Raw genomic sequence first — 72,089 nt, 5'->3', positions numbered from 1 at the left:
CTGGTTTTATTTAGGATTTAGATTTAGGATCAAGAAAAGTAAGGGGATTTTAGGATCAAGAAAAGTAAGGGGATACCACGTAAAATGTAATTTTTAGATGTTACTTAACCGTGAGGAACGTCAACCACCGATCAGAAGGGAGAAATCATGCAAAGAGTCTTTGATCAAAAGCAGAGGGTGAGAGCTTGGTGAAACCATGTCTAGGAGAAATACACGTCTGGGGAAAGGAATTAATCTGAAAAACTGATGTGTACCATATAGAGACAGAGTAACGGTGGTGCTGAATGGCACAAACAGGTAGTTTGTGCAACAGGTAGTTCTACAGCAAAGTAGAGAGACTTTCATATTCCAGCGTGGTACCCAAGACAGCCCAAGATGCAATGTGGAGTTCCATGTGCAGAGAGGTCCCCTAGTGCGGACGACACACACACACAAACACGATGCGCTTACTGGGACACCGCTGGGGCACCGAGGGGCTGGGAGAGGGAGGCAGGCCAAGGAGGTGGTGGTTTCTCCAGGTACCTTTCCCTCCACGTCCATCAGCAACAACAGCATCACGCACGTTCTGTCTCCGGATGAGGCAGCAGCCATGAGGATTTATGGCCCCACTGTAAGCATACAGCTTCCACTGCTGCAGACTGTCCTCACTTCTGGGCCTCGGCTTTCTAGTGCTGCAAATCGAAGTGTTCAGGGGAAAGAAAAGGTCTCTGAAAAAGAAGATTTGGGGAATGAAAGCAGACTGTACCGGGAGAAAGAGCATGGTCCTAAAACTCTTAAGGTTTTATATATGTAACATAGGAGGAAATACTAGTATTTGCTAGCAGGAGATAACACCATTTCAGTGTTGTGAAGTCTCATGGTATTTACTGCTTTTTAATGCTCCAGGTCCTGAAATATAGTTATGCAGCAATCTCTGCTCCTTTTTTTTTTTTTTTTGAAGTAAACTGTAACATTTATTAACTTCTTTTTCTTTAAATCTCCCCGAAGACCTGGTTCCAAATGTCAGTTGATAATACTGTTATATAAGGTTTCAAAACAGCTATAGGTACTGGAACTAACAGAATGAAATCACAGAAGAAAATAAATTGCGAGGGTATTGGGAAGGTGCCAAATAACATTATGTGCCATTAAGGTTATCCAGTGAAGAACCTTGTCAATGCCAACACGTAAGGGGGAAGGCAATAAACAAGAACACACAGAGACAGAAAGCTGGTAGACAAGGAATGACAGAGGCAATGCCAAAGACCAAAAGTCTTCAGTCACTAACTCATGGGTCATTAAGAAATTAGAGGCCTGGGTCTGGAAAAGGCCAATGTGGGCTTTGTAACTGATAAGAAGATGGAAACAAGAGAAACATAAGGATTTGGGATATTCCAAGGGTGTCAGTGGCACTATGCCAAACTTCAGGAATGTTTAGGGAAGGGGGCTGGGGACAAATAGGGAGGGTCTAGGCAGAAAAGCATATAAAAGGGGCCAGTTGCATGTAAAACATCGCTGGTCAGTACGCTTGTATGACTGAGCCCTGCACCTGATCACAGTAGTCTGTCCTACCTGCTTATTAAATCCTTTCTTAACTACCTCCCTGTGCAATCTCACCCTCTACCCTGTGCGAGTGCTGTAAGGACAAGGTGCCTGCAACCGGTGTGGCGGGCGCGAGTGAGCATGGGGCCAGCTCCTGGATTCAGTCCAGGTGGGGGTCTCAGCTGCCAGCCACCGGCCAGGAATGGTGCATGCCCTGGACACCAGCTGTTGGGATGGACCGGAGCGAGTGAGGGGCTCAGCAGCTGCATCCGTTGGCCTGGGATGGAGACCCCCACGTCTCCAGGCAGGACTCCAGCGGCTGGGCAGGAAGAATCACCTAGCCTCAAATGTGCTTGAGGTGTGACTGCTTTTAATATCCCTTTACAGAAATCATGTGAAAATATTAGAATTATAGAATATTAGAAACTCCTTGACAGATAAGGCATGCAAAGAGAAGTGGTATATCCCATAACACTTGGGCTCGTCAGGCTCACGAATCACAATACTTTTTCGTCTCTGACCTCCTGTCATAGGACACTGGTTGTGTAGACACTGAAGGTCTAGTATGGCATTTCGAGACTTGCTCTTGTGGCAGATACAGGTCAAGAGCCATAACGGCCCATGGCTGAAATGTAAGGTCAGAGAACACCACTAAAGCATTACTTAGCTCATGCTCCATGCTAGGATTTTGACTGCAACATGGCTGCACTTTAAGAGAAGCATGGGACACCCAATTTATCCCTTGCTGTATCTGGCATCCAGATTCTCTGCCCTGTGTAGGCACTCTGGCATTGAACCAGCAGCTGAGAGGGCAGAAGGCAGCGAGAGCAAGCTGAACACACCCTGCAGGAAAAAACAATACTGGAATAGTGAAGAGCTGCTGCGGATTGCTTCAACAACTTGCAGAAAGACAGAAATTTAGGAACAAGCAACAATGAGGTCTCCACAGTAGGGGCAGGAGGGGATTTCCTTACAGTGACAGGGCTGGGAAAGAATTCCTGGAGTAAATTCAGGAGGGGAGCCTGGCCAGGTAAACATAATTCAGGAACAGACAGAAGGATGAGCATAAAAGAACAGACAGGCAATAACTTTTGGTTTCTATTTTTAATAAGCCGGGATTGATGAGATCTAGTCTTAATTTGCAAAATAGGCCATGCATGATGCTGTTAACTACCCCACGGACACAGTGGAAGTGGAGGCAGAGGCAGGTTCTGAAAGCCCACAGAAGTAGAGCCTGCCTCAGCTTCGTGAACTTTCAGACTGTATTTCACAGGATTTCCAAAGCCATAAAAATGCACAGAACCATTTGAAGAGTAAGCTTGCATCTGAGGCTTCTGTCAGAAGTCTTCAGTCTTGAGACCAAATCAATTATTAAAGCCCTTTACACTCCACATTAAATTGTTCTCATCACTACTTTCATTAGTGAGAAACTGCTTCATATAGCAGTAGGGGATCTATGAAATAACTGAATGCATACAATCAATTATTTCTCAGGAATTTGTTAGAAGTGGATACAGAAGAAATGAGAGTCCGATGCAATTCAAACAGGCATCTGGGTTTTGCAGTGCTCTAAGCTTTGCATATGAAGTGAGCTCTGCTTTTTGGGTTACTATGACAGTGGTCTGGCAGAAAAAAATATGCTAACAGGAACATCACATGCTAGGCATTACATACTCATATATCAATGCCCATAAAAGAAAAAGGACTCAAATATTTTGCCTTGAACTGTTTCAGGGATAATTTTAAATAAATGAAAATTATACCATACATAGAGACATAGGGAAAAGGAATTATCAAATTAATCAGTCCAGCATCTATCCAACTGGCCAGCAACTTTTTTTCAAGTATCAACAAGCATTAGGTACTTCAGAGGAAAAGTAAGAAATCCCACATCAGACAGATTAAGTGTCTTTCTGTTTTCTAACAGAGACTGTCTCAAACCCAGAAGGATGTGGTTTAATACCATTCTGATTTTTTAATATTTTTAAAACCAATAACCAGCACAACCCTGAATGTTCTTATTAACCCTGTCATTCTGTCAAATGGTTTATGAATCTTGTTACATTCTCAGCATCAACAACCTTCTATGGCATGAGTTCCAAAACCTAAATACATTTTTGGTCCAAAAAGCATTAGCTTTCATCAGTCTTCAATTTGCAAACTTCACATCTGCACTGAATGTCCCCTTCTTGTCTCTTAACATCAGAAAACCAAGTGTTCCTGGATCTACTTAAGTGCCATACTCTATTTTGAAAAACAAAATAGTTCCCACTATTAGCTCACATCTTATAGTTCTGTATATGGTTTGTCAATCCTCTATATATAAAAAATTCCCAGAATACATTTAATCTTTCACCAACAACCTTCTGTTGAAAAGGAATGAGACATTCAGTGTGACATCTGGGAGTTCCCAGTGGTACTAAACAACAAAAATCTCTACCTGCACAATTCCCTTTACAAAAAATAATGCAACAATATAGTTTAAAAAAATAATAAATTAATTTGTAATTTAAACACAGTGTGTTTTTGTGTCCCAAGCTACTGCCCTAAATATAGATCATTCAGGGACATGCCCAGCAGTTCATTTTCTCTTTTGTCAGAAGAGGTTTTTGCAAGAACTCACCTATCTATCTCTCAGCATTCTGGATGTAGCAATAGATCCCAATCCTATAATTCGTACTTTTAGTTACTGTTTGTCTATTCCCATGACTAATGAAGTGATCATTACATATTCACTGCATCTTTCCTAGAAGACTTTCAGCTGCCTAGAGTTTTAAGTCTGGCTATTTGTTTTTCCTCCTTTAAAGAGAGGAGAGGTCATAAAAAACCTTGGTTATGTTTTTGAAAATTTTAAGTGAAGCCCAGTGCTTATGAACATTAATACTACCAACCCTCTAATTCACAACCTTCTACAAGACAACAGCTGCAGACTGCAGGGCTTACTGCTTGGTACAATGATCACGCAGTTAAAAAAGCCAAGGCTCCGAGCTCTTCCAAAGCATTCTTCCATCTTTACAATTTCCCTTGCCTCACTCAGCTCTACCTTTCTTTCCTAAAGTGTATAAAGGAATCAAAATCCTTCGATTCTCTTTTGTGGTCATTACAATGGTCTCTTTACTTTTTCTACCCTGAACCCTGCTTTAGCACTTAAAATGCTTTTACAGATTACTTCGGTTCAATAAAAGGGCCACAGGGTTGACCTGTTTTGCTTAGCACCATCTCCTTGTGCCATGTGATCTGTCCAGTCTCTTCAATACCTCTCTCTACTGAAATTGTTTTTTTTCATAAAGGGTACCATCAAATGGGTGTTTTTAAGCATGAAGCCAGCAAGAGAAAAACTTTTCTTGCAGAAAAAGTATAGACACAGATTGGCAGTATATCTTGGAGGACTGTCCATTCCTAAAATCCTGGTCCTTTCTTAACGCTTTAGTGTCTCTGTGGTTGAGTCTTCTGTGGTTAAAGGAATCCTCCCTAATTATCTACCAGGAACACAGAAGACATCAAATACTTTCACTGGCCAGCTTGCTTATTACTAAAGGCATATGTTTTTCAAGAAATTCAGTCACAGCATGTGACCTGCATATTTGCAAGCCTGAGACTTGTTACACACCCACTCAATGCTTTAAAGTTAAGAACCTTGTAACTCCAGCCACCCTACCTGGACAATAAAGAAGAGGTACCTCTCAGGGTGATCAAGGCTGCACAGCATCTTGGAGGTTCCTATTTCTCTTTATTGAGAAAGGCTATGAAGAGTATAGGCATTCCTTAATAGACGTAGTAAGGAACCGAAGCTACATCCAGGCCTATCTTATATTTAATTGCATTTTCAGAGAAACTTCCAAACTCTTTCATTTAGAAGTAATCCAGCATCCACTCCTATACTGCAGCTCTTACAGAGCATTTCCGGCTTCTACTGAGTTGATGGCCTGACCTTACTTCAAATTCATATTTGTTGTAGCACCAGATAAAAATATGTCCAAATTTGCAGCAGAGATAAGTCTATTTTCATTATCCCTAGTATTTCTAAATATGCGCCAGTTGGGTAAATATTCTGCCTGGGATACAAGAAAAAATGTACTTGGTGCAATCCTGTTAAAACAAAGGCAAGTACAAAAGGCAAATACCTCCATATCTAGCAATTCTTTTGTACATGGAGGAATTTCTAGCTGCAGTGTCTTCTATATGCAGAATAATGTGCATCTGTCTTATAAGTACTTTTCTTATACAAGTTCATTCAATTGCATGAGCTCTGTGCTGTGAAGCAGTGCTCTATAATTTTGAGTTGCTGCTTTTAGTCATGGCACTTACATGTTGTTGAGTTGGTACAAAACAACTGGACTTCCAGGGTAAAGGTGTGTGTTGGGACAGCATCTGCTATAGAAAGAGGTCTACAGAACAAATAGAAAAATACAGTAACACTTTGCGAAAGATGGCCCAAGAGACACCTCATTCATAAGATGAATGCTTCTGATGGGATTCCTAGCACTTCCTTTAAAGCTGCTTCACAAAAATCCCTTCTATCATCCATAGCACTTTTGACATTCAGTGAAAAAAAGCCTGGGCATTTTTTTTTTCCTCTGTGTATACTCTTACTATGCTTCACAGACTGCTTGGAGAGTAAGAAATTTCCTGTGCCAAGCTAGAGTTTGCAGCAGAGAAATTGGATCCCTTCTGATCCACAGTCCCCAGTATACTAGTTCATATCAGTCTATCAGAAACAAATCAGAGCAGCCAAAAAAAGCTAAACATTCCTGAAACCGTTGATGCTTTTTCTTCTCTTCATTTATCTGTCTTCAATTACAGATGGAACCCATTACCACCCACTTCCTCAGTTAGGAAATGGTTCCTCTGTACACTTTGTACTGCTCTTTAGATGCTCTGGGTGCATTTATCCAGACAGTTATGAGTGAATTCAGTCCCCACTGTGAGTGAGTCAAACGTAAGCCAGCTATGGGGCAGATGTCTTATGGATAAAGTCATGGATACGTGCAAATAAACCCAGGAAAAATAGGTTACCTGTGCCTAAGCATAACACCAAGTCATGTAGTGCAGCTCCCCTGCCCCAAATCTGATCTGGCTCACACGCCTCATGGACAGAGAAGCCCACATCTGTCTGCAAACACTATGTAGATGTGCCCCTCTATATAATTCATTTGTAAGCAGAGACTTGCTGGTGGTTGCAGTGCCCTGTTACTTATATGTATATAGTTCGTTTCTTTCAACACTGCATCATTTACATCCAGCCTAATATTAGAATCCAAAAAGCTACAGGCCAGGCCTACACTTATATACAGAAGTTTTTGTTTCCTAGCTTTCTGTAAAGGCAGTGAAGAAAGAGAAACACCAGGGACAACATGTGTAAGATAGAGGAAGATGCTTCTTTTCCCATCAATTACACATGGTCTTCAGATGTTCAGCTAATTTCTGTAGAGCCCTACAAGCTTTACCAGAAAAGTACAAAACTGGCAAGCTTTCTGACTGAAAAAAGTTACAGCCTGGAGATCTCATTTATCTGACTAATACTTCTTATTTATCCTCACTGAAACATAGGCAGGACAGTAAGATACGGGCAGTTATCTAGGCCACCAAAAGTTATCACAGAAAGTTTCGTCTTGATGCAATGGGAAGGAGGAAAGCAAAAGGATTCACTAGACGGTGTAATGCAATGAGTATATCTCCGTACACATTTCGTTTATTTTGCACAGATCCTCTTTCTAATCCTGCAGGCTGTCCCCTCTAAAGCCATTCCTTGAATGGGCACCTGGACTGAACTCCCCTTGGGTTGGAGACTGCCAAATAGACATGTACTTCTGACAGAGACACTTGCATGTTCTTGACTTGCTACAGAGCTGGCTGCCAGGTTAAAAGGAGGGAATGAATGCAGAGACCAAGGTCAGGGCTGAAGGTGGGAACAGGAGGGTGCGCTTGCCAGTTCCCTGCATGGGCTGGGAAGCTTCCCGGGAAGCTGTCCTGCAAGCTTTGTTTTTCCTTCCCAACCTGTTCTGATGAAAACATCCTGCTGCTTCACAGCAAAGACAGAAACTCAATTTTCTTTGACAAGACACATTCCTGTATATCATAAAGCCATTCTTTCTTACCTAAACCTTGCATCTGAAGAAACTTACTCTTTTCCATTTACTTCTAGTTCTGTGTGTAATCAAACCCTAGTAACATTTTGCATTCTAATACCAAAATTATGAGTGAAAATAAACAGCTTTACTCATACACATTCTAAATCTCTCACCCCAAAGACAAGAAAGATTGAATTATTTGTTTTAAAAATTCATAAACAGGAAATAAAACATGAAACAAAAGCACTTGTCATTGTGCTTTCATTCTTTCAACACAAGGCATACTTTGTTACAAGAAAATTACTAGGATAGGAAATTATATTAGCAGGTGAACTTAAAAATTAACAATTTTTTGCCATTATTTAAATTTTTCCATTTCATACTATGCTAGTACTCAATAGATGTTTTTCCAAGACATTTCCTGTTTGACCAGACATTCGGAAAAAAATGTGGGTTTTTTTTTCTATTTTTAATGAGAAACAAATAAGGTCACTGTCTTTCTGATGGACATAACTTACATTATTATGGGCTGCAAGTATGTATGAAGAAAGAAAATATCTCCTGAGTCTCAGTGAAAGGGAATTTATACTTCTGAAAGATATTGAATTTATACATCTTAAATACACTGCAGATCTTCTCATCTGGACACTAATATGAATCTTTATATTGTCTATAAAAAACTTTTTAAGGAAAGCAAAACCACGTAAAGAAGCATGAAGGAGTGTTTGACACCAGATGTTTGTGCCACCATCCAGAGGGACATCGGCAGGTGGGAGAAATGGGCTGACAGGAACATCATGAAGTTCAACAAGTGGAAGTGCAAAGTCCTGCACCTGGGGAGGAACAACCCCAGGCACCAACATGTGCTGGGGACCGACCTGCTGAAAAGCAGCTTTGCACAAAAAGACCTGGGGTGCTGGTGGAAAGCAAGCAGGCAACGAGCCAGCAGTGTGCCCCTGTGTCAATGAAAGCCAGTGGTACCCTGGGCTGGGAGTTGAGGAAGTCGCCCACGGGTTGAGGGAGGTGATCCTTCCCCTCTACTCAGCACTGATAAGACACGTCTGGAGTGCTGGGTCCACTTCTGGGCTCCCCGATACAAGAGAGGCACAAACATACTGGAGTGAGTCCGGCAGAAGACGAGAGAGATGATTAAGGGATTGGAGTGTCGGACATAGGAGAAGAGGCAGAGAGAGCTGGGATCATTTAGCCTGGAGAATAGGAGGCTCAGAAGGGACTGCATCAATGTGTACAAATGCCTGATGAGAGCGTGTAAAAAAGATCCAAACTCTTTTCACTAGTATCCAGTGGTGGGCACAAATTGACATGTTTTAAACGTAACAATAAAACCTTGCTTTACTGTATGGGTGACAGTGCAACAGAGCAGGTCTCTGTTGTTGGACCTATTCAAATCTCAACTGTACACAACCCTAGCAGCCTGCTCTGCATGCCCCTGCTTTGAGCGGGGGCTTTGGTCTAAAACATCTCCAGTGGTGCCTTCCAACATTAACCATTCTGTCATTCGGTGTTTCTGTAAGGGGTAGAGTATTGCCCTAATATTTATGCCAAAATTATAAAGTTAAACACATCTGGATTTTTGTTACTGTAAAAACTTTGGTCATCCGTTCTATCTTTACAAGCTGCAGGAATAGCTTCCTTACCAAAAGGAAAAAATTTGTCTGTCAGATTGAAGGGATTAAGGGCAACATGCCTTAAAGCAGATGAATTGTAGTGCTTCTCTTTATGCAGCTATGCCAGTAGACCAGAACTTTTGTTGATGTGGTACCAGCTGGAGATCACCTTCCTCTGGGCTTCTTAATGGTCTGTGCCATCAGTTCTCACACATGGAAAAAGACTGAAAGGCTGTCGTTCTGACCCCTTTTGCTTGGATTTAAGTAACAACATAATGGATAATCTCATACAGAATCAGGCCTTTTTTTGCCGTCTGCTTACTACACTCCCCTGGTACCCTGCAACCAGTAGTGTGCTCCTCCATGCCAGAGGAGCACAACCATACCAGGACAGGAAGAGCAGGCAAACATCCAGCTTTGCAGACCTGCTCTGACACTCAGTCCCTATGTCACAGACATCCTAGGACCAAAACTTCAAGGTGGAGAGTGAGTTTTAGAAGAACAAGAGCAGCATAAAGCCACCTACCTTGACCCGGTTGTTCCTACTGCTTTTCCCCAGAACTGCTAAGCCCATCCTGTAAAACGCTATATCGACAGGACAACTGTCAGCAAGACTGACCCTTAAAAGAAATGCTGCTATCCTTTTCTAAATACTATTTTTAAGGGGCTACAATCAGATGTTAATTAGCCCCTCTCAGACAAGCAGAGGGGATTTAAATTATTCATGCAAGTCAGAGTTGTACAGACAAGCCCTGTGCAAAGAAACGCTGATGATATTCTTCCCCTAACAACACATATACATAAGACTATTTTTCATTCTGAGTGGAGAACCATGTCATAAAAATGATTTATAGTGTATCATATGAAGGAATGATTGTAATAAAATGAGGCATATGACAAGATGGAACATTTACCGCATAACTGCAACCTTCAACATTTATTTTTAAAATCCAGAGAATCTTTAGTCTTAAAGTATAAGGAAGCTGAGAAAAGAGCTATGTTTAAGCTTGCCTGCAGATGTATGATAAATAAGGTCTACAGCATGCAAATCCTTTGCATATACCTACCAGCTGTCCTAGTGTTCTAAAGAATTTACCTTTGCCCCCAGCATCTCTCCTGAAGTGATGGATGTGATGGATTACGCCATTCTTGCAGGGTTTTGGCATTCCTTCATTTTCATTTAATGATAGTGAGGCCTTAGCATTTTCTCTGATCTGCTCAGATTGATTTAGATTTGCAGGCCATGTTTCTCTGAGTAAGAGATCTCTGCATAAAGACCTGTCTGTCTCATCCAGTAAAGAAAAGAACACCAAAAAAAAGTCAAGTCAGACACTGAATTTTAGAAAGCAGGACCGTATGAGCAGAGCAATACCACAAATCATTTCCCAGTGTAAGAAAGACCCACAGCAAAATACTAAATGACAGCGGACAGTGTGGTGACATAGGTGGAAAACACACCGTGTTAAAGGCATCATAAACATCTTATGCTCCTTCAACAGGAGAGACCCTGTTAGAGGAAGCATGGATGGAGAAAAATAAATACTAGAATTGTATTTTATGGGACAAACTGATATGGCTGATGTTTTCACCTGATTTGAAGGTAAGTTAGGAAAACAATCACTCCATATCTGTTATCTGTGGATTTTTCTGTGTTGAAATGTTGCATGGAAAAATACCGTTAAAATGTTAAGCAGCTTTCGCAGATCAAGAAAGCATGACAATTCACTGCCGTTGGAGATTTAAGCAGCTCAAATCTAAAGATTCTCAGTAAAGCATGGCATGTTGAGAATTCATCTGGAATGTAAACATGGTACATTTGTGAGGGCAGAGTACAATACTTTGTCTGACTTCAACAGCTGGTTGCAACATACCAGAGAGATGCGGGCTGCAGACTTCATCAATTCACATAAGAAGGCAGATGGAACCTGCTAAATATGAAGTACTCCTTCCTGTCAAGATTCCCTTACCTGTGAATAGCTTGGCTTCAGTTTAGTTGTGTGTCCACAGGAATTTTCATAAGCCATGAAAACCTCTCATGGTTAAGTTACCTTGAAAAGCAAAGGATACAGATCAACACAACAAGTGACAGCTATATTCAAATAATCACAAACCAAAATACTTTGCACTAAAAATAAAAATACACACTCTGATAGAATAGGAAATGGTATAACAGAAATAGTGTATTCCACTGCAGCAAGCAGCTGAAGTAAATTTGTGTGGTTTCTATACCTGATGTGAAAAATTACAGTGTTTGTTTTCGTTTTCTTTATCACTCTCTTTCCCTCATTTCCTTTCTTTTTGTTAAGCCTTTCCACCTTTTCTGCCCTCTCCATTCTTACACCTTTGAACTTTCCTCTTTTTTTCTTGTTTTGTTTCTAGGACAGACAAAAGAGCAGAAGAAATAAGCTAGGACCTTAAACCTGCAAGCCACAGGTTTTGTTACAACGGTAACACAAAAAACCCCCACATTTCACTAAGACTGTCCTCAATGAGGAAAGCAGGAGGAGCAGCACCACAACACAAGCCGTGATCAATTTTTCCTGCAACAACATATTGAGGAAAGCACTGCCAAGACATCTGCGGAGGAGACCGCAGGTCTGGCTGTTCCTACAAGCACATAAGGCTTGCTCTGAGGTTTTCAAAGAACTGCAAATTAATCCTGGGTGAACCAGCTACTGAATTCCCTGGTTAGCTGCACTGTAACTGCTGAGGAAAGAGGGAATACTTTCCACTGGCCAAGCACCCCTGTGCCTCAACTGGTTTCAGCTGCTAGCTGAGTGTAGGCTCACATATTTCTCCGCCTGCTTTTGCTCACCTCAGATGAGCCCCAACACCTGAAGCTACAAAATGGTGCTGTCATCTCCCCTGTGGCTCAGCTTCACGAAAAGAAGTTGTAGTTTGAGCAAAACTTAGGTCAAACCAGTTACAGATCTGGGACAATAAAGCCAAGAATTGAGAAAGGCCAGGAGTATAATTACATGGGAGAGGAGAGAGTCAGAAGTCAAATATAAAGCAGGGTATGTGGACATCTAGAATAAACAGCTAGTTAAACCAATATGATCTCCTGAGCAGGGATTGATGCGGACAGTGATTATCAAAAAGCCTCTGTCCCCTACTCCAAGTGAAAGCCCATCCTAAGCATTTATAAACCACAAGTCAGGCCTCCAGGAACCACACTGCTCTAATAAACATATTTGTATTTTTAGACATTGCCTACTGTGTCTGTTTATTTTTCCAGGAAGCCTCCTAACTTCAGCATGTAAGTAAACAGTTCAACTTCAATAGTTACTACAAAAGCAAAGCTGCAAATTACAGTCCTCTACTCTCCGTATGAGAGAAGCCTGAGCCATCTGTCATATCAAAATCCCCAGCACCAGGCAGGTGGGTATTTTAGCTGCCCTCTCCTGTCACCCCTAGACTCATCGGCACTGTCTATTTCTTGGTCCTTCTCATGCCTCCTCCCAGGTCATCTCCTTCATCTCCTCAGTCTGTCTACGCATTCATATTACCCCATCTCTCTCCCGCTGCATCCCACTCGCCCAGACCCATCAATCGCATCTGCAACATGCATATTTTATTTATTTTTCATTTAAATAAGTTGCAAGCATCTTTAAATGAGCGAATTAAGAAAATTACAGCCATTCTGCTACACTCTGACTCCACTGAAAGTGATGGGAATCTGCAGTTGTTTTGAATGAGGAAATGAAATCCCAGGAGATGGAAGGCAGGAATATGGAAATGACATGTAAATTAGGGACTCATCTCAGTATCACAAGACTAAACTATATCTAGTGATATAAGCATATCACTAGACATGTAGCATAGACATGTATCACTAGACATATTGAATAATGATATGCTCACTTATGCCATGGGTGAATTCAGTCCAGAACTCGTTTTTTTTTTATGTTTATGAAGATGAAGAAAAGCTTTTCCAAAATATTAAAAAGCAGTTTTTGCAGGTTGCCTGCACAAATTATCACCGCCTCAACAAAAACGTCTGTATCATTTTGCAGCCATGAATTCCTTTATGTGCTACAGTGAGGCAGTATTTTATACAGTTATGACTTTGTTTCACCATTTGCATAAAAAGGTTGCTGAAAATCAAATTTTAAGGGCAGCTAATCCATCTCCAGAATTATACCCACATTAATATTCTTACTCGACCCATGTATGAGGTTATAGTAAAACCCACTTCCTTTTTCATCAAAGAGCTTCAACCTGAATTATTTCTATCATTTATCCTGGATATATAACAAGTTACTTCATTGTATACTCAATTACAGTGGTATTGCTAATATTTCCAGCTCTCTAAAGTTAGATTTTTGTGGTTTATGATATTTTAGTACACCAAGCATTAAGTGAAATGCAATCTTTGCAGGATATTTATTATTTCACATACAATCCGTTAATTTTCATCTAATTCTTCTGCTGTTTTCAATACGTCCCAGTCCTTTACCTTGAACTTCTGGAATTATATAGTAAGACCTAACAATGTTTCAAAAAAAAAAAAACTGTCATTTTCATTTCCAAGTTAAAATGATGATTTTCAATATGTGTTATAATCCGTAATATTGCATTTTTTTTCAATGCCACGCTAGTAATCTAACTTTCTTCTCCCCTGTATAAAAACACATTGGCCTTTAAATTTGCTGAGACAGTTAATATAGGCTTCCTGTTATTTTTGGATGATTTAATTGTCAGTCGTCAACTAAAACCTGGATTTTATTATTTCCCCCAAGGCATGAGAACAGCTATTTTTTTAAAAAGAAGGGTTAATTTACTACTATCACACTTAGTTTTACGCCACTGAAACTTTGCAGCAAGAAAAAGTCAGCAGTCCTACACCACTACAAAACTGATGTTGTATCAGGCTCTTGAATGGAGATATACAAAAGAAAAGTTGCATGGATAAATCTGTGCAAAGTACTTTTGTACAGATTATGTTTCACCCTTTCATTCTATTATGAAAAGGTCCAGAAAAGTTAAAGTTGCTTTAAGACTTTGTTACAACACCTTTACACAGCTTTTTCTTTAAAAGACCTAGCCTGATTGTTTACTAAACCTAACTATCAATCTAGAGGTAATGTGAATAAATTCAAAAGAAAGAACTGCCAGGTGTCTAAGCTATGGGAACAGGTAATGCCGTTACCCTTGGATCACTCTGTAAGGTGAGTTTCAGAGAGCTGACACTGGCAGAGAGGGTGGTCATCCAAGTGTGAATGGTACCAGAAGCCCAGAAAAAGAGAAAAGTCTCATACCTCTGTACAGGTGACTCTGGATCTCTTGCTGAAGTGAAATACTGCTGAGATAAAACAGCAGAGAAGAGAATCAACAGTGAAACACACTGCAAGAGGCAAACATCACCTCTGCTTTGCAGAGGCCATCAAAACCTTTTCTGAGGAGGAAGACATCAAACACCCATTACTGCTCCACAATTTGTAACTCCACAGCAGGGTTACTGCTGGCTGTGCTCAGGCAATTTAAAATGCAATGCACAACTAGAACCATTTACAGATGCATTAATCTTGTTAGCGAAGGACATGTGGAGCATCTTCCAACTTTAAGGCAAGTGCCGTATAAAGTTCATCAAGATAGAGCCAATTCTTCATCCTGAAACATTGTGTTTAATCATAACATTTACTGCAATGAATGAGTTTAATCTCCAAAGAGAGACTACCATTCATGAAATAGTTGAAGAAAGTTTTATACACAAATTCTGTTTAATAATAGCCAAATCAGACACATACATAGGAAAACAGTGTCCCAGCAGCTCAAGATACAGAGTGCTCTGCCCACAACAACATTTGTAGATTTAACCAGATCATCATTTTCTGACTAGGAGATTCTGCCAGATTAAAAAAGGGGGAGAAGGGGGAATAAGAACCACTTTAGTAGTAACGAAAGAATAAAGAGTGTTTTTGCCAAAGGAACATATTTGTTTGAGGCACTGTCAAGAAAAAAAGAAGCCCTAAATCTTTTAACATATTTTGAAACCAGATTATCCTCAGAGGAATGGAAAGAAGGAAAAAAAGCTATTGTCCCAAGGCTAGGGATGAAGGCACCCTGCAATATTTCTAACCAAAGGTCGCTGCCCCCACGCCCATCCTCCCACAGACATATACTGCTGTACTGAAACAACACAAGGCTCAGGGTACAAAAGAAGCGGGACTACTTTGTTAGATTTATTTTCACATAGGAGAATCTAGTAAATGTGTCTAGCACTAATACTCCTTTGACAGTATTTCCTTTTAGAATGCGTGGGGAGGCATTTAGAATGGGAGGTGGAGGCAAACATCAGGAGCCAGCAGGATCGGAAACTATTCTGATGGGTAACAGCAGGAAGGCCCCACCACCTGAAGATGGGGTTTTGACTAGGAGAAAGAGATGAACATGAAGCTCAACTAAAAAAGATGTACTAGAATAAATGCTTTCAGGGGAATATTTTAACAAAATTGGTGATTCAAAATAATAAAAATTTTCACTGGGAAGAGTGAGTTGAGTCAGCAATTGAACCAGGGCAACGAAGTTGGCTGGCACCTGGCAGAGCTGGTTTTCTATCAGCCCAGATTCTCAGTTCCCCGCTTCCCCAGCCCTTCAGTTCCTATGCTCCCTATAAGGAACAGGGAAGGGGCAGGCAAGCAGGCAGCAGCTAGCTAGAAAGTTGCATTTCAGTTCCCCCCAAAAGTGTTTTTCCTCTCTCTGAATAATTGCTGGGTGTAGATGCATTATTTGCTTTCCTTAGTGGCAATCCTCACATATGAAGGTCCTTTCTCAGTCCTATCTCCTCCTTTCTCAGTTCCTTATTCGTAACCCTGCATCACAATTCCCAGTCCTCATAATGAAAATGCACTTTTTTTTTAGCACATAGCAATGGGTTTATGGCAAAGACCACAAACAGTTATGTTAGTAAAACTGAGAGGGTTGCAGGAATAGGAAAGAGCAGCCAGGAGATGAGAAAGGGCAAGAACCTCTTGTCTCCAAAGAAAACATACTGCAGAGCACCCTCCTGAGAGCTCAGCCAGCTTCAGCCAGGCTCCTGGCTCTCCAGAACTACTCCCCAGGCCTTGGCCCGGCACATCTGCTCCCTCTCAGCATCAGCTGCATTTTCCATAGTAATGTGAATTTCACAATACTAGCTGTTTTCCGGTACTCCTTTTGCTCTGGAATCAAGAAAAATTTACTTACATTAGAAAACAAACCAAAAAAAGCATTTGTGGTTTGAAATACAAGTTTGATAATGTGAACCCTGATGACTCCACTCATCTAGAAGGAAAAAAGCTCCATGAAATTAGTAATTTGTTAGTGGATTGGTTTCATGTCTTCATGGACTGACTCATGAGCATAAGGCTCAATACCTGCAACACTCCCATCTGCATTTGACTGGCTAGGACACAGGGTTGCTTTCCCTCAGTTTGTCTGTGGTTTCTCCCCTAAAAAATCAACTTCCCCATGCCTGTATAATGTGAATGCAACTCAAAACAGAGGTGCTTTTCTCTCTCTACACACACACATACCCACAATAAAGCAAAATATTACAAAATTAAGAGGGAGGCCATTGGCTTTACCCACTCCCAACAAACAGATTAACCATACCAATGAAGTCTGAGAACAGCTGCTCTTCCTTGCCATGCTCTGCCACCAGTGCTACAGTGGAATCAGTTTCCTGAGATGTGGTGAACTACCATAAGATCTTGGTCTTGCCAGCCACACACTCCCTGTTGCCTCGGTTGTGCCAGCTTTTATGTTGTTCATCAGATTTCTCCATGAGCCAGTGTAACTTACGCAATGCACAGAAACAACCTGGCAAAAAATGAAGACACTTCTGCTGTTTTAGTGAGTCAAATCAGTTCAGCAGAAGGTGAGCCACTAACCAAAAGCCTCCACCAAGGAGAAAGCAATATGAATGACCTTGCATAGATCATTTTCTCCTTTACCTCAGCTTCCTTTTGTAAACAAGGTTCATGCAGAAAAAGGCATGCTGTTAGAAATGGTGTTTTTCTTCTGAATGTTCATGAACTTCATCCAGTTGTTTTGGTCAGACTTGTTTCTATTTTCCCAAGTTTTGAGTTTCCTGTACCTAACCAGGAGCCAGTTATTCGGTAATTGGAGGCTAAATAGAAAGAGGTAAGCAGTCTCTTCCTAGCAGTGTGCCCACTGCCTGTGACTAGCAGTGAGCTACTTCAGTGTGCAAGGCTCTAGCTAGTATTGCATAGCTATGTGCTCTGGAGGCATGTCAGCCTCTGCACAGCTGGCTGCAATTCTTCCAACACAGAGCTACTTCTCTGCTGTGTAAACCTGCAAAAGGTTTGGGCACAACATTGCTTCAGGAGATGGGAGGCTGAGAATCAGCTCAACATTCCTAGCCAGTTGAAATTCAACACCTTGATCTGGATTTTGAATGCAAGTAAATTTTGCTTACATGCTGCCAAGGTGTCAGAGAGATGATGCCTCCAGAACTAACACTTTTACAACAACAAATTTAAACCAGAATTCAGATCCTTGGAGGTGGGATAGGTATGGGAGAAGAGTAGGAATCCAGGTCCTGGCTTTGCACTCAACACCTTCCTCAAGGTCCCCTGGCTTAAACTGGAAGCCTGATACACTAAGAAAAACCCCACTTGAAACCACCATTTCCTGAAAAATATGAAACCTTTCAGATTCTAGAAAGTATTATCAAAGTCCTTAGTAGCTTCAACCAAGGTTATTCCCTCCCTCCACCAATGCTCTACATGTTCTCGGGAGGCATATGCATCAGGAAGCATTTACAGCAATAACAAAGGCCTCTCTCTTCATAGACTCTTGTTTTCATCTCCAAAGTGAAAAATTTCCTTTTAAGTGAAATCTGTAAACTTCAGATACAGAGGTATCAGACAGCTAGTACTTTTGTTCTGTAGGAATTGCAGTTTGAACGCTCATCAATAAGTTATTCTTATGACAAGAAGAGATTGCAAAATTCCACTATAGTTTCTGCTAGTTAAAAATAGACCCAAGCAACACTTTCTAGATTTTTTTCTTGCTATTATCTCTGAATCTTGAGACTGAACATTTAGCCTTACTGTAGCCCTTCACATAAAGCAGACGTTATCTGAATAAGAAAAGTTCTTTCAGATACGAAGAATGAACATCCTGATACATTAGTGATTGGCCCCTTGCTCATTATATCTGTTCACAGTTTCACTGAGTCATCAAGGCTCAGATTTGATTCAGAATAGGTTATCAAGGTCGTTACTATCTTAAGCACTAACTCCATGTATTTCAGCATTTGGGTTGGAACATCTGCAACACGGAATATGCCAGGAGTCCTTTCAGAGGATGAGTTTACAAATGCAAACATTTTGATCTGACAAAGCCATTATGCAACTTAGTCTCAACTCACAAACACAATTCAAGTTCAAATAAGACAGCTAGTGGGTTGTTGCACTTTCTTTCAAATCTCATCAACAATGTGCAGCACTGTGTAGTTTTCATCTGCATGGGGTTCAGCACATTTTCTTGTCTCAGGTTTATATGGGTTTGTACCTAATGAACCTCATTTAGAGTTTGAGCCTAACTGCAGAATTGCTTCCTAAATTCGCTGCACAGGTCCTGAAAATTGAACTCCATATATTACACAAACACATAGTGAGGGCCTGGGTGTGAGGAAGACTCATGAAACCATCAACACCAACAAATGGCTACAAATAAGCAAGAAGGCAGAATTAAGTCTAGTTCTTTTAAAACATTTATAATCCTCTGTGAAATATTTGGCAGACTTTTAGAGAAAGGACATTGATGCAGTCCAGAGAGAGCCAGCAAGGGTGATAAAATTTGATTGTTAACATGCACAGAAAGTCTGGAAAAAAATGAATACCATAAAGTGAAACCTAAGCTTTTAAACTCTTCAAATGGTGTTTCATAAGGAAATAGAGCAAAAACAGCAGTATCACTGCAGGAACAATAATGGAGTTCCTCGCTTGTGGGTTTAGGAGTAAGAGATCTGTTTGCCTACCTCTGTAGTTATATGCTGCTTAGCACTGGGGAACCCCGAGCCCAACTCTGAGCTCTTTGGGCATTTTTACTTAGAAGTCAGTGTTCCCTCATTTATAGAGATGACACCAGTACCCTGGCTGCACTAAACTCAGATCCAAAGGTTCAATCCAGTAAACAGGGGGCACATCCAAGCCCTTTCAATTACTTTGTCGTTTCACACATTTTAAAGATCAAAAAAACACAGGTAAGTGAGAGGACAGATCAAGTTCTGTTCTTCCCCTATAAAGTGCTGCTGTTGTGCACATGCACTGCCATCCTTACATGAGGGTGGAAGGATAGACACATACACCATGGGATAAGTGTATGTATCCATAGTGAGTGCGTTTCCTTTGCACTGAGGATGTATCCCATTTCTCCTCCTCCTCCTTTTCTGTCCTCAGTCTGGGACTTATTTGATAGCGTTATTTTTAAATTAAAGGGAATTTAGATTGAAAATAACCATATGTTATTCTGCATGACACTTTGCTATGTCTGGGTCCTGGTGTTGGAGTTCTGACTTTATCAGGCTGATGACAAACAAACCTCCCAAAATTCCAACACTCCCAGGGCAAAGAGCTCCCTACTTCAGCGCATGGTTGTAAGTGACCCGACAGACTCTACCCGCCTGATGAAGCTAGACTGAAATGTTCTGTCCTTCTCCTTTTGGCCTTCATTTCTGGCCACTAGACAACCTCTGCTGCTGTAAATTTCCACCAACTCATTTAACTGACTCAATTTTGAAGCCCCACCTTGTCTGCTAAATTCAGTAAGTGCTGAACATTAAAAGGAACTGGGGTGGTAATTTTTTTCAAAGTGAAAGCTTGAGTGAGACATAAGGAAGATATTAAGATGACTGAGGGGACCCTTACACTAAGCATCGGAGTACGACACAGAGATCCCCAAACCGTCACACAATAAATGAGCTGCAGAACAAGCAGCAATGTAATTACATCAGAACCACAGTGTTTCTGGGCTAATTAGCCTTGCTGGGAAGCACCACATTAATGCAGTTAGTGTTTCCAAGACTCAAGATCCCTGGTTTTGTGGCTAAATCAAAACATAAATCCATTTATGTTAATGCAAAACTTTGGAAAATAGTGATTTTGGCAAAAATAACGTTTAAAAAACAATCTGTTTAAGCTAGTCATTGTGGACATTTTTTATAATATACAAGGCTAAATTCATAAGGGTGGAGTAACAGCCCCCAAATCCCTCTAATGCCCTCCATAGCACAATCTTGGCACATTTGCAGAAGAGTGCAGTTCACTTTTCTTCTTTGCTTCACTGTGAGTAAAAGTTTGAACTAAAGAGTTGTCTCTAAGCAAAGGGGGAGAGCCATTACCTTCATCCTTTTCCACCAGTTCTAGTACCCAGACAACTACTGCCCACAAAGAGACTGACACTGTGATGGTGATTAACAAATTCTTTGGAGAGGTTTTGGTTTCAGCTCTTAATCCAGTACATATTTCAGAGGTGCAGTTTCAAAGACAGAGGAAACCACCCTGAATCCCCTGCAGCCTTCAGCAAAACAAGCTCCACAGGAAACATAGGACCATGGTTCAAATTCCCCTCCCAAACCTGGCAAAGAAATGACTTAAGGAAAGGTGCTCTTTTTCCTCCCACTCTTCAGAACGAATACTCTGACCACTGGGTTACGAGGGTGGGCTAGCACTAGGGCCTTTGAATATTGTTTCTGAATTTATTTTAAACAAGTTTCATCAAATTCACCCCACTACCACCATTAATCAGTCAAATGCCCACTTTTGACAACTCAGTTTGTCCCCCTCAAATTCCTTCTACTTCACCTTATTAAGCACCTTCAAACTGCTCAGTGTTGCCCTGCATCTTTGTCCTGTAATTAGGAGCAATGGCATTTCAATACTAAAAAATCCAATACTAAAAAGATAAGTAAGCTTTTACTCCAAGCACTCAGCTAACATTTCTAAACTGACAGTAATCACAAAGCCTTCCGGTGCAAGCAGTCATCAGCTTATAAAAAGCATTTATATTACACATCTGCTCATTTCCATGAGCTCCTCCCCAAGATGAAGGTGATGCATACATACAAGTTGACAAGAGCTAGGGAAAGCCTTCTAGCTGCAACAGTCACTTGCGCTGGCTGTACTTGAACATGGTACATTGTAATTACTCACTTTTTCATCCATACTTGTGTAAACAAGGCAAATACTACTTAACCAGAAGTCTTTTGCATCAACAGAAATAGTTTATCTTGTTACATTTGTTTTGATATACCCATGGCTTGTATCAGAGTACAGTAACACCAACAGCATAATAAATCAAGAATAAAATTAGATCACAGAATCACAGAATCATTAAGGTTGGAAAAGACCTTTAAAATCAAATCCAACCATCAACCCCACACCACCCTGCCCACTAAACCATGTCCAAATGGAGCCTAATCACCTCTAACAACCATTTCTGTTCACATGAAGGCAATCGTGCACACAGTGCAGCCTGCTCCCTGCCTCTGTGTTTCTCAAGGATCCTCAGATGCTCACCAGGAATGAGATACAGGCTAAACTGGTGAGCGGTAAAGGTCCCAAATGCCTTCTCTCCTTAGAGTCCCATGTTCTGGTCCTATTGCTGACTGATGATTCACCATTCTGGCAACACAACCTGTAATGTCTCTGCTGTGTTGGAGGGCCCATGTCTTTCATTCATTTGAGAAGCTCATATGCGTACATGAGATCATGAGACTGCCTGCCTATAAGGCACCTGTAAGATGCTCCTTAAGAGGTCAAACGGCCTTCCTGTCAGAAAGGGAGAGCCAGGGAAGGTCACTGTTAACCTACGGGGCTAACCCTACTCAAGGAAGACCTATGAGAATAGTGTAGTGTTACCCGGCTTGGGCACACAGACACATAACACACCCTTAAAACAAAATTGACCACAGAAGAAACCTTTTTTTTTTATTATTCTGAATAGCTCTTATTAAGCCCTTTTCCCTAAATCAGCATGGGTTTTTTTAGTATTTATCTCAGTACGAAACACACCTTACTGCCGCTTGTGGATTTTTACTGCTGTTGAACCGTGCCATCTGCTGGCTCTCCTGAGAAAGACGGACTGGTGAGAGCTCGAAACCACAGCGTGCTCCCCTGGCTGAAAGGGACCTCCGGAGAACCTTCTGCTCATATTCCTGTGGGAAGGGATGGCCTTGTATGTGTCAAGCTGCGTCTCGACTATTTCCAGCAAAGGAGTTTCCATCATGACTCTCTGCAACTTATTTCAATATTAACTCTTCTCACAGCAAAGTATTTTTTTCTTATATCCAGACAGTCTCCTGAGGCAACTTGTCTGTTGCCTCTTGCCTTGTCATTGGGCATCTTTGTGAAGAGTGTCTCCATCTTGTCTAGAAATGCCTTTTAATATTTGATATTTAATATTTTATTAATATTTGAAGAATGTAACTAGTTCCATCCAAGCTTTCCCTTCCCTTCCCTTCCCTTCCCTTCCCTTCCCTTCCCTTCCCTTCCCTTCCCTTCCCTTCCCTTCCCTTCCCTTCCCTTCCCTTCCCTTCCCTTCCCTTCCCTTCCCTTCCCTTCCCTTCCCTTCCCTTCCCTTCCCTTCCCTTCCCTGCCCACCTGCCCAGTCCATATCTCACTAGTTTGTCAACAAGGCTGTCAGGGTAGGTTGTGTCAAACACTTTGCGAAATATCAAGGTTTGACATCCACAGCTCTCCCTGCACCCACTAAGCATGCTGTTCCAGCTCAGGAGGCAATGAGGTTAGTTATGCACTGTTTACTCTTGGTAAATCTGACTTGGCTTGTCCCAACCACCTTCTTGCCCTTCACATGTAAGCAAACAGCTTCCATGAGGACATGTGACATACTGTTCCCAGGGTGTGCTCACAGGTCTGCAGTTTCCTGGTTCTTCCTTTTCACAGATGAGAATAATACTTGTCCTCTCTCTGTTGTCCAAGACATTCCTCTGGTTTCTATGACCTTTCAAAAATGACAGTGTGGCTTTGCAATGACATCAGCAAGCTCTCTTAGCACCCTCAAATATATCCCCACAGGTCCCACAGACCTTTTTTTTTATATACTTATCTCCAATTTGTACAGATAATCCCCAGTCAACTTGATATTACTATTGGTGGTGTGCTGTTTCAACCTTGCTCTTTGGCACAGAGCCAATGCTAGTGATTACACACATATATAGGTCCGTCATGAACACCTTGTTTAAAACCTGGGTAGAACAATGCCAAGGCATTTCGTGGTTTTCTTAAATCTTCAGCTACTGAATTCAGGCACATATGTGAAAATAAGAAGTTCTCATTGACAATAAAACTAGCTTCCAAGTCTGTGTAAAAAAATGTAAAGTGACCTGAAAGTGATTTAAAACATCTTTAAGAATTTTTTTTTTTTTTAATCTCATGGTCATTTTACACCCGACTGATACTTCGATTGTTTAGCAATAATATGAAGGCATTATTTCATATGTGATACATATATAACAAATGCAGGTATTTTATATTGTTATCTTCACTTGTCTAGGTAAGTGAACACCGCTTAAGAAATACTGCAAAACCTCAGCAATTTAAAGATACATTATCAGGATAACAGTCTGTGCATTTTACATACATTAAGTTCATACTGCTTTTGGAGCAAGCTCAGGTCACAAAACCAGTAGAGTAGCACTCATACAATATGAGGTTACTAGACTACTTTCTTTAAGGGACATGGCCCTGTTTACTAAAGATCTGTAAGGCAGGTCTGGCCCTCAGCTGCAGCTTTGGGACACTAGGTGCAGGGTTGATGAGACCTTCAAATAAGAAACTAGGTTTTCACCTATTCCTGCAAGATGTACTGTTTGCATAATGTTAGCAACAATCAAAACAAGACACAGAATATTCCAGTTTGAAAGAGGCCTCGAATTCAACCTCCTGCTCAAGCACAGATCCAGCTATGGGCAACTGCATCACAACATGAACAAGTAAGAATGAAATTTGTTACCCTATGGAATAATACCCCATTTCAAAAAGAGGTCAGCTAGTACATTATAAACAAATGGCTAATCCTAAACCAGAGTGAAGGAATGTATGTTTAAACACACTTCAGTGATAATATTTTAAGGGACTTGAGGCTAGACCCCACTAACATCCCCCTTATAAACAATGAATTTCTGTGGCATGCCCCCAAAAAGTAGTTTTGATTTTATACACTGCACACAAAAAGTTCTGACCCTCAGTAATTTTCATTTCCACAGAAAAAAGATTGAGGGAACAAGAGAGCTTCTGGGGGGGAAGAGATAAGTTTTCTGTATGTAGTGAAGTTAAACTGCCACTTAACATACAAAACGGTAAGTATAATATTGCAAAAATATTTCACACGTCTTGTAATGTGAGGAAAATTATACAATACCAAACAGATCATTTTCACTGAAAAGTGAGGACTGAAATGTAGGATAATTTAAACTGTGATCTTAAATTAAGTTTTAAAATTAGAAGACAGAAAAGCTTAAGACTACTAGGACTATTTTCCATGTGTCCTTGAGCTGTCTCCTTCACTTGTTTCCATTACACCAGCATCAGAACACAGTTCCATCCCTTAGCCTAAATATGACTTGCGAAAATGAACACCAAGAAGATGCATCATAAATATCTATATTTAAATACCATGGTTTAATGGAAGTGTGTTCAGATTTTTATGTTTACATTTTTATCATATTAAAATAAATTGCTTGTCTCATTTCAGCTAGCTTTTTATTGACTGTTTGTGTTAGAGTCACCTTAATCATAAATTGTAAACACCAAGGTAGTGCTTTGCAACTGGTTTAATTAACTAAAATGTATTTTGAGTGTGGTAGATTGGAAAAAGTTCCGTTTATCAAAACATTCAAACTTAAAGATTTTATGGTTCACTACCAAGGCTAATATACTTTGTAAGTAACTAGAGATGAATGATTTTGCATGTCCACACCTTGGACGTTTTAGAAATAGTAACTCTCACCCTCTACATCTACTTTATTTGGAAGAGGAAAGAAAAATTGCATTATTCCAAATCCTGGCTTGTTTCAGAGCTCCGCATGAACAGCTGACTGAGCTGAAATAGTTCACCTGAAATGAAGGAAAGGGCTCTCTCTGAACCTGCAGGGTAAGAACGCCTCTTAAATTCCTGGTATTTCTGTGAAATGAAGTGGTGTTTGGCCATCTTTTGTACAGTGGAGGCCGACAACGCCTGCTGCAGTGTCCTCACACCAACAGGCCAGCCCCTGGGGCAGGGGTAGAGGGAGATGATGGAGTCTCTCCTCAAAGGTGGTCCATGTAGCAGAATGGGGGTAAATCTAGTTCTGCAACAGCTTACCCTGACTGACATGTGCCCACCACGCTGCGGCCTTTGCCAGACACCCATTTTCTGCCCTGATAGTTGCCCAGCCCATGACCCACCAGCCGCCCACACCCTTACACATGGCCCTTCTTCCCTGCCCCACCCCAGGCCTCTGCCTGCTGCCCCACTAGCTGTCCCTGCTTTGCCCTCTAACCAGCGACCGTACCTGCTGCCCGGGTCCATGCCAGCTGCCCTACCACCTCCTCTGGCTGACAGGACCCCTGCTTGCTGTCCCCAGCCAGCAGGGGACATCCTGGAGGATGTCCAGCTGCTGGGCCACCCCCCCCGGCCTGACACCCCACCATGGCTCTGCTCACACCCCCACCAAGCCCCTGCCTGCCCCCACACCAGATGCCCCAGACCTTACTTTCTAACCCGGCAGCTTCACAGAGCCCTGCCCGCTGCCTCACCCGCTGCCCAGGACCATGTTAGTCTCCCCACCAGCTGCCCAAACCTCTGCTTAGGGCTGCACGAGGCCCTGTCTTGGCCCCGGCAGAGCCCCTGCCCGCTGCAGGCAGCTACCCCTGTTCCTCTGTCCCACCTCCCCAGTCCTACCCCACTCCCTGCGATCCTACCTTCCCCATCAGGCCTGCCGCTACCCCTCCTCGCTCCTGGCCCACCCCATACCCCATCAACCCGTCCTGGTCACTCTACATCCACCTCCAGCACCCCCAGGCTACCCTTGCTGGGTCATGTTGAGGAGATGGAGCCAAGCCATAGCGGCAAGCACTTCCCAACCAGTTTGCTTCCTTCACCCAGGAGAGGGACATGTTTCTACCTGGTTGAGGGGAGGGACATGTTTCTACCTGGTTGGGAGTCAGGAGCTCCACCTTGCCAGCATTTCTGAGCCAGGAGCCATGTTTCCAACGTGGCTGGTTCCCCAGCCACCATGGCTTAGGTTCTTCTCCAAGCTTGTCCTGTCACAACTGCTGTCCCTTTCCCACTTAGTTTTCCAGCTGCTGGCATGCCACATTACAGATTACCATTAGAAAATGGTTATCAGTGACCTCCACATCCACACCACTTTGCCAGAAGAGGAAAAAGAAAAAGCAGCTAATGCTAGAGAAAGTACTTCTGGCCTCCAGGATGTCCCAGCCCTTTTTGCTTGTTCTTTGCTGAGTGCAGTTTTGACAAACTGTCTCACAGCAGCCCTTTTTCTGAGGGACAGGGTGGTTTCTAAGACTTTAAAGATCTGTTGGAGGAACAAAACTTTTATATTTGTCACTGTGTTACGGAAAGCAAAGAAAATGTAAATATCCTCAGTACAAGCACAAATGTTCAGCACACGAGACACAGATTTCAAGCGTGGAAAAGTAATCAAAGCTCCCCAGGTCTTTCATGTCTCTTCAAATCATACAGAACAAATGTTTACAGTTAATTCCATATGGCTTTTTATTTTCTTCCAGGGAGAAACTAGATTTCACAGTCAAAGGACTTGAGCTCCATCCGTCCAAGAGGGAGTATACCATACCTTGCAGTCCTCTAGGCAGTCAGAAATTTGTACACAGCACAGGCCACTCTCGGCACCTTCTGCACCGAAGCACCATCCCTTTGGCACGACGGAGTGGTTGGTGCAAGCGCGTTCTGACTCGGCACGAAAGAGTCAGCTCACAGAGGCAGGTCAGCCTGGGCAGTGAAAAGGCAGTGCAACACAAGCACATTTTATTCCTGGAACAGTAACCTCATTTAAAAAAAAAAAACAAAAAACAAAAACCAAATGTGAACGTTTCATTTGGCATAATTTCAGCTGTTGTAATTTCTTTTCCACAAGCGGAAAAAGAAGAGCATTGTGCAGGGCATCCGGACAGGATGTAGTTTCGCTGTCAAGATTTTTTTTAGAGTTTGAACTTTTTTTCTATCTCAAATTGTAATGAGAAGTCAAAATCTGGAAAACTTTTTTTTAAACTTTAGCCAGAGCACTCCGGTAACGAAGTGGCTTACATATACTGCGATGTAAGCAGCTGCTCCCTCAAAGGCTCAATACACAGTATTCTGTTTCAGAGAAACTAAGGGATGCAATAATTTTATAGGCTTTTTTGAGTCTTGTAAGTGTTTCTCTTAACCTATACTTTTAACCTCCTGTTGCACCCTTAGAACAAGATCATGTGCCTGCCACATGTCTACAGACAACAAGGCAGAAGGCATGCTATTAGATCACAAGGTGATCCAGTACATCATTTGCTGTGCAAGGACATATCCAGAGACATCAAGTTCCTAAATTTAACAGAATATTGTTTTCAGCTAATTACTTTAGAAAGAAGCGTATGTGTTTTTTTCCATATCAAGAAAACAAAATTTTAACTATTACAAATATTTATCATTTTGTTTAATAAATAGGTTTAATAAATCTTGTAGGAGTTTATTATTTATTTTGTACTTTGTATTTGATATACTTAATGTATCTTCCTACATTTTTAATACCGTTTATTAACAAATAGGTGTTGCACAGTACAGTTTATAGAAAATAAGATTCTTAATATTTACATGAAATTACGTATTGTGATAAACCCTTTTGTCTCTACTCATTTCTTGGTGTGCCCTCATGACACAACTTAGTCCAGAGGCTGTTTTGTTAGTGTTTCTACAAGTAGCAGCGGAAGTACTTGGCCTTTTTTCTAAGCTACACTAAGTGTAGACTGCTGTCATTCCATGTGGCTTCAGCTGACATTATCTGGGCTCTCAGTGGTCACAGTGTCAGAGCTGACATGGATTAGAAACCTAGACTCACATGAGCAATGTTATCAGCCCTGGCAGTTCAGGTAATTGCTTATATTAATTCAAGCAACAGCAGTTAATTAAGAAATTTTGTAAAGATCACACAAGTGACAACCCCAGAAAAAGGACCTGCAAATAATGCTTTAAAATAAAGTAGCTGAAGATCCACCTCACCCATCCTTTTTTCTGACCTCCTGTACCTCTGTGAGCTCCATGAACTTCAGTGGGTTGGAACTAAAGACTGGATGTTTCCCAGAGTAAGAAAACAACCACATGCTGTCACAAAAAGCAGGGGTTCTTACCGCTCCGCTGTGGGAATCACGAGTTTTTTACATTTTCTATCAAACCTACTATTTTAATTGCAAAGACAGAGTCTCTAAGCTATGTTGAACTAATACCTAACTTCATGCTACTTGCTCCTACAGTCAGTCAGGGCAAGTACCTACCCTGTAATACCTGAAAAATTTCCTAAAGTGGGGTGGAAACTCCTCCTTTCCCCCACATCAGAGCAGACATCTCAATAGAAAGATTTCAGCACCAACTCTTGCTTTACCTACCCCAAGCTCATATCTCCTTCAGACATCGCATGACATGGCAAGATTGCCTTTAAGCTGTCTCACCAGTGGCACTAACATACACTGGTCTGCCCAAAAGGGAGTTGACGGAAGGTGTAAGTAGGCATCCTGTCCACGGGGAGGGTAGCCAGACACACATGGTGGGCTAATGGCTAGTAAAGGCCCTCTTTCCTTCTTCAGACTGTTCTTACTAGATATTTGTTGCTTTCTGGGTTCGGGTGGGATTCAGTGGATAGATCAAGTGGGTGTGATGAGTGTCATGCAAATTTTCTCTCTCTGCTGGGCTCTCTGTAGTGAACAGGGACACAACAAAGCGAGTAGCTTAGCACAACACTTCCCTTTGGAGCTCCAGAACGTACAGGGCAAAGGGCGTGACCTGCTTTCTTCACATTTGGGTAAGGTAACCTGAAACCTTACTAAATTTGTAGAAATATGATGAATCTCATTCGTCTTGGCATTTTCTACTGTATTATTATCAAGGCTAAGAAAAAATACATACATATAAGTAGGTATGTATATATATGCGGTGCAAGAACATTTTTAATTTTCAATCTTTTCTATGTCACTGTTCCATAAATGTGCATTTGTTTCAGTTGAAAGAAAGAAATGGGGAATTTCCAAGTTAGGGAACACACTTGTCACCACTAGGTATGTTTTTCTGTTCTGTAAATAGAAGGGTTTTCTTTTTTGTTGTCGTTTGCTGCTGTAATGACTACCATGTTATGCTGCAGATGTAATCCATTTGTGCATAAAGCAGACTGTGCTCTTTGCCAGAAAGGCTGCATGGCTTTAAAAGGAGAGATCCTCAGACGCTAAAGTAACAGAGATGCCTTGTTTAGAACTACAGTATTCTGTAGCTTAATTTTTTGTATACTATGATTTTGCATACTATGTTTTTACGGAGTGAAAAAGCTAAACAACCTCATTTGTTTAAGCAGCATTAAACACATGCTTTATATTACTATAAAATTTTATAAAACAAGCAGAGGACAATGACTTAATATATTAATTATTACGGTTTTTATAGCTGGTGTTATGTTTATTAATAGTGATAATAAAAGTAAGTATGATGTTCTTTTAGGGAAATATAATGGAGAAGAAAACAATTCTAGAAGAACTTCTTTTAAAGAAGTCACAACAGAAGAAAAAAATATCACCAGTTAATTACAAGAAAAGGTTGTTTGTTCTGACAAAAGCAAACCTTTCTTATTATGAATATGACAAAGGGGTAAGAAATAACTTTTTTAAGTAAGCTGTTCCAAGATTTTCCAGTGTCGTCTTATTCCTCTGGTTTTCTTCTGTGAAACTTCATTAGGCATTATGTGTTAGAACAACAGGTGTACTTTGTTTTGGGTAGAATTATAGGGTATCAAATCCTAGTTTCAGCTCAAGAAAACACACAGCCGCAGGCTTAAGAGTGTCTCTATTCAGAACAACTCTTTCAGTTGTGCTTACCATTGAGCATCTGTTTCTGTCCTTCCAAAGAGAACTTAAGCAAGTAATTAACACTGTCATATGTTTACACGTTGTCTTGAATAGGGATTGTCTCCTTGTTCAGGCTTCCCTCTGAACTGATGTAAATAACTGGCTTCAGAAGTTACTCGTATGAGGCTTAATTAGTTCATCATCTCATCCCTCAGCTGCACAAAGCAGATGGTTAAACTATCCTTGTTTCCTAAGGAGTGACTGTATATCACAAAAGGGTTGCTTTTCACTCAGATGATCTCCCACTGGGAATGCAAATATATGTCCCAGGCAACGTATTTTAAAGTTTTTGCTCTTTTTCATACATTTGGACTCTTCCTGTGAGTTACATCCCATTAAAAAACTGCAGGGAAGCTCAGTGAGAATAAACTCCATTACCTTAACATAATTATGAAAACCACAGCTAGGCTTCTAGTTTGCATTTAAGGTGTTTCCTCTTAATTCCTCCTTCTTCTTTTCCCCCTAGTCCCCCCTTCTGCCTTGTAGTCCTGCAGTTGCAGCAGATGCTTTCTCAGATGCAGGGCTGTGTCCTGTGGTTCTTGTAACTGACTTAGAAAGGAATTTGATTAAAATATTAGATGCAGGTCAGGCACCAAGGAGGTTTTTTACTACCTTTCATTTAAAGTTTAACAAACTTGAATCTATGACTTATCCAACTTGAGACATGAAATTGCACAAAACAGTCAAACTAAAATGCTTTATATTGTGTTAACATTAGTTTAGAGTCTGTTGTGTTTTTTCATCCTTAGAAAAAAGGAAGCAAAAGGGGGTCAATTGAGATTGAGAAAATCCGATGTGTTGAGACAGTGAATCCTGAGGAATCAACACCTCCTGAGAGACAATATCCTTTTCAGGTTAGCCATGAAATCCCTTTCATTTACATTTCGTGTGAAATTTTCCAGTCATCCTAAGGATACATTGATCATTCCAGTCCTGAGTGGTGATACCTGATATTGCTGAGTGCTATTGATATTTACAGCAAATAGAAAATCAGTGCCCATTACTAAAGCTGTGACTTTGCTAAAATGTTTTTAATTGACTGTGATAGAATTTAGATCAAGTCTTGTTTCCTTTATGTTCAAAGGTCTGTCAAATACTTGCTTCAGTACAGTCTGGAATATAGAGATCTATACACTATGTGATTATCATTTATTTTAAGGCAGAATTAAGCACATAGAAATTCTTATTTTAATTCTCACTTTCTCTTTCCACTTTTTTTTTTTTCTCCTCAATACCAAGTGTAGGATTTGATCCCTGACTGCTTGATTGTCATTCAAATGTCCCACAGTCTGGAAATCCAAGTCTTTCTTTTGTGCATGTGTCAGAAGATACAGCTGCAATAAGCACTACACATGTTCAAGAATTAAATGTGATGAGAAAACCGTAACTTCAAATCTGCTGCCTTTCATCTGTTTCAGTTGCCCAGCTCAGGTTCATCTTAGAGCCTCCATCAGTCTCAGTTCTATGGGCAGTGGGACATGCAGATGTGAGAAGTGGACACCGATGCCTTTCTGGAGTGCCTGTGTCAAACAGTGCAACCACAAGCAGCAGGCTGCTAGAGTGAATAACAGGGTTGCTGAATAGCGCATTAATTCATGACTCTACAATAACTGCCATGCTCAAGGGCAATCTCATGAGAGATACTTAATATTTCACTGCCTGGTTGATCCCAGGTACCATTCATGTCTTCCTTTCCCTTCTTCCTCCCCCAGTTTTGTGGCACTGAATGCCACAGTTGTGTTAAATTAGTGTATTTATATCAGGAGTGCATAAGTCAGTTAAGTGGGGAAAAGAGTATATCATACAGTTACAGGTTGGAGGACTCTGTTCTGGTAAACAGTATCTCTAAAGAGGATTTTAGGATCATAATAGCTGAACGTACTCTCCCAGTGTGATGCTGTGGCTAAAAAAGCTAATGGTGTCTTTGGACATGGAAGCAGGCATATGTTGAGTAAAAGTACTCAATAAGTTTTGACACTACTGTGATCACCATGAGAATATTGTGTCTAGTTCTGGTGACTGTAATTGAAGAAAGATGTTGTAAACAGAAGAGAGGTCAAAGGAGAGACTTGAGAATGACTAGTAGATTGTATGGATAACATGTTAAAGAGAAAAGCTCACAGGGCTCCATCATTTAAATAAATAAAGAGACAGGAAGCAAATTGATCAGTTGTGTGTATTTACCAGTGGGAGTACACACTTAATGTTGAGGGCTCTTCAGTCTATCGAGCAAAAGCAATAAAGTGGCATTTGAAATTCAGTGCAGATGACTGAAAAGCAACACACACAAGGGAGATGAAACCCTGACCTAACACAGACACACACAGGGTCAGCCCCGGACTAAGCATGATCCAAAACAAAGCAGATGTTAGTAATTATTAGGTAGGCATCAAACGAAGCTAGCAGGAGATAGGCTGAAAACAAGCAAAAGCAGCTGACTCTTCATATTGTGTAGCTAAGCTGTAGGTCTACTTACTGCAGGATGTTGTAGATACTAGTTATTTGCTTAAAAATGCAATTGAATAAATTCACAGAAAAAAGAACCCTCTCAAAGGGTATTAAGTATAAATGCACCACCTTTGGATCAGGGTTCCCTGATCGCTGTACAACTGCCCTGAGCATATACACTGCCTCAGGATTTGTTACTGGACACTGTCAGAGATGAATGAGTTCCTGGCCTCAATGAGCATTTGGTCTGGCCTTGTGTAACACAAGCCAAAAGCTGGAAGATGAATCTGGAAAAGCTGAAGTGGAAAGGAAGAGTTTACATGTGGGCTATAAGGTCTTTTGTACATGGAAGATGGGCATATCCAGAAGTATTTGATGCTGTCCTTTCTTTCTGCAACTGTGCTTTAGGAACAAACCACTTTGGTTAAGGTGGCATATATTTATAAATTTATATTTACATTTATGTTTATTTATATGAAATATGAAGTATTTATATGAAATGAGAATAATGTAAGTGACCTCTGAGAAATGCTACTAAGTTGTGAAAGTTCAATGTGGGTCCATAAAGCCTATTTTCTTGGTTCCTATCCCCTTCTCTTTTCCCCTCCTGCACAGTAGCATGTTTGCAGGCAGTACCCTCTCACCATTCTGGCTTTCCCAACCTCTTTCAGGTCGTGTACAAGGGCGGCCTTCTCTACGTCTATGCTGCTAATGAAGAGAGCCGGGAGCGGTGGCTTACAGCTTTGCATAAAGGTAACACTATTCCTTTGTGTACCAAAATATTCAAATAACATGAGGAGAGATAGGAAAATGCTCCTGCCCCATCACTTTGTGCAATTCTTTGTCATCTGCTTTTAGTCTCATTCATACTTCAGCACTGACTGGTTGAAATGCATGGTGTGTTCCAGAATGGATTAGAAATTTTAAAGGCTGAAAGTTTTAGTAAGAAATAAGCCAAAATAAAGCTAATTTTTATAATTTTCAAGGGCATTTTTTAATGTTCATCATATGTTCACCTTTACCCATGCAGGTTAATAGAGCACAACCATTCCTGATGTGGCTAGTATGGCATTTACCTGCATGAATGCCATATTAATAACCAATACTGCTAGTGCTTTTTCCTTTGTATTGTCCTCTTTTTTTTCCCAAGGAAATTTCTATTGTTTTCAATGAAGCAAAATCACGGTCATGCAAAGCGTAAGTTATAAGCAGAAAACAGTGTCCCTGCATAACTCAGTGAAGGCAAATCCTCACGTTGAATAGGGCAGGCCTCACGCATGCTGGCCATTAAGAACAAAAATAGGCAATCTATAATGAGCTGTGAGCAAATATCCTCCCCAGTTTTACTTGTAAGCCCATGTATGAGCCACCTCCGCGTTTGTGACTCCCCTTGCATACACAGAAGTGAGAGTTATGTCAATTAATTTGCCGATGTTATGGAGAATGTGAACCAGAAGCAGAATGGGAAGCATTCAGCAAGCTAACTACATTAAGCCTCCTAGAAACCAAGATTTTCACTAAGATCTTTTAAAACAAAATTTGTGAAGAATAAGGTTGTGTAACTGATATATCTTGTAATGCTCATGAGACAAATAATAGCATAAATATTTGACTGCCTACAAGACTCTTAAAAAGTGTATAAAAAGCACTTGTCACCAAGGGTTGCCCTGATCCGTTTGCTGCTCTCTCAGGTGCTCAGGAATCTTTGGGTTTACCATGGCTCACCGCAGCAGGACTGAGAAAGCCAGACCTGAAACAATCAGTTTTTAAAGTCTTACTCTATACCTTCTACATTTCTTTTAGATACAGAAATAATGTATTACTAGCACAGCGATACTACTGGGGCCATTTTTCTAGAGTAAACTAGTGCTTTGAACATAAAATAGATATTTCTGTGACAGTGTTCCCTTTTGCTGTGCTTAAATAAGAAATGTATTTTAACAGATAAATGTTAATTTAGATTAGCCATATGGGTGTATATATATACCTTTTCTGATACTGAGTATCAGTGAATATAATTTTCTTACAGTAGATAGTTCTAAGAAAATATTCAGTGTATTTTGATACATCAAAATGTTTTCTTTTAATTAGTTTTATTATTAATAGTGAAATCTTTATAAATTCCATGATTTTGAATCATAGCTGTTGGATCCTGTTTTGGCTTCGGTTGTTTCTTTGGATTGTACCGTATTTCCTTCTTGACACCCAGGTTTCTTTCTCAAAGAAACAGGTAGCTGGGGATTTCAGACTTGGGTTTGCATAGAGGAATATGGTATAGAGATAAAAATGTGACCAGGGTGCATTCCTAGAGCTAGGAGCTCCCATGGTTTAGTGCAGCAGACTCTATCGATCATAAGGAACATTCCAATTTTGCAACATGCCATGTTCTCTTTGTTTTTCTTGTGCTCTCCAGAAATTAAAGACAATCCTGATTTACTAAACAAGTACCATAAAGGATTCTTCATCAACGGGAAGTTTCTCTGTTGCAACCAGACCTGTAAAGCAGCTCCTGGATGTACGATTTGGGAGAAATGTAACGTGTTTTTTTATTTGATTACTCTCATTGATGCTTTTCACAGTATTGCCAAATCACATGGACATTTAAGGCAGCGTAATTAATATAAAAGCTAGTCTACTTACACCTTTTCATGTATGTGCTAAGCTCCTTTTAACATTATAGCTGCTATACATTGTAGCTTATAGTATAACTGCAGGAAATAATACACTAAATTGTATCTAATCTGCTGCGTTTGATCAAAAAGTTAGTGACATTTTTCCCTACAAAATAAAACAGGTGTAATTGTTTTTCTCCTTATTCTTAAGATCTCTAGCTAAATTGTAGCATTATGCTGTAAGACCCTTCTAGTGATGAAGTCCCATGAGCTGAATGGGTAGGAACAATAGAAGTTCAGCAAAATAGTGTGAATGAGTGTAAAGCAATACTGTTTCATAACTAAATAGAAATAAAACTATGATATTAATATATAATTATATTTATATAGGATTTTTTTTCTAAACAGTGTGATTTAACTTGTAGCAGTTTGGGGTTTTTTATTTTAACATGATTTTCTAACGTATTTTTTGTAGAACTTAGTCACAGTTATTTAGGGGGTTTAGTTTTTTTCTGTAAAGGCTGAGAGAGGAAAATTTGTAAAGCAATACCCTTCTAGGTTTCACATTTTCAGAAAGGAATTCCCACATTTCTGTGTACATGCTTAACAGTGAAAGGCCATGTTTGGGAAAGGGAACAGCAGTTTATGAGTATTTGGGCTTCAGCTTTTTAAAGCTTGATTATTTGGGATTGTAGAGCACTGGTAGATCTATTGATTTCAATCATGATTGAACCTTGATCTTAAGCATTTACAGTCACAATCAAAAAAGTATGAACCCAAAATTAAAAGTTAAATCCAACAATGTAGGTGTGAGTAGTTAGGAACCTGATTTAGATCTGTGAGACTGCCCGTAACAGTATAGCATTTGCTTTTGAAAATTGAAATTAATGACTCAGAGAGGTGGTAGATGCCCCATCCCCGCAACATTCCAGGTCACGTTGGACAGGCCTCTGAGCAACCTGATCTAGTTGAAGATGTCCCTGCTCATTGCAGGGTGGTTGGACTACATGGCCTTTAAAGGTCCCTTCCAACCCAAAGATTCTACGATTCTATGATGTAGGCTTATCTACTATTACTACAGGTTTCATCATTATGGAACACTAAATAATGTAAAGAGTTGTCAGCTGATTTGTAACAGTAATTTGAATAGCATCATCTAGCCTCAAAATCATTTGTTACAAAAACAAATGAGGCCATGAAACCCCCGGTCAGTGGCAAAGACAAGGAAATACTTCATTACCAGTCATGGATGGCTTAACCAAGAGAAGAATTAAAAAGAGAATTTTAGTGTATTGAATGATTCATTTATGTTTGAGGTAATAATGCATGCAGGATAATGTGCTTTATCTACTCTAAATTTGCTCCTAAATAAGTTTGTGAGGTTGCTAAAAGAGATGTGCAGAGCACAGGGTGACTGTCTGTGTAAGGATGACTCCAGACAGCCTCAGACTTGTACCACTGGGTAATTGACAGCAGTATTTCTTAATTACTGCTTCATAGACTAAATGTGCCAATGAAACAATTAAAAAAAAGAAAGAATAAAAAAAAGCATACATGTATGCAATCAAATAAGCTTGCAGGACTGGGAAAACCACAGAGCTAAGTACGACCACAAATTTCCCTGAATTTGTATTTTGGCATAGATGAAAACAATGGTTGATGGGTTTTTTAAAGATATTGAGATGGTGTTTGAATTAAGAGAAGGTTAGAAAATACAGAGTTAAAACAGGTCAATACCTCAGGGGGGGTGAAATGTCAGCTGTCACAATGCTGTTGCTGCCACTGTATGGATCTTCAAGTGAGAAAGCCTCAGGAGATAAAGCCTTACTTAAATTCATGGTTTTTTTCTTTATTTCTCCCTCTCTTCTAGATGTGACTCTGTGTTGCACAACTGGACCTGTGAAACCACTGCCTCCAATCCCTCAAATGCTGGTAGGTGAAAACTTTTGAGTATCTGGCTACAAGGAAAGAGACAGCATCCAGATGGTAGGGAGGGAAGCTCAGGAAGTATGGGTTGGATGAGTGGACTGTGAGATGGATCAAGAACTGGCTAACCAACAGAGCTCAAAGGGTTGTCGTTAGTGGCGCAGAGTCCAGTGGGAGGCCTGTAGCTAGTGGTGCTCCCCAGGGATCAGTACTGGGTCCAGTTTTGTTCAACATCTTCATCAATGACCTAGATGAAGGGTTGGAATGTACCCTCAGCAAGTTTGCTGATGATACAAAACTGGGAGGAGTGGCTGATACACCAGGAGGCTGTGCTGCAACTCAACGGAATCTGGACAGACTGGTGAGTTGGGCGGAGGGGAACCTCATGAAATTCAACAAGGACAAGCGTAGAGTTCTGCACCTGGGGAGAAACAACCCCATGCACCAGTACAGGTTAGGGGTTGACTTGCTGGAAAGCAGCTCCATGGAGAAGGACCTTGGAGTCCTGGTAGGCAATAAGTTATCCATGGGACAGCAATGTGCCCTGATGGCCAAGAGGGCCAATGGTATCCTGGGGTGCATTAAGAAGAGTGTGACCAGCAGGTCGAGAGAGGTTATCCTCCCCCTCGACTCTGCGCTGGTGAGGCCTTATCTGGAGTATTGTGTCCAATTCTGGGCTCCCCAGTTCAAGAGAGACAGGAAACTTTTGGAGAGAGTCATCCAAAAACAGCTTTCATATGAGGAAAGGCTGAGAGACCTGGGGCTGTTTAGTCTGGAGAAGAGAAGACTGAAAGAAGACCTTATCAATGTCTATAAATATCTGAAGGGTGGCTGTCAGGAGGATGGAGCCAGTCTCTTTTCAGTAGTGCCCAGCAATAGGGCAAGGGGCAATGGGTATAAACTGCAGCACAGGAAGTTCCACCTCAACATGAGGAAAAAATTCCTTCCTGTGAGGGTGATGGAGCCCTGGAACAGGCTGCCCAGAGAGGTTGTGGAGTCTCCTTCTCTGGAGACCTTCAAAACCCGACTGGATGCGTTCCTGTGCAACCTGCCCCAGGTGATCCTGCCTTGGGAGGGGGGTTGGACCAGATGATCTTCAGACGTCCCTTCCAACCCCTACCATTCTGTGATTCTGTGAGGGCTGTGGGATGGGATGGAGAATTGCAAACAGCCACTCACTGGAAGCTGGTGTAGACCTCTAATCTGCAGTGCATATTCAGCATCTTTGTGTCCATCAGCATGTCAGAGGGAAGGACTCATCTCCCTCTTCCATGTAAATTGCTGTAAATGGCAAACTGGGAGAATCTCATCCATGTTCAGTTCAGTTTAACGTGCTGGTGGCAGTACTGGTTACAGCCGTTGTAGGCATGTCTTTTACTTTATAGACTGATTTCCCAGTGAGATCAGGGAATGCCACCAAAATTAGCTCTCTAGTGTGTAGCAGGTCCCCATTCCTAAAGATGCCAAAAACTCCTCCCCTCCACCCTCCCCAGTGAAAATCGTGCTCACAGTACTTGGAGAAAACAGTGTAACTGAAGATGTGAACAAACATACCTGCTTTGCGTGGGTGAGAAATGAACTGCATTTATCTCAGGCAAGTCCCAGGCCGTGCTGCTCTGGGGTTGGGTCAGGAATACAGATGGCTGGTTAGGAATGTCTGTTTAGCCCAACTTCACAGAGAGAGCCTCTAAGTTAATGAATTGGAAAGTGCATCTGAGCTCTTTATGTGCTCTTGCCTATATATTGACTTTATATCGGACAAACCCAGGAGTGTGGTGTCCCACCATCACCCACTGAGCCTTGCCATCTGTCTGAGGAAGTCAGGCTTTCGCACACCCAAATTGAAAAACAGGACACCAGGATGCCAAATAGCACTTGCACGTGCTCAGTTCCTCTTTAGTCCTCTAGCAATTGCTAGATGAAGAAGAGCAATAGTTGGCAGGGTTAAGAATAAAAGCAAGACTGGAAGATCTGCTTCTATGCTTATTTCCTCATCTATCTCCTCCAAATACAAGGGCAATAGTGGTATCTTTGACCTTAATTTTACTGCCCAGCCCAATTATTAAGGTTTGTAGGTGGGAAGGAGGTAACAATGACAAGAGAATAGAAAAGAACGAAGTGGCTTAGGTTATGATGTTTTTATTTATTTAAAAAAGGACTAACAGTATGGTCTGTCTGTGTATTCACAGATCATTGCCCCAGCCTCCTCCAAATTAATCCAGGTTGGGTTCCAAATCATGGGATTTTTAAATTTGTATTTACTGTTTTATTTTCATTTGTCCTCTGCTCTTTATCTTTAGAATACAGAATACATGTCCTAGCCTCTCTCTGTTAAACAGAAAGTAACTTAAAGAAAAAAAGAAAAAAAGCTGGATTTTTTGTGTATACAGTTGACATGAACATCCAGGGCTTTAAGAAACACATAAATTATCAAGAGACAGAAGATAAAATCACAAGAGCTGTAAAATGGAGCTTTAAGAAAAATAATAATAAAACCTTGGAAAGAAGCAATGGACAAAGAACCTTTTGATAATTTTTCTGGTAATGAGATTTAAATGTAATAGCATTGTGAACACGCAGCAGCATAACTTGTTTTGAATACCGTGGTCTGTTTTGCCTGGCTTCCAACAGGAGGTGCTTTGTCTATCTGGAGAGATCATCAGTCATGCAAATCTGCTGCTGAACATGCTGGCTTCTGCTAGGTCTTTATGATTTATTATTATTATCTGCTTGAGTTCAGAGAAGATATTTTGAAAGGGAAATTTAAAACGCAGGGACATGACAGTTTTCAGATGGGTACTTCTAAAACAGGTTCAGTAAATGCAGATATAATAACTACCACATCTGGTTAGAACAACTTGACTTCATTTTCCCAAGCCATGTGATATAATCAGGTTAAGAAGGCTAATACTGACTTCTCATGGTGAGGAACAGTCTATATTTAGTCACAGACCTACTTCTATAAGCTCTCAGCACATTTTTACTCTGCCCTTTCATTGACTCAGTTTGATCATCAGAGGTACCACCATACCCCCAGACTTCCTTTCACATGTCTCAGTTCATGTCCCTCACCTCTCCAGCCTCTGCAAGGCTTGCTCCCTTGCTTTCTTCCCAGCTGACCAGAGGCATTACTTTTGCATGTTGGCAAAACCAAGCAGAGGCATTGCATTTTGCATGAGGCATTACTTTTGCGTGCTTACATCCTGCAGCTTTGATGCGTCTGTCCCTTTCATCGGTTCAGCATCATATGTCTAGCCTCCCACAGAGGAGCTGATTCCTAAGGAGTGATGCCATTACAAAGAATAGTGAGCACAAAGGTCCTTTCATGGGAACCAGTGGGCACTTCCCCTGTGCTTTGATAACAGCAGGGAGCAGGAGCTTCCTGCCTGAGAAACTTTCACCTCTCCTGGTGCCTGGCATCCACTGTCTTTGCGATGGCAAATGGTTCATGTAGGTCAGACCAATACTGCACTAGATCAGACAGAAGTCCACTGAGTGCACACACATATCTTCTCATGCTTATGTATTGGACAAGTTTTATGGAAGCTGAAGTGATCCAGCACATGCTTCCAGCTGTATGGTAGGGGTGCAGTTCTGCAGATAATAACTGTTCCCCATATGCACATCGCAGGTGAATCTCAGACTGTCACCTATGGGTCTCTCTAGATGACAGTAGCACAGTCATCAATATAAAAACCACAATAATGTCACTGCCAAGATAAAGGAAATAATAAGATCCACTCAGTTACTATTAGGAAATGCTCTGGAGCTTTCAGCCAGTGCTGGAAATGGAAAGCTGTATATATGGACACAAATCAAAACATTAATCTGTACCAGGTTACAGGTGAAGTCCATCCAGAATATTGCAACAGACAAATACACATCTGGCAGTGAAACCCAAAGGGATGTAAATCTGATGTGCTCATCTTTGGCTGGTTCCTTTCCCTGGCAGGATCTTTATACCATTTACTTTGGCCAATGCTTTGCAATTTCTTCTGTTCACACAAAAAGATGAAAGCTCCATCAGAGGATGACACTCTGATTGTCCCACAAGCAAAACACAGGAAATTAAGAAAGAACAATTTAATCTCCAAAAACTACCAAGGCCAAATGTCAGAGGTGCACATCAGCGCATACACACGTTTACTGAACATCAGCTTGCTCTAACATCACTAGATGCTTTAAAGAGAAAACAGTTTAATCTCTGTATTATAATTCTCCTCATCTTTCTGACAACTGCAGGCAACTTTAGTTTTGTCATTATTCCACAAAGTAAATGAGCAGTCTAAGACTTGAATCCTGCCTAACACAGGCCCTCAAGCTATAAATTCCTTTCCAACAAAGTCATATATGACCAACAGGAACCACCCCTACTGGGTTCAAGTAGTAGTACTTGGTGAATAACAGACCTATTTCCAGTCAAATGAAGAGGACTGCTGTGAGTGATACGGCTTTAAAGAATGAGCATCTCCACTGGAGCTTAGTGAGATCAGATTGAGATTTTGTGTGTTTGCAGGAAGAGATCATGTGTGTCTTCTGGTTCAGTGGACTCAATCAGGCATTTATTTGGCTTTTTGGTTTCTCCTTGTTTGAATTAATTAAGAAAATGTCAATATAGAGGAAACAAGCTAACATACAACTCCATGGTCACTTGGACTTGACTTAAAGGAATCATAGCCTGCTTCAGGACGCTTGGCATTTTTCCCTGGCATTGCATTACAGCGGTTTTAAATTATAAATAGCTGACATTTGGAGCCTCTTCTCCTAAGTCTTTCTTATTTTCCCTCATCCTTTGCTGTCAGTTTGCTCTGCTTTTAAAGAATTGTGATGTCTGGATTTTCTCAGTTATGACATTTCCCTGATTTCTAAATGCATTTCAGTGCCTTAATTTTAGATGTCCTTTTGCCTATAGTTAGATTGATGTCACCTAACTTTAATGTCAGGCTTCTCATCCAAGTCATTTGTGTCGAATTCCTCAACAATCAGTGATGAGAGGTAGACACTTCTGTAGGATGACATATTTCACATGAAGACATGGGTCAAAACTAGGTAAAATGAATCCCATAGTTACATACCTACGCTAATTTAACCCTGCATAGGGGAAGTTAGGCATCAAGGAATGGATTCCTTATATCCAATACGCTTAGCAGAGAAACATCAATAAAACATGATAAGGGAATTATTTAGAATGAATGTAGCTTTATGCTTTCAGTGATTAGTAGTAACAATTGACTAATGCTTGTTGTGCTTTATGGTAAGTAATGTTACTTATTGATCAAGTGTCATTCAAAAAAACAAAGTTATTTTATAGTACTGTGATGGAGTCTTTTGATACAACAGGACATCAACACAGTTATAGTAAAGCACAATTTGATCATGTGGTGTCCAAAGTACATGAATTGCAACTGTTCATTAAGTAGTATCTGCTTCAGATAGGTGGCAGGTTTTGATAGGTGTCAGGTCTGTCATACAATCCTGGTAATGAGAGCTTCCTATTACAGCAGTGTCAGCCTCCACTCAGGATTAATTGTTTCTGGCATCATTATCATGGAACTTAGTTCTGTTCTCACCTGTCTCACAAATGTGGACAAGAGTTTATGGGCTGTGCTTCTAAATGGATGAAGAAAAAGCTGCTTGCCCATGCCCATCTTCTTAGCTTCGACTAATTTCCCTAATGACATTATACATGTTGAAGATATAAGTGATATGTACTTGTCACATGTTATTTCTTACTGTACCCTGTGCTGCATCTCCTTATAATTTTATTTCCTCTGTCTTCATAAGTGGAAGCGTAGAAGCCTGCTTCAGGTACTATCCCCAGACAAGTCAGTCCTGAAAATGGCTGTGGCCCAATGCAACTATGAACCCGAAAGAAATTCAGCTATCCGACTTGTCAGAAGCAATAAATACTATGTATTGCAAGAGGAAGATTCTGACTGGTGGAAAGTAAGGGATTTGGAAGGGTAAGTATGCGCTGCAGAATACTTTTGTTCCATGACCTTCCACATACTTCATCTTCATACACAACATTGCAGGCAGCCTTGGTACCTTTCAGGATCTATGTTAGGATTACCTTAGTAGCTTTTAAACATTGTCTTCTGTACAACTCCATTTTCATTGTCATCCTTGGCTGACAGGCTGGGTAAGATTTACAACAGTCACTGCCTAGTATACTAAGATAGTGCCCAGCGGCCTTAATTTTGGTATGTGTCTGAAGAAGGGCTTGTGTATACAGAAGCTGTCCATTTTTTCCAACTATTTAGTTTAAGTGAATAAAAAGATAAAATCTCTCCTCACAAAATGTTGCCACTCTTGTTTGCACTAAACCATTTTTAGACAATCATTGTTACTATTGCTATAACAGTGGCAGCAGGGAGACCAGTGAGAGCTGCTGAAGCACAAATCACTTCTTACTTCAGTCTCACCCCAGCTTTAGCAATACTTTTCCACAGAGACAGGGCACCTCAACCTGCAAAGGACAGAAGAGTTTAATTGTTCTCTTTGAGATTCACAGGTGGAAGAATCCCCTTCAGCAACTTAAAAGATTTTTCATTAATATCCTGCTGGGGCAGAAAAGAGCATCTCTTCCCAAGGTATTAAATGAGAAACAGCTTTAGGAATACACTGGAGACAAAGGCAGTGCAACAAACAGGAGCTGCCTAGAAGACATAAGATTCCTTGTCTGTCTTATGATGGATACTAGCTGAGTTTGATTTTATGTACTTGATAGAAATGTGGAAGGGAAGAATTTTTGAGCTAGGGGATGCCCAAACTGGGTTGGAACAGAATGAATTATTATAATAATTATAAATTATGTGGCGCTTCAGGACATGGTTTAGGGGACATGGTGGTTCTGGATTAATGGTTGGACTTGATGATCTTAAAGGTCCTTTCCAACCTAGTGATTCTGTGATTCTGTGATTCTGTGATTCTGTGAATTTACTTGATCCACTCATAATTCACTGATTAAGTTTACAACTGCAAGGAAACCAGCAAATAAAAAAAACTTAACTAAGGTAAAGCGTCTGGACTTTATAACTCATAGGATTGTCATACGGTTCTGGATGAAGAAAGCAGCACACAACCCTGGCAATTCAAAGACAGTAATAAATTATAAGCTGAGGTATGTTCCTAAATGCCTTCGCTGGACTGTTTATGGCTTTGTAAAAGCATATGATACAGGCAGCTCTGCTTACAGAGCCTAAGTAGAGGGCTCAGAGATGAATGAAGGAGTAGAGAGAGATCAAGACAGAGGGACATTTACAGTTCTTTCTTTGGCTTGAGAAACTCAGACTTTTGCAGTAGAGATTCTGTAAGGACAAGTCACATATACATCATAACAAAACCTTTAAATTTTTCTTGAAAAAAATTGAAGATCTTGTTTTCTTGAACGTAGTAGGAACAAACATGAGGAGTTTCCTGTTTCACCTGTTTTCATGCACTCTAAGTTTTCTTCTCGCTCTACTGAGAACTGTGCTGAAGAAATCCTTCCTTTTTGTGTCCATCCATATTCAAACACACAATTTATTCCCTCTGTTTATTTTTATGATGGGCACAGCATACAGCCACCCCCTTAGAACGACAGATGCCTGTTAGCCCCCATAACTTAGGTCCATCATGCCATGCTGCCAGCTGCTTCAAGTGGTACCTCAGCTGTCCATATTCACTTAGCTTAGCTTCCCAGTTGCATCTGGCATTGTGTCGGGAGGAGTGCTGAGCCTGCCCATTGACTTTCTGTGTTCGACCTTGGATACTCTGCTGGCACCCATTAGTCATTGGTGTCCTTCATCACAGCAACTGAGATGGCATGTAATGATATTGTTGAACAGCTGCTCCAATCTTCCATATGATGAAACTAATCACAGAGGAAGAAGCCATTTCAATGACTAGTGAAAAGAGTACTTCATTGAAATGTAATTTTCTAAAACAAATTACTTCTGTATTTTTCTACATGGTAAGTAAAAGCAGAAAGGTTTTAACCATGAGCATTTATGTTAGTGGCATTCTAAAAAGTGACTATCTGATTAATCTCTTTTCCTATTTTAAGTGACCAAATATAAGATGCGGTCATGTACGATATCTAAACTGTGAACTGTTTATTTTGCAGGAATGAAGGTTTTGTACCGAGCACTTACTTGCAAAAGTTATCTCTGAATGATGATGAGCCAAGGTGAATCAATATGCAGCCATCCACTGCTTAAATGTTTTCCTTACCACTCTAGTAAAGATTAGGCAATATTTCTGGAATATTTTTCTTTTTAAATAACTTTCTGAGTCCTAAGCATAAAGTTTCCTGAAAGGTATAGAATCAGATACAATTTTTCTTCTTGACTCATACATTAATGCAAAAAAACATCAGTTTAAAGTCCTGGTATCATTTAACGCAATAGGGTTTTGCCACTGAATTTAGTGATGCTGGGATTTCAATCTTTGTACTCTTGTGTCACCATTAAATCAGCCTCATGCCTTTGTATGTATGTGAGTAGTCCAGTGCAGGATAAAGGGAGTCCAGGTCTGTGGAAGTGATACATCAGATCCATCTTTCCCTTTTTATTAAGATGACACAACATTGTAAGCATTAAATGTATGCCTAAGTATTTGACTGAAAATCTCACAGAAGCATAACAGATTGTCTCATAGTAAACTACATTGGACAAGATTCAGAAGTTTCCTTAAAAAAACCCTACTCTTATAGTATTCTGCAAAAGGCAGCATAAGTAAGAATCGTTATTATTTCTGCACAGGAGGTTATTTTAGAGGCCTCTTTTTCTGCCACATGAACTCCTGTTGTCTATCATGCTAAGAATGGAAAGTCTAGGGTTGTGCAGTTTTGGAAATCTTCCATGTAAATTTTGAAAAGGTAGATGCAATCTCTTCATAAGGTCACTAAAAGGGTATGTAGTTTCATTGCCTGTTACAGCACGCACAGAGAATATTTGGCTTTCAAACACATTGCACAGTGAAGGAGAAAGGCTGTGTAAGTGTTTAGTAAGTCATAAAAAAATCCGTACAATGAAATATGTCTCAACTTTTTGAAATATTCACTTTAGACCATGGCATAACTACTCAAAAAATATATGTAGTATGACTTTTAACCCAAGGAAGGTCTTTTTTATAACTAGTTTTTCACAGTTTCAGCATGTTGTTTTGTCTTTGCAGGGAAAATTCCAGTGTCAGTGAACAGACATTGGCAGAAGAGCAGAGTATGGCTAAGCATGAGTAAGTATATAGAATATGTCTTCATGAGAACCAAAAGATTCCTTGGGCAGAGATTGTCTTTCCACTTTACATGTCCACTATATCTAGAGCAACGGTATCCTACATATGGCTGTCATAATAATCATAATAATTATAGACATTGTCATCAGTAACATCACTGCCCACAGACTTTCAAAGGCATGAATGTATTTCCTTTCAGACAAAAAAGTCATTTAGACAAATCCGTGTTGTACACTAAAGGGATGCTCCATAAAAGTAAACTGCTATTAAAAAGGTTTCATTGCAGCTCCCTGAACTGATCTGACATAGCATGTTTGGCTTGTTTCCTCCATTTGGAATCTCAGGCTTGTTTCCTCCCTTTGGGAACTCTCAGTTTACTTAAATATTACGACAACCACAAGGTTCAAATTGAGAGAAGAACTATGCACCTCCCTGCTTTTAGGGAGACAGCTGTGTCATGGTCTGCAGGAAACAGAGCAAACTGCTTCTGGTAGAGCTCCTGGCAGAACTTTAGGGCATCAGCATCCTCCTCTAAGGAGTTACTGTAAAAAGTTAGAGTCACAAAGTGGGCCCAGATATTTCAGGGCAAGGAGAGCCACTGGATGAGAGGAAGCAGATGGGAACTAGTGGTTTGCCTTTCATCTCATGTCCCAGGTCTACCCTCTGACTTTTATCCCTGGTAGCAATACAGGCTGGGGGATGAAGGGATCAAGAGCAGCCCTGCCAAGAAGGACTTGGGGGTACTGGTGGATGAAAAGCTGGACATGAGCCGGCAACGTACGCTCACAGCGTGACCACAAGGCCAATCGTATCCTGGGCTGCATCAAAAGAAGCGTGGCCAGCAGGTCAAGGAAGGTGATTCTGCCCCTCTACTGTGCTCTGGTGAGACCCCACCTGGAGTCCTGCGTCCAGCTCTGGAGCCCTCAGCACAGGAAACATATGGACCTGTTGGAGCAGGTCCAGAGGAGGACCACAAAAATGATGGAACACCTCTCCTGTGAGGACGGGCTGAGAGAGTTGGACTTGTTCAGCCTGGAGAAGAGAAGGCTCTGAGGAGACTTTATTGCAGCCTTCCAGTACTTAAAGGGGGCTTGTAAGAAAGAAGAGGAAAGACTTGTTAGCAGGACCTGCTGCGAAAGGACAAGGGGCAATGGTTTACAACTGAAAGAGGGCAGATTTAGACTAGATAGAAGGAAGAAATTTTTCACAAGGAGGGTGGTGAAGCACTGGCTCAGGTTGCCCAGAGAGGTGGTAGATGCCCCATCCCTGGCAACATTCCAGGTCAGGTTGGACAGGGCTCTGAGCAACCTGGTCTAGTTAAAGATGTCCCTGCTCATTGGGGGGGGGTTGGACAAGATGACCTTTAAAGCTCCCTTCCAACACAAACTATTCTATGATTCTATGATATTTCATGTGTCTGCTGTGCCTTATTCAGAAAACAGCCTGTGAATAAGCCCAATATTTCTCTTTGCAGTTGGTATGCTGGTAATATCTCCCGTGCCCAGTCTGAGCAGCTGCTCCATCAGAAGGTCCTACATATCCTTTATCACTTGTATATGAATGACCATGGAAATGTTTCTGTGCCTGTTGTCTTTGCTATACTGTGTAGCTAGAGGATGCTGATGCTTTTCAAATAGCTGTAGTATTACAGAGTGCTAGAAACACTTGTGCTAACTTGGTATCGACAAACATATCTCCAAAAATGCCTGTATGTGTTAATGGCTCTTCTACATAAATGGACAGATGGTTCACCTCTAAACTAGGCTTGGAACAAAGTCACACTGAGTGCATTTTCCCTCAAAGCTCTGCTTTTTGGTTTTATCTCTAGGCCTGTGTTGTTTTCTCCAGTGTGGCTCTTTTTGCAGGTCAGTCTAGAGAAATTCTCTGTGATGCTTTTATGATATACAAATGTGGAGTCAAAGAAGTTCACCCAGACAAGCAGACAACCCTGAGTAAACTCAGTACTATGCCCGCTGAGTGTTGGCTGGATGCAGCTGACTAGGATCAAGGATGGATAACACCATAGGACTAGTCAGGTGTACAGGTCTTTATAGCAGATGACTGCAGAAATACTTGTCCATGTACCTTTCTGGAGGAGACCCAGACTCAGCCATGCTTTGCTTTTGGATGCGCTGCATCAACAAGATTGCCTCTTGTGGCTTGCTGCTTTCTCACAGGCAGTCTTATCGGTCCTCAGCCACTAACAACTTTGATAGAACCTGACACTTTGGGAGCCTTGGCTCAGTTTTCTTTCCCTTAGACCTGCACCATAGGTTCAGGAATGAAATTCAAGTGTGGTGAATCACTGGAGAAAGACAGTTATGTCCCAGTCCCAAAAGGTGCTGAATACTTCTGATGCCAGTTAACTTTAAGGAGGCATGAACTTTCCTTTAAACTTCACAGCAATGAACTTTGGCCTGTATGTGAGGTCTAGATGTCTTCTTTCCTCCCTGCAATAGCCATTCCTAGCACATTAGAGGTAGCAAACCAGAATTTCCAGCCCAGTATGATAAACCATTAACAGAAGTAAAAATGGATAGTGAGAGTTAGGACTAGAGTACCACATAAAGACTAAAAATAGTCCAAATATAATGGAGTGCAGTGAAAATCTTTCTACTTATTCAGTAATTCAGAAGTACTTTGGCAATAGAAAATACATCAGTCTAATGCATTATGTAAAGGAACCGAGTGTGGTGGATAGAGCTCTTATTCAGATGGGATGTATGTGGCCTAATTTTAAACATTCACAAGGGGATACCACAACCACTTACCTAGACCCTCTTTTTAGTGGAGAGGAATAAATATTTCTCAGGCATAATTCATCTTGTACTAATGTAGTCCTTAAAGGATGTCAGAAGAGTCCTCTCTCCTTCTCTCCTTTGTGGACATTACAGCATAAGAGCCTAAAGTTCACTGAAATTAATCCCAACCTCATTGTTCCCTGTAACTTTTTTTTGTCTTTTTTTTTAATTAGGGAAAAGAAGGTGCTTTTATGGTTCGGAAATCTAGCCAAGCAGGAATGTACACTGTGTCTGTATTCAGCAAGGTTCCTGAGTGAGTATCCAAAGAAAGTGTACCGTTTCTATGAGCATGCTATGGGCATGCTGCTTGGTGTGACTGGTCAACAACAAAATCTCTACATTGTGTTAAAGGTTGAACCTCAGGCACATCCAGGTCATATTAGTTATTTGAATTCATACACGACAGTGGCTCCATGAATGGGGGAATGGAGGTCCAGAATTGTCTCATGTAAACATAGGCATGTAAGAGGCACGTAATCTAGGGGAATGTCAGAGTCTCAAGAGTGAGAGAGAAGGAAGGGAAGGGGAATGGGTATGGGAAAGGGAAGGAAAGTTGTTCAAAATTAGATTTAGAACCTTTGCAAGGGCAGTTTATGAAAGTCTTTTGCTCTAGAGGTAACTGTTGGGAGGCAAGCACTAACCTTCAGACTACATTAGAGTATGCAGCAGAAGTCTCCAATGTGCTAGGAACCTGTGCCACATAGCCAGCAGGTGTAAAGGGGGAAAGCAGACTGAGGCAAATGTAACAGTCTTCCTGGTGACATCTACTACTTATTTTGTTATTTGGCCAGCTGGAGTGTCACAGTTCATTCACCAACTAACTAATTTATTAACACATGGGCTGGAAGGCACTTCGCAAGGCTTTGACAAGTACTGCACTTTGTGATGTTTTTCAGAAGTGAAGAAGGAACAGTCAAACATTACCATGTGCACAAAACCCCTGAGAAAAAGTATTACCTTGCTGAAAATTACTGTTTTGAATCAATTCCCAAGCTTATACACTACCATCAGCACAATTCAGCTGGTAATCCTGTATGCTTTTTCTACTTGATTGGCTTTGGCTTAGGCTTCTGAAATTCTCAGCATTATGGTGAATGTATTTTAATACTGAATACTCTAAATATTGAAACAACTTTTGGGAGATTTTGGGTGGAACTTGTTCTAACATATTCATAATCAATTTAGTTGCTTTCGATTGCTGTACAGTGCTTTTTAGTATTGTACTATATCTTCTTGCAACACCTCTACTGGACTAGCCCTTAAGCACAGAAAATTTTCAACCTTGTGTCATGATGCAGCAGCTGTTGAATATTGAATATTGAATACCTGTCATTACCGGGATGGTTGTAATATGGCAGGGAGAGGGAGATATTAGTTTTCCTATATTTTCTTTGATTTCAGAAGACTTGTGTATATACTGTGACCTTTAACAGGTTTTCTTTGTAGGTATGGTGACCAGGCTCCGGCATGCAGTGTCTACACAAGTAAATAAAGTCCCAACCACAGCTTCATTAGGAAATGGTATGAAGATAATTTTCCTTTTTGAAACTGATGTCAGTCTTGACCACCAAGAAAAGAATAACCAGGGAATCATGACTCTTACTGCTTTCAGACTTGCGAGAATTTACAGAATCTTTGTTTGGTGGCCATTTCCACTTGTCCATGCAGAAGGCAGTGTGAGAATTTGGGAAGGATGGTCTTTCAGTCCTTTCAGCTCCTGTAGTTTCCTCTTGTCCAGTGCAGCACTGTGACTTTATGGTTCTATGAAATAGGGTATCCCTTCCTACAAGTTTACATCCAGGGCAAGGCAAAAGTGCAAAAGCACTTTATATCAACTTTTATGTTGTGCCCTTTTCAAGGCATTTTATATCAGGTCTTATATCAACTGTGCAAGATCTTGCATGCTTCCTTCCCCAGTACGTCTGAGTCATGGCCATTCTTTCCCTTTGCCACATTACCTGGCACAGCAATACTTGTTCTCCAATCTCCTACATTAAAATATATGATCATTTGATGCATAAATCTTTCTCAAATCTGTTTATAAGGCTTAAACCTAAGCAGTAGCAAGTAACACTTGTAGGAAGTATGGTCTCCTTCCATAACTCAAACACAAAGCCGAGAGACAGGTGTGTTGCTTCAGCGCTGCATGGTTCTGCAACCCTCCAGAGAAAACAGCGGGGGGGGATACCACACAAATGTGGTATGTGGTACTCTAGTCCTAACTCTCACTATCCATTTTTACTTCTGTTAATGGTTTATCATACTGGGCTGGAAATTCTGGTTTTCTACCTCTAATGTGCTAGGAATGGCTATTGCAGGGAGGAAAGAAGACATCTAGACCTCACATTTGTCCCCCCCCTTTTTTTTTTTTTTCTAAAGGAATTTCTTTTGTCCTACTAGGAATCTGGGAGCTGAAACGAGAAGAAATTGTCCTGTTGAGAGAGCTAGGGAGTGGTCAGTTTGGAGTGGTGCATCTGGGAAAATGGAAGGGAAAATATGATGTGGCCATAAAGATGATTAAAGAGGGAGCAATGTCAGAAGATGAATTCATAGAAGAAGCTCAGACCATGATGTAAGCTATGGCACTGCTGAATTATTTGGAAATAATGATCTCTCCAAACATTAATCAGTAATGTATAGCACACACAGGAAAGAGAATTTCCTCTTAAAAGTAGCATTAAGTAACTGTGAGTACATTAGGCACAGGCTAAATAGGTAGCCACATAGGATATTTGAAGTACTACCAAAAGAACTTCACCAAGATTGATAGGGTCATCTACAAAATTTTCAATTACATCTCTTCCACAACTTCATAGATTTCACATATGTCACTTAAAACTATGCTTCATTAGCATTTATACAGAAATGGTTAGAAAGCTCTTCCTGCCACCTTGCAGGTAGGAATGAGAGACAGATGAATAACTGAGAAATGCCAGAAATATGAACATGAGACTTGAAGGTTTAGTCTCTGACTCCAAAGAGTAAAGATGTTCGAATTTCTAGTGAAATTCCATGAGATGATAATTGAAGCATAAGAATTCAAGAATATTTTCGATATCTCATATCCTGAAGGAATGCACTACCTTCTTATCAGTTAATTAGCTGATATGATCAGGATTCTGAATCTGAAAATTTTGCTACATGGTTTTAGTAGAAAACCCTAAGGTCCACCCCACCAACTCAGATCTATTTTCTCCTACCATTAATGTCGCACTTTTGCGCTGATAAATCCTATTTCAGGTTTTGACTGTAACATTGTCATTTCATCAATACCGAGTCTTCTTTTGATTGTCATCAATACTGAATTTCAAAGTAATGCGAAGAAGGACAGTCAATCCTTCTTGAAAAGGAATATTTGAAGTCTGAGATGCGACTGTATCCACTTTCAATAATTTCTTTCAATACATTGTATTGATATTGGAAGAAAAAAACTTACAGAAATGTACAATAATCTCTATTTATTCTTTGATTATTGTATTTTTGTCTTTATTTCAGGAAACTTAATCATCCCAAACTTGTTAGACTGTACGGTGTTTGCTCAAAATCATACCCCATCTATCTAGTGACGGAATACATGCCTAATGGCTGTTTGCTTACCTACCTGAAGAGTCATGGGAAGGAACTACAGCCCCTTCAGCTTCTGGAAATATGTTATGATGTTTGTGGTGCTATGGCATTTCTGGAGAGCTGCCAGTTCATACACAGAGATTTGGTAAGCCATCCCACAGGAGAAGTGGGACAGGGAAGCTAGGGGTATGACCTAACACTAGGCAGTCCTACCCCTCAGGATCAGCCACAGCTGCACTGTCTCTGTTGTCACTCACCCCAAAAAGCACTGTGGTCATGAACACAGGTGAACAGAGATGCCCAGCTGGCTCAATACAAGGCAGCTCTGGATGAGCAGCACTAAATCCACACGTAAACAGCACTGTCCACAAGCTAATATGCTCTGCGTCAGAGCTGCGCTGAGAGATCTACAGCACTGCATACTGTGCTGCCTGCATTTATGGGCTCTAGCCTCAAGGATTAATGCACCATTTGGCAGCACAGATATCCAATTGTAAAATTAATCCACTGAAGTAAAGGGCTGTGTCCAATGATGCTGTGGTATTCCAGAAGAAAGAGGTGCAACACTGAAGATTTGGGTCACTTAGATTTTTTTTTAATGAGTTAGGGATTTATCTAATTGGGAACTATTTCTCTTATAAAAAAAGTGTGAACACTACTAGGACATACTGGAATTTACTCTGGTGCATTGCAAGCAGGAACACAATTTAAAAGTCTGCAGCTGCCCAGCTCTTTTAAATACATTTATCTGACAGTTTTTAAGCAAGTATTTCAAGTTGCTTTTGATGAGGGGATCAGTCCTTTCAAAGACTTGTACCTAAAGTTTATGCAAAACTTCACTTTCAAGACTGCTGGCATTCTTCAGGGAAATAAGCTGTTATTGTATTGGCCTATTAAAAGTGAACCTAGCCAAATTTCTGGTGCACTGTGCTTCAGAGTCAGCGGCAGTACTTTGCCTTCTAACTCTAGACAAAAATGTGTCGGAAGATTTGTGACAATTTATGTTACAGACTTGCTTCATTTTCCAATAGGGGTGCAGTCTCCTCAGGTAGCATTATAAATGTCTTGTTGATGCTTTCAAAGAATCGCCTTTATGTGTAAACAAAGTTGTTAAATCCATACCTCACCATTTTTCACACCTTGATTCAGAAACCAGGAATATCAGACAACTTATGTAGAAGAATCCAAGTTGTAAATATAAAGTCAGTTTCCCGAAAACTGTCTGTACACCATGGGAAAACAGAAATAAAACTTGAGCTTGATTTCAGGTTGAAAATTGTAGATGCAAACTGTATCACGGAAATTAATAAGCATGCAGGCAAAGAACACGGCCTTAGATAAATGTTCTCAAGTGATCATTTACAGAACTAGGCTTATAGTGAACTTTTAATAAATCAAGCTGTTTAACTCACCTTTCATTGCTCCGCTCTCTTTATAGTGCATTGCAAATAATCCAATCAATGTTTTTTGACTTTTTGATGCCTTGGTAAATTCTGAGCCTACTGAAAAGGACCCTGGAGTAGGACACCATTTGAAAGACAGGGTTTAATTTCTATCTCTGTTGCTGTTTTTCTGAATGTGGGTTTCTCACTTCTGTTTCCTCATCCCTCAGTGTAGTTATTTGTAAAGCTGGGATCATGATACAGAATGTTTTTTAATCAATGGTCAAAAAGTTAAGTAAGAGCTACTGACTGTTCCCTTACAGTTCCAAACTTAATTGCTTCAACCAAAGAATGTCATTATTCATTGAAATGCTAGAGGACAGAAATTATTGTTAGCAAATTGCCAAGATGTGGTATTATTTGCTCCTCTCTGTATTTTTTCCACTCATCTCTCTTCTCATTTCTCTCCTAAAGGCTGCTAGGAACTGTTTGGTTGACAGCAATCTTACTGTGAAAGTATCTGACTTTGGGATGACTAGGTAAGTAAAAGAGTTGGGAGCCTTGTGAAGCTATGATGCTAGTGTATATATAGTTCACTGGCATTGATCAGCTAGCAACTGGCTGTTAGGAAAGTTAAACCACACTCTCTCTCGTGTGTCCTTTCTATTAAAGACCATAAGCCATTATGGGGTTAGAATAAGGTCATTCTGCTGTCTCAGAAAGTTAAGGCTTAAAGGCCAATCGCAGCTGAGAGATTTCACTATTCATGTTTGTTAATGAAATCTCAGAGTTTACTTTGTGTACACTATTTTCACCTAATTTGAGGGCCAAACATCTTAATCAGCAGCCTCAAAGGAGAGAAGTTGGAGAGGATGGGCAGCCTGGAGAACACATCCTCTGAGAAGAGGCTGAGGGAGCAGGCTGCTTAGTCTGGTGCAGAGGAGGCTAAGAAGGGATCTAAAAGCTGCCTAGAGCTCCTTACAGTTACAAAGCTGATGGATCTAAATAAGCCTTAATCAGTGCCAGGTGATACAACAGCAGACATCAGCCACATACTGTAGCTTGGGAAGTTCAAGCTGGTCAGTAAAAGAAGTTGTTTCCCCAGGAGAGTGGTGGAACAGTGAAACATGCCAGTCAGGGAGACTACGAGACTGCAGTCTTTGGAGGCTTTTAAGACTTGGCTACACAGAGCCATGGCTGACCTGATCTGATATTGGGAGTAATACTATTTGAGCAGGAGGCTGGGCTAGATAGCCTTAAAACAGGCATTTCTATGATTCTGCACTATTTGTCTAGTAAGTTGATAGCAATGATCTGTTCTACAGATTGTAACCAATGCCTCTATTAGGTACCCTTTGGAAATTTGGGATTCTGCCCAGGCTTTTCTTAGGAACCTTGTGATGTACAGGGAAGAAGCAGTAAATAGTATTTCATTGTAACTCGGTCACAACCAAGTTTTGTTCTTGCCGTGTAGGTACGTTCTGGATGACCTGTATATAAGTTCACTAGGAACCAAGTTCCCAGTGAAGTGGTCAGCACCAGAAGTTTTTCATTACACCAAATTTAGCAGCAAGTCAGATGTATGGGCCTTTGGTATGTATGGAGTTTTACGTATAAATATGTATGCATATATGCCATTATGTTTGGATTCCCTCAGCTTACTAAACAGAAATGCTAGACTTTTACACACTGAAGGAATGTAAAAAGCAGTTACAGCTTATGTTCTTGTTTAATATTTTTATGCATTCAAGCCCTATCCTCTTTGGATTTTTTTTTAGCCCTACTGTTTTTCTTTTAAACACATAGAAATTCTGCCCACTCCTTATTTGCTGTATATGTGTTTAATGTGGTAAATTGTTGGCAGTGGAGATCAAATGGTATCTTTGGCATATCTAGACCATAAATCAGTGCTGCCCAAGTCAAAAGAGCTTTTCTGTTGGTTGCAGATGTCAGAGTGGGCTCTGTGCATAAGCCAGCTGTGGAAGAGAGTCCGTGTGAGCTGCGACTCTGTACCTCAGGAAAAAATAAGATGCATTTGCAGATCACATTCTACACAACAATTTCAAAAGTTTGACCATCTACTTCAGTGGTTTTCAAGATATACAAATCCCTGGAGTCTCTTCAGTGTTTCTAAAAGTCTGCAAAATGTGTCAAAGGAAAGGGAGCCTTTTGCAAATGGGCTTAAATTCCACTTACTCCAGTAAAGAAATTTTGGCAGCTGTCATGTTGATGAAAGATTGGCAAGCCACTGTTCTTGACATTGAGCAATGGTGAATAAAGCAGATGAAAGTGTTTCCAAATGCTGGAATACTTCTTATCTTTAACTGCAGCTAGTCTCCCAATATTAATGACTCTGGAAGAGGAAACAGCTCATTCATGCCCTTTACAAGTTGCTTATAATCTATACAATTAAATCAGAAGTTGGATTTTCTGGTGATACTTTTTTTTTCTCTTATTGATGAAATCCTGGATTCAGGCCTTATTGTCATTAACTTCAGTATTGTCATTAACTTCAGTAAGAAGCATTATTTTTCCTTAGAAGGTCTTTTCTCATTTTAACACTATGCATTGATGCAGTGGAAGCAAGGGGTGAGTGGGATAGTCAGTTCTTGCTTGGTTGTTTTTAACTCATAAGTCTTTAAAGGCCTAAAGAATGAACTAATGTATTTGTATCCCAAAAGCAGATGCCAGAGAAAAAATAATCTTGTTTTTTTAACATACTCATCAAGGAAAGCTGGGATTCAGGTACCATTTTGTTCTGATCCCACTGTGACACTACAGTGCTCCTGTCTTCAAGCTGGAGGGAAGACAAAGATCCAATAAATTTTAAAAAAATGATAATAATTACTGCTAGTATACTATATATCATTTTGAAATAAATATATTTCAAATTTTTTTTACTTTATGGTTGGCATGAGTATCACATATGTTCAGTTACAACAAAAATTATTGCTTGCAAAGCTATCATTATGAATTAATGTTTATGATATTATCCAGTGTTTCTATTGCTTCAGTATAATCTAGTTTTTATAGGTATATGTAGCTGACACTATAAAGTATTCAGAATCTTTCTGATATCAAAGGAGTATATGCCCCACTCACTTAAAAAAATAAGTAAAAATTTTCTTGTTATCCTATAAAAACATATATACCTACAGCTGTCATTTTGGTTTTCCTTCCCTCTGTGTACAAACACATACGTATATAAGGGGTTGTTTGTATGTATTTGGTAAAAATTCAGTCCATGGGTAGCTATGTCTTGAGTTTTCTCCATCATTGTCTGCATTAAATATACTTTACAACTAACTTTATCATCTAACTTTACCTTCTTCTGCAGTAGAAGTTGTTTTACATTTAGGTACAGAATCACACTTGTCAGTCATCTCCATACTCTTCTTTGGACAATATTCTCTGTAAAGAGTCTGATCAGTTATACGTTGCATGTGTGTCATTCTGGGAAAAAGGGGGTATCTTGCATTTCTTGACTTTCATTTTTTTTCTTCCATTGCCATGAATATTTTTGCAGGCATCTTAATGTGGGAGGTGTTCACTTTGGGAAAGCAGCCCTATGAGCTTTATGATAACATGCAGGTGATTGAGAAAGTTTCTCAAGGATACAGACTTTATAGACCGCAACTGGTTTCGGACATCATCTACCAGATAATGTACAACTGCTGGCATGAGGTATGTATAGCTGTGCATGTAAACCAGAGAAAACAAAATTACAGGAGTCACTAGGAGTCCCTGTTGATAGCTGAACTAATGTTCATAGTGGAAAATTTCCCTTATAAAAGACATTGCTTGTATGTAGTACATTCTATGTAGCAGTCTAGTTCAGGACACAGTACAGGAAACAGGGCTTAAAGGAAGATTGTCTCCCTTCTTTTCAGAACAATGTATGTAAAAATACACATCGACATCACCATAGCTTACAAGATGGGATTCTTCTCACCTAATTTTAATGATTTAAAATTTGGGTGCCTGAGATCAGCTAATTGTCTAAAATTGTTCCACAGTTACAGGACCATTACTGGTACCTCTCCACAGTCATTCGCCCTTTCTATCTTAGCCACCACAGAATAAAAGATATCTGCTTTCCTGTACAGACATCTTAAACAGCAAATGTAGATGAGACCTCCACCATTTCAGATAGCTAACGTTGTGTGAAATAACCCCATCTGTGAGTCTTCTAGGAGTTGTAAGTCAAATGCTGATCATGTTCATTTTATTTTGAGAGATCTATGTCTTCTGTGCCAAGAATTATCCTGATTTATTGTTCCTCTTCATCTAAATTTTAGTCAGTTGTGTGGGGACCATGACTTGTTTCTCACTAGCAAAAAATAACTGTTTGGCACATTATTGGTAATACCATGAAATGACAGTGATGTTTTGGGTCTTTTTTTTTTTAATATAATTGTCAGAAAAAATGAGAAAAATAACTTATATTTGAGAACATCTTAATGCAAAGAAAGAAGATTAAACTATCACAACATAAGATCGATATAAAAAGTAACTTCAGGTTTTTTTACTTCATAAGCATCACTGCCTCTACGAATTTCTGCATGCTAAAATCAGGAAAAACTAATGCAAATTACAGTTCCTGAATTATTTCAAAATTAAATAACCACACCCATCATTTTTGCTTCATTTAGCTACCAGAAAAGCGCCCTGCCTTTTATCAGCTCTTATCATTTTTTGAGGCACTGAGAGAAGACAACAGAGCTTGAAAAAGACGATTCATAAACAGATGACTCTGCGTACTGGTTCCGTATCACCTGTCTTCTGTACGAGAGCTAAATCTGAAATCTGCCTGACATTAGCCACACCTATTGTATATTAATGTTCTTCTCATTTAATCAGGGAGTTCACCAAGAAACATAGAGAGAAAGCTTTTGTGACACTCTGTGGATGACAGAATTTGGAAGGACTTCTCAGATGCTGAGATGTATATATCCATTTTGTACACTCCTTCAGTGCCTCCAAGCTGTCATTATTTGGCCTTAACTGGAAATGTAAACAGGGAAATACATGCTTGTTAGGTTTTCTTGATTATCGTAACTCATCTGAATGTGTTTTTTCTTTGTAATCACTTGAAGGTGATGCCTGAAGTCAAATTTAGAACTGCTGCAAGTGACAGCAACATAAATATAGTCTCGCTTTCAATTACTTAGAAATTACTGCTGTCAAAATATATCAATTTGCTTACCAGGACTACCAACTTTAGTTTCAGCCCTCAGGGTGTACATTTGATTTGGAATTTATTCTAAGATACCTATATCTAAGTTATTTGCTACTTAGCAGCATATGAGATGTTTACTAGAGTGTTATTGCTTCCTGCTACAGGAAAAAATAGAGGAAAAAAAAGTTTTATGCAGAATTCCATAGCCATTGCAATAGTAAATGGGAAATTTGCTGATCTTTCTAAAACCTGAAGAGCAAAAATTTGAAGAGAACTGAAAATGCTATTAGTATAATTGCTTGGACAAATGTTTTACTGCTGAGGAACTGACATTTGGCTCCTAATGTTAACACTGAAATAAGAGCCCCCAACTTTCACGTGTGCATAGCACTACACAGGTTAGTGCTAACTTCTCTACATCTAGAGATACCGTGTACATCTGAAGCTACATAACTGTCACAGAGGCGTCTAAGCTTAGACACTGACATCTGTAAAATGCTGATCTCATACGTATAAAATAAAGGGGTTTTAAAATAAAGGGCTGAAAAAAATCCTAGTTTTTTGAGCTAGTTCAGTGTGTGATGCCTCTAAGAGTCCACGTGACGTCTGCTTGCCCTTTCCCAGGTGGAACTGGCCCAGCCCTAACAGGGACCCCTCTGCAGCTCCAGCGTGAGCTCGCCCACACCTAAGGAGTAAGAAATGTGGGGTGCAGACACGTGGGGAGAAAGAAGTGAAGGTCTCGGGCCAGGCAGAGGCTCCAGCTCCTGTGCTTGTGGGTCCCGGCGCTGGAAGCTGGCCAGCAGAGCGCGTCCCCCGCGCGTCGCCGCGCGCGTGCTTGAGGGAAAGCAGCATTTGGCGTCATGCAAACGGCTGTGGGGACCTGCACCGGCCTGGGGGGCCGTGGGGGGCTGCAGGTGGCCTGAGCGGGAGGTAGGGCATGGTATGCTGTTGCCTGTGCATCGAGCTGGGCCAAGGAGTGCTGATCCCGGGAAGGGTCGGGAAGGAGCGCTGGCGTAGATAAATCATGAGAGGAGGGTGGGCACCCCAACACAGAGGGTGTGAGGTGTTGCATGCAGTTGATTTTCTTTAATGCAAATGTTGTCCTTTTATTTCTGTTCTGCCAACACCCTGCTGATTTTTTTTGTAGTTGCTTTATGTGTTGACAATTCTGAATGGTGCTTTTTGATTCGTAGCACAGCTTTTAAAATTAATTGGTTTGAAATGAAAGCTTTGCCTTAATGGAAATGTTAACCTTAACAACAGATCTGAAGATGGCTGGCATGACTAATTACATTATTTGATTGTTTCCAGCTTTGCCATTCCCTTTTTCTGTTACTGCACAGTAAGTGGGATGACCACATATAGTTGAATTATTTATCTTAAAAGTTCAGCTAAAGTACTAAGGTTTGGGGATGTTATGGCAATGGGGTATGTAGTATAGGTCAGCAACTTAAAAGAAAAATTATTTTCATTCCTTTGCATTCCTATCTAGTCTGCAGTTAATCAGTATCATCTGCCTACCATTTTGAACTGTCTCATTTAAGAGTCTTATCTCTTAAATAGGAAATGAGTGTGGAGCATTGGGAAAGTGTTTTGTGAGCCCACAGAGTCCAGCTGTATGTTTTCAGATATATGTTTGACTGCTTTCTGCAGTTTCTGATAATTCTGAAGATCCGTGAGTTTAAGAGTCCATGCATTTGCTGAACATTTTTCACACAGGCTCGTGTTTGCTACTGGTTCTTTGTCAGAACGCAAGACTGAGTAGACACCTCATGCCGTTCAGCGACCCTGGTGTGTACAGAACTGCACTGGTATGGTGGGCAGGTATGCCACGGGACCTATAAGACACAGAATCGTAGAAATGCTGGCTGGAAGGGACCTCTGGAGGTCACCTAGCCAAACTTCCCAGAGTGAGACTGTCCCCACCGCTCGATCAGCCATACCTTTGTCTACCTGAGCCCTGAACACTTCTAAAGGTGGAGATCCTGCAGCCTCTCCCAGAGCGTGCAATAGGCAATCTGTGCCAGTGCGGCACTATTCTCCTTGCGAACAGCTTTTCTTTTTCAGGTGCAACCTGAGCCTTCCAAGCCTCAATCTACTGTCCCCTGTGCAATTTGTATTTGCAGTAAGCAGTATTTGTCATGCAATATTTGCAATAGTGGAGGCAATGGTTAAGGTATTGGGGAAAAAAAAAGCACTTTGACCATTTAGTGTTAAGGTAATTTATTCCACTTTTAGATGACAACATAACACAGAGATTTTTTTAAATTTTTTTTTTGAGGGGACATGGGCTATTTGGTCTCTACAATACTTAACAAGCAAACAGTTAGAAAAATAACTTATGTTACAACATCCTAAGAAAGTTCCAGTGCTTGTTAGTTTTCATTCAGTATTCCATTTTACGTCGATACAGATTTCCTGAAGGTGCAAAAATTGCAGTTATTTCATATCAAATTGAGTTCTTCATCACTAAGGTTCTTCTGCTGGTCAGGTTTTTTTCTCACTGTCTATTAGATAACACTTCTGAGGTCTCCATCTAGAAAGATCAAGATGTTCCTCATGGGCATTAGGAATATGTGAGTTATTCTTATGTCTATCTTGATCTGTATACAACTCTATACTTCCAAGTTTTTACATCTCGTTACAGAGGAAACAGAGAGAAGTTGGATGCAGCACACATGAAAAGCAGCACCAATTGTGTGTAATATTATGCGCATAATTCATAGAAAAGCCACAGGACATATATATCTTCCATTTTTACATGTTTTCTAGTTACCACATAAATAGCAGATTTAATTGCTGTTGTCTTTGAACCAGTAGATTAATGGTCAATCAGAAGACATTATGTTTGATGACATTCGTAGTGTTTTGGTCCTTGCTAGGCACTATTGTTAAAAGTGAAATGAAAAAACCCAGAAACCTTTAGTGTACCCATGTCTTCTAAAATGATGTTTGTGTCTCTTCAGATGTCTCAAAACCCATGTTGCGTTTTCCCTCTTCATTGTAAGGGTTCACTTCTTTACACTTCAATCCTGCTTCACTCCCACTTCCTCTTGCTCTCCTGTAATGAAAATTCATTTTGTATTAGAAGTCCCTGTTCTGTTCAAATCCTTCTGGATCCCCAGAATCCCCTGCTGTAAATAACACTGTGCTTAACTGGGAATATTTCTATAAAAGGAATTGTGTTGGTTTTAAGGCAAACAGTAGCAAACCTGCTGCATTCTTAGAAATCTCATTAATGGAGAGACATAGAAAACGAAAACCCAACCATTGCTGTTAATGGAATAATATTTAAGGAAAATTACATTACTGGACAACCTCCAACAAGATTATTGAAAACTGCGGGTGCTGATGAATGTGGGCAACTCTGCTGTTGGAGAAGGCACTGTGCTCCCAGATGGCCACTCCATCTGCCTTGCAGCGGGGTTGGCAGAAGCCTGGCCACGCCGCAGCTCCCCGCCGGCCACAGCGCCCAGCTGCCTTGGTTAAATGGCTGATGATGGGAAAATTGCACTAAGTGCACTGAAAGGCAGGGAGTTGAACCTTTAGCCCTCACTGTTGATGGGAGGGGGATAACAAATGTTAATTCCTTAAGTTGCTCCAGTTAGATTTGGCAGCCCATTTGAAAGCACCCTGATGATTCAATTAACGGGACGTCTCCCAATGGTCATGATCACGGTATCAAAAATGTTACTCACTTCTTGCGATCTCTCTGCCCAGTGATGATCAAGACAATAACTCCAATGACAACCAGGCTAATGACCACCCCAAATACAATTAACCAGATGGTGACCGGTGGTTCATAAGGTGTGGCCAGGGTTGGAAGTATGCCCACAAACTCCAGCGTGTTATCATCCAGTCTGAAAGCCTCATTGATTCGTCCCCGAGACATCCTGTCATTAAGAGCAAATTCAAAGAGTTTCACACATTTATTGGAAGGAAATAAACAGTTTTCAGTTGTTTTATAAACTTCCAGTGTGCCAAGCTTCCCCTGAACTGCTCAGTTGAAAAGTCTGCACAGAAAGTGCTGCTAAACCCATATTTCTTCTGACATGTGGTAGTGAGTGGCAATCACAGTAACTTAAGCCCTTAACCTGTTGTAGCTTAACTGACATATTTAGACACTGTATGAACTCTTAAACGCAGTCTTAACATTCATCAAAACACACCAAACAGCCTTCTGATCTCCCTCTCTATTTGCACTTTGCCCCTTATTCTCTTTACCCCAAGTTTCTTGCCTGCCCATAAGTTTCTTGGATATGCGACAGAAAACCACAGCTTTGACTTCTTACCTGATTGCCCCCTACAGTCTTCCACAGTTTTGATTCTTGCCCTGAAAAACCTTTCCCTGGTGTGTTTTCCAGGTCTTGTTTTTCCCTGAACTTCTGCTGTCAAGTCCTAACCGGACAGTGATTTTCACAGCCATATTCTTCTCCTTTGGTTCACCAACTTCTCTAACTGCTTTTTCAAACCCATCTCATGTTGCTGCTGCTTTTAGATTTGTGCCCTCTTCATCTCCCACTGTACATTATCCGTGACCATCTGCAGAGTTGCAGTTTTACTTATCATTTTTACAGCAATGACTTACAGCAGTGTCATATACTGTTCTGTAAGAGAGATCTCTATAAGTGGGAACTAGCTCCTGCTCTGACCTCTTCTTTTCTGTATAATCAAATACATCTGGCTGTCTTTCTAATACATTGTTACTCTGGAGTCCATGCTATACAATAATTCTTGCACTGAATCCTCACTAATGAGAGGAAGAAAACACGTGTGCATGCACACACTATTACCGTGCCTTTTATTTCAGAACATAAGGTAGTTCCTGTTAAAGTTTGAGCAATGGTATTTCCTGGCAAGGTATGATGCAATTAGGTGTATTATGGCAGTTTTACAAGCCCCCTGAAGCATTTTACATTGGCTGTTGTCCAGGACACCATCAGATAGATGGACTGTTTTCTTTCTGTCATAGGAGTTTCTCTCATCCCACTATTTCCATGCTAACTACAGAACTGACTTTCTTATCACCCCTTCTGCCTCAGCTGACTTGAGCACTGCTTTCCCTTCCACCCTTTCACCTGGTTGGTTGGGGTTTTTTTCCCCAGAGAGCAAAATCTCACCTGATGGCATTTTCCACGTCAGCTTTGGGTACAGTATCACTGACATTACCTGGCATGCTGACAGTAAGGTAGAAGGAGATCCTTTGTGTCTGTTCCCCCACATGAATGTCTGTAATCCTGAATGAGAAACAGAAAAGAAAGGGTTTTTTGATTGTTGAGACAACATTAGCTTTAAATTCAGGCAAGTGAACAGTTGTGTTTGATAGGCAATGCCAGGGGGTTAGTTTATGCTGAGTGAATGCTTCCTAGTGACCTCAACTGGGAAGTGAAATCGATTTTCCTGTCAGAATTTCTTTTTTCTATGTGCTAATTCGTGAATTGAGGAGAGAGTCTAGCCCATACCTAAGACAATCCTTGGTGTAATTTTCCAAAGTACATAATCAGCTGCAGAACAGAGAGTGTTTGGGGCCTTTTGAGTGTTTGTGGCAGATCTCATGAATGAGGTGATGTATGAAGTACCAAGTGAAAAAAAATAATCCTTCTTCCTTATATTCTGCTGGGAATAGATCCTAGACGTTAGGTGACTGATGTTCTATAAAGTAATATCAAATAGCTTAAGTAGACAGCTTCTAGAAAATTTTCAAGAGACCCAATAAAAAGGGTTGTTTTTCTTACCCAAATCATTTTCAGATGATAGATTTTATGTTTGTAAGTGAACCTAGACAAGATTAGTAGGTCTGCACGGAATTCTAGTGCTTTATAATCAACAGGTTTATCTTTCCTGGGCCCAAAACCTCTTGGATATTCAGTATCATACAGATATATTGTTATAAATTCTTATTTCTAATCAATGTATCGTCCCTGGTAGTCCCATATAGGTGTTGGGCACAAACTCTCGAGGCTCACTTTCACCATTGATCAGCTGTGGGAGACAAACCCTTCTGCACTGTCTGAAGTTACCTAAATTTAGCACATTACTGCTAAACATCAGGGTCCTGAGTGAAGAGAAAAGACAGCATGTAACCAAGCTGACATCTTGCCTTTTACAACAGCTGATGTTTGGCATCATTGTTTAATATTACCTTACATTTGACAGAAGGCACAATTAATTCCACCAGTTCACGCCGCTAGCGAACCAGAAGCAATATAGAGATAGCCAGCACAACTAAGCAAGCCACTCACTGGAAGTTAACTTCCTGTTGCTTCACCTCTGCAAAGTATTTTCTCATGGCATAGGCGATGGATGACTTGAACAAGAAGAGCTCGCTTTCATCCCATTCATACTGCAAGAACAGCAGAAGAGAGATACATCACAGACGGTAACTGTACGACAAGTTATCCGACACTAAGAAATCATTCTAAAAGGAAATCGCAACTGTAATGCGTATCATGCACTTCAGTATTATTTATTTGTGCCATGATAGCACTTCAGGAACCTATTCAAACCTTTTAGCTCTGTTAATCTGGGTGCTCTGCAGGAGAATAACCAAGCGGGCATCCCTACTGCCAGACACCGCATTTTCTGGTACCTTTACACGGAGCTGCTGAAGATGCTGCAGCCACAGCCCATCCCTCTGCCTTAAGGGGAGCAAAGGCAGCAGAAGCAACATTACTCCTACTAAGCATTGTGCATTCTGTATGAAGTCTAAAGATTTCATAATTTTGATCTTGTTTTAATCACGTAATTTTATTTGCAGGCCTGTTCTTTAAGGAGGTGATACTTTGGGGTGAGGTGGTTGTGTGAAAGCAACTCATTTATTTCCTCGATGAGCTGGGATTTTTGTTTGAGGTTTGTTTTGCCTTGGTAAAAAACTCTTTGCATCAATATTTTTGCAGCAGGCGTGTATTTGTTGGGTTTTGCTGGAGAATAGACAGGCGATATAAGAAATGCACTGCACCACGTGCAGGCTCCTCCCGACCTGCCTTGTAAGTCCAAAGTTACTTGCAATGGAAGTCAAAAACAGCTTCCCTGGGGCAGAAACTGAGAGCGGTACCGGGGGCAAAAAGCACTGGATAAAGCAGCCCGGCCTGTTGTGCAACACCACGTGCGCACGAAGGGAAAATTCCCCCTTGAACTCCATGGTAATTCTTTTTATCCCCCGAAGGCCTGGATTTGATGGTGTTTACGGTACCTGAGCAGGAATGCCAACAAATGAGTGGCCGCTGGTAGTTCTACACAGCTCCCGCCTTTCTCGAGCATCGTTCGGGAAGGTGTGGTTAGAAGGCAGCTCTGTTGCAACAGGCTTTAGAAAACCCAGCTACATTTTTCAACCCGGTCTTTCTCTATGACACTGATATAAAACGAAGGGCGAGAAACACAGGGGAGGAAAGAGCAGACCGAGCCCGCTGCTATCAGTCCGTGCAGCATCAGGCCCCAGGAAAGGCGCAGGCGACCCTAAGCCCCTGCTAGCCCAGCAGCCCCATCCCAGCAGCGTGCGGAGGGCAGGGGCTGTGCCAGCTCCGGCTTCTCTTGCTATCAAGGGTGGAAGCTGCAAGCCGCCTTCGCCTTGGCAAACGCCCCTGGCTTTCTCCGGCTCGCCGGGCGGCTGGCAATGCCCTGCACTCAAGCACTTCTCATGGTTGCCGCTGCCGTCTCTGGCAGCTGGCAGAGTTCACCATCACAGCCTAGGATGTTATCATGGAGTGAATCTCAATTTTTCATTTATCCCCAACACCTTTAAGCTCTGCAGTGCTTTTTTCTTTTTTTTTTTTTTAACCCAGGAGCTAATTGAGCTTGATTCTCTACTGCTGCTTTCTGTACTTGGCATCTTAGCTTTTTAATCATCTATTTGTTTCCGTGGCATACATTTTGTCTTTTTAAGCCTAATGTATTTTAATTGCCACTGTCCCTTGCAAGTGCCTTTATAAACACCATTACAGGCTGTGTGGATGGGAAGTACCTAGCTGGCTTCTGATCCGCATTTGAGCAACGGCTACCCACACGCCTTCCCTCGGCATCTCAGAAACCTACCTGGGTGCTCGCTGTTCGTTACAGAGGCTGCTTTGCTTTCAGAGCGAAACAAAGTTTGCCAAGCGCCTCCGCTCTGTTATAGCATGTTCCCTCTGGGATCCCATGTGTAACATGAACGACGGCGTAAGTCTGGCCTGTAACTCGAAGAGGGTTTTCCACTGTAATGTACACCTAAATGCCTGCAGGCTGACAGCTCTCCGTTCCCTAACGCTGTTGTGTGTGCCAGCGTTTTACACGTATGACATTGGCCCAGAGGGGAATTTTAAATTAATGTTTGAAGAGGCGTCCTGTTTTTAAGTGGTGGCCAGGGGATTCCCACTCCTGGAACCCTTTATTTTAAATAAAACAGACCCCGAGTGATTCAGCAGGGGTCTTGTAGCAGTTTCCTTTGGGAGGGCTCTTTCAGAAAGCCCCAGCTGAAGCAAAGCTGGAGATGTTTCAGCCTCGCCAGTTACACTGCTGATCCAGCAATGCAACTTTAATCTCATCAGCCTGAAAACAATTAGCCGGGTAATTGTGGCAGCACATGCTCTGGCACAGCTGGTGTAAGCCCATCGGTGCCTCTGGGTGCTTAATTTCCCAGAGCTTTGGGCTGTTGAAACCTCCCTGCGGGTAGCAGCCAGGGTATGTAGCTGGGAGGTGCAGGACTGCCTGTGTGCGCTGCAGCTGCGCCCCAGCGCAGAAGAGGGGGGCATCCTTCCCTTCCTGCTCTGTCCAATGCTAGAGAGCAGAAATACAAGATTTGCTGGTGTATTCAGAATGCTTTCTGCTGTCCTCACGGTGCGAAGCAGCTCGATGTACATCTTAAACAAAGAGTTGCACCGGGTTCCCAGCTCCCGTGCACTGTGAGCTGCGTAAAGCAGCCAAAAGATACTGCTCTGCACAGCTGGGCTGAGATTCCTGCCTGAGGTTCCCCCCGCCTTTCCTCTATGCCAGTTCATGCACGTACCATCACCCGCTGCTGGCGTACCAGCTTTCAGAGGCATGTCCCTGGGGTGTCAGCGTAAGGGAAATTTGTGGGGAGGCAGAGAGCTACCGAATGGAAAAGTTTTCTTGCAAGTTGGTGATGTGGACTGGTTTTGAGAGGAAAATGCATGGCTTGCTCTTCAGAGCTTAGGAACCTACCGTCCATGCAATAATTCAAATTAAGTAATCTGTATGAGATTGTTTTACAGCTGCTCAATTGCACAACAAAAGACTATGATGGCAAAAGGCAGGCATAAAAATGGTATTAAGCTAAACATTAACCATAATGACTAATAAATGTGCTGTAATATGGAACCTTTTCATGCTGTTGATATCAGTTTTGAATTGTATCTAATTCGACTCAGCGGTCTAGGAAGCAATATAACTCCAGTGGGGATTGCATGTGAGACAGTGATAGAAGTGAGAGCATCAATTCACATGAAAAATGAGCCCACAGTGTTGTGTCCTTGCTAGTCCAACAGGCTCCGACACACGGGTCTGAATGACCTGCCTGATGACATACTCGTTCTTGGAAAATTACCGATGTTCTGCAAGGTGAAAATGGCTATTAACAGGAATGAAGTGTCTGCACTTAAGCCTTCTACGTTGCCCCTGTGAGATTAGCACAAAGAGGCACAGCTAGAATAAGGAGCAAATTTTCAGCCGTGTGTCTGGGTTAAACAGATGGGCAAAGCAATGCTCTCTTTAAAATCATAAAAGCCATCTTTGGCATTCATGAGCTTTTTCAGTTGCTGTAATACATTTTATTGGACCAGCTGGTATAATCAGGGAAAGTAGACAAGCTCTTGGGAATGAAAGCCCTTCTCCTCGTCTGAAACAGAAGCAGCTGCACTGTCCCCCACTATCTTAATAACAAAGTTGTCTCTGCTTAAGGGTGGGAGGGCAGGGAGGAAGCCAAATGTATCAGGGCCTCTAAAGATTACAGCAAACAGGCAAACAAAAATCTACAGTGGAATGCTGCCAGCAGCGTTTCAGTGTGAAACCAAGAGAATTTGAGAATAGAGGTTGGGATTCAACCCCTCTGCTTTAGCCCCACACTTAAATGTGAAGTAGCTACTCTAATAACAACTTCTGAAGGCAGCCACCATAGCCATGATAACTGAAATTAGGAAAAATGTGTGGGTAGAGGCTTTATTTAGACACATCAGCATAGCTGGGAAAAATACAGCTGTTTTCAGGTACACGGGTACCCCTATTGCTAACCCTCCAGGCCTGTCCTGTAGCAGATAAAACTTTATCAGTAACTCCACAGAATAACTCAACTCACCTAGCCGAGGTGTCTTTCTTAAAATGGGTGGGATCACTCCCTGGAGAGGTCCCTCCAGTAACTGTAGAGGGAGTCTTGACCACAAACTCAGACGAGACATCTTTTATATGATAACCCTTCTGAGCTGGTGTCACCCTTCTGAGCTGGTGTCACCCTTCTGAGCTGATGATGTCACTCTTCAGACACAAAAATTAGCTACATCCTGCCTTACTTTCTGAGAGCCATTAGCACATCTCTGTTGCCTGAACGATACAAGGAGTGTCACAGCGCAAACACACTTACCGCTTGGCCCCCCAGTGCTGATTTCAGGCTGATGCGCACTTTGATGGCGTTGTCAGAATCTGGTTTAAAAAGAAACAAGGGCTGTGTCAGAGCTGCAGCAACAGAAAGTTGGGATGGCTAGAGTTCCCTTACAGGTTCCCCTGCTCTCCCTGGCTGACTTGGTGGGATTGATTTTGTTTCCCTCCAGTCAACTCTACTGCAAACATCCACATCTGAGCTGTCGGACACCCACGCCTGGCTTTGTAGTAGATAGAGAGGGCACATCTCGAGTACAGGCCTCTGGTCTTCTTTAGACATCTCCTGAAGGAAATGCCTCTTTCCCTCCATGGAGAATGAGCTGCTCAGATGCAGACGTTGGTATCTGGCTAGGTGAATCTCACCATGAGAGACTGGCACAGCACTGCAAGGGTTACGGTGCTCTCCAGTACTGACAACGATTACAGGTATGTGACCTGAGTGGTTCAACACTCAGTGTCACCACAACAGGCTGAAAAATGCATTTTTCCACTGTCTTTTCCTCCCCTTGAGCTCCCTTCTTTCAGTAGCACATGACAGCAAAAAAAACAGTAGTAATTGTTCTGTACTGGTTTGCCCCCATGCCCCCAGCTCAGGGTCCTCTGGCTCCCAGGACCGGTGGCTCCCAGCCCAGCAGAAAAAGCAAGTGTCACGCAAGTCCAAGCCCTCTGCACAGCCATCCCACACTCTTCGCGCTGCCACTATGAAAAAAGAAAAGAAGATCCATTTCTAAAACTGGATCTGTGCTGACTTCTCTGGCTTTGGCCATGAGGAAGCCAGTCTGCCTTCCTATGAGTGAAACTTACTGCTTGGTGTATATTTCCCATAACCTTGCTTCCATAGGGATAAAAGCCTTCACCAGCTACAAGAGAAAGGGACTTTGCTGGTCAAGGGTTGTGAGGACTAACGAGCGTCCTTAATTCACACACAAGCCATACGTACATGGAGCCCAGTCTGTTTTCCAACCAATGTATCTGCCAGAATTGTTTCTTTGCAGCCACTTATATAGAGGTTCGAAGTAGTGGAGCAAAGGTGCTGCATTCATGTATTTCTCTCCTGTTACGCTTTCCAGTGCTTGAGTCCAGGGCTTGGATCTGCCTAATTCAAGCATTCGTCTGTGTATGTGGAAGGAGAGGTGATATATGTAATTGCCATGTTCCATCTAGACATCTAGCAAAACAATCTGTGATTGGCATCAAAGTTTTCTTTTTTGCTTCCTCCCATAATTTCTACTAATAAAATTCATTATTTTCTCATTAACAGGCAATTAAACTGATATAAATTTAGTCAGCTTGTTAAAATAAACTGAGCAAACATATGCTAAATTTTCAGGCTAAGTTCATTCTTCATGCAACCTCATTGACTCCAGAGGCTTTCAAGGATGAATTAGGCTTTGTTATTTATTACATGTAAGAAATTTGCTTTGTTACCTCAAATTCTGACCAGCTGCTCTGGAGTTGGTAATGTCACATGTGTGAAGAGGACCAGTATGGTTAGCCGCCTTGCAAAGTGCCTCCTGAAACTGGAACTGATAGATGGTCCGGGTGTAATATCTAAAGGAAGGGCAAGGAGAGGGAAAGCACAGGTTTTGTTAGTCATCTGGCAAGGAAACCCCCGTGCCCTCGGGCTTTGGAAATCTCCACTGTGTCAGCTGGCACTCCCACTTGGGAGGCTGCACTGCAGGGAGGGAGACCAGCCGATACTTATAGGCTGTGCTAACGCGGATTTAACAAAATGCTGAGATCAAATGCAGCAGAAGAGCCCCAAATCTGTTTGCTGCCACATAAACCCAGAGTGAGTAAGGTTTTTAAGGCCCAACTCTCTGCTATGGCTGAGCCCTCTAAAATAAGGTGGCTGGGACACGGAGGGACATCTGGAGTTAGTTGCTTCAGGACTGCATGTGCATGGCCCAAGGGACAGTGGTACAGGGCACACTGCCTCCCCGAGAGGCAAGCACCTCATACAGATGTGCTCCCGCTGGTTTGATGGCAGCCCAAAGCTTCTCTGGCCAACAAGAAG

At 41.2% G+C, this 72,089-nt stretch overlaps 2 protein-coding genes across 2 annotated transcripts in view; one reads left to right on the top strand and one right to left on the bottom strand.

The window, feature by feature from the left end:
• Window positions 1–29,959: 29,959 nt before the first annotated feature.
• BMX (BMX non-receptor tyrosine kinase) lies at window positions 29,960–59,036 on the top strand (the record flags this gene model as incomplete). The annotated part of the gene is made up of 18 exons (XM_082014329.1): window positions 29,960–30,097; window positions 31,104–31,208; window positions 33,474–33,555; window positions 35,216–35,335; window positions 37,285–37,346; window positions 43,125–43,303; window positions 45,448–45,510; window positions 46,500–46,559; window positions 48,034–48,088; window positions 49,534–49,613; window positions 50,257–50,384; window positions 50,807–50,881; window positions 51,761–51,932; window positions 52,856–53,072; window positions 54,784–54,848; window positions 55,784–55,902; window positions 57,836–57,993; window positions 58,962–59,036. 18 exons carry the CDS (start codon window positions 29,960–29,962, stop codon window positions 59,034–59,036), a joined length of 1,953 nt encoding a protein of 650 aa, XP_081870455.1.
• Window positions 59,037–62,428: 3,392 nt separating this feature from the next.
• Window positions 62,429–72,089, bottom strand: part of ACE2 (angiotensin converting enzyme 2) — a gene marked incomplete at both ends in the record, with an annotated part of 24,425 nt that continues 14,764 nt past the window's right edge. The window contains 7 exons of the mRNA XM_081997527.1: window positions 62,429–62,549; window positions 63,187–63,381; window positions 64,609–64,725; window positions 65,731–65,831; window positions 70,056–70,114; window positions 71,013–71,185; window positions 71,501–71,623. Of these exons, the coding sequence (XP_081853653.1) occupies window positions 62,429–62,549; window positions 63,187–63,381; window positions 64,609–64,725; window positions 65,731–65,831; window positions 70,056–70,114; window positions 71,013–71,185; window positions 71,501–71,623 (889 nt within the window). The remainder of the gene's footprint in view (window positions 62,550–63,186; window positions 63,382–64,608; window positions 64,726–65,730; window positions 65,832–70,055; window positions 70,115–71,012; window positions 71,186–71,500; window positions 71,624–72,089) is intronic.

The sequence above is a fragment of the Phaethon aethereus genome (assembly GCF_964289735.1).
Source record: "Phaethon aethereus genome assembly, chromosome: 1".
In the NCBI taxonomy this organism is placed as follows: domain Eukaryota; kingdom Metazoa; phylum Chordata; class Aves; order Phaethontiformes; family Phaethontidae; genus Phaethon; species Phaethon aethereus.
This window is presented reverse-complemented; position numbering and strand designations above follow the sequence as displayed.